The 57,368-nt window shown below is 41.5% G+C and overlaps 1 protein-coding gene across 4 annotated transcripts; it reads right to left on the minus strand.

Moving 5' to 3' along the window:
* Positions 1 to 824: 824 nt before the first annotated feature.
* MBTPS2 (membrane bound transcription factor peptidase, site 2) lies at positions 825 to 49,340 on the minus strand. 4 transcript variants are annotated; one of them, XR_010596143.1, is made up of 12 exons: positions 49,083 to 49,340; positions 46,007 to 46,155; positions 43,334 to 43,472; positions 38,006 to 38,109; positions 29,318 to 29,445; positions 23,744 to 23,862; positions 21,621 to 21,801; positions 17,712 to 17,806; positions 15,279 to 15,474; positions 11,080 to 11,167; positions 10,210 to 10,285; positions 9,073 to 9,741 (listed from the first exon to the last, which is right to left on the minus strand). XR_010596143.1 is itself a non-coding variant. In XM_005281531.4 (11 exons), the coding sequence occupies exons 1-11, from the start codon at positions 49,155 to 49,157 to the stop codon at positions 9,519 to 9,521; spliced, it is 1,485 nt and encodes a 494-aa protein (XP_005281588.1). In that variant the 5' UTR covers positions 49,158 to 49,340; the 3' UTR covers positions 5,333 to 9,518. The 4 variants fall into 4 exon arrangements, 3 of the variants coding, with proteins under 3 accessions (XP_065435638.1, XP_005281588.1, XP_023962668.1); XM_005281531.4 differs by lacking the exon at positions 11,080 to 11,167 and having other exon boundaries at positions 5,333 to 9,741; XM_024106900.3 differs by lacking the exons at positions 11,080 to 11,167; positions 49,083 to 49,340 and adding an exon at positions 48,693 to 48,808 and having other exon boundaries at positions 5,333 to 9,741.
* Positions 49,341 to 57,368: the final 8,028 nt, after the last annotated feature.

The following is a 57,368-nucleotide window of genomic DNA, read 5'->3' on the forward strand; positions in this document are numbered from 1 at the left end:
CTGCAATAGGCCATGAAAGAAGCTTATCCCCATCTAATGGACTTTCATGTGGACACTCTAACTAGAATATAGGTAATAGCTCCTGCTATGACTCATCGAAGCATGCAAGGGCATGCAACTAGATCATGTGACACTAAACTCCATCTTATGCCTGTATTTTCTCACAAAGTGTGCTGAGGGCTTAGCTTGAAACGATGAGTTTCCCTCCACATGGCAGAAGCTATAAAAGACCCTGGAAACATCTTCATTTTGCCTCTTTCCTGCTCTGATCTCTGGACTATGGACTTTACCAATGGGAGTATTCTAACCAAGGAACTGAGGACCCTTCAAGCAACCAGAGACTTGACTTAAGCCAGCAGTTTATTCCATCACTGCTTCAAGCCTGATCCAAGAACTTGGCATTTATTGTATGTATTTGATTCCTTTAACCAATCTTAACTCTCGCCTCTTTCTTTTTTATAAATAAACCTTTAGATATTAGATACTAAAGGACTGGCAAGAGCGTGATTACTGAGTAAAGATATGCGTTATATATTGACCTGTCTATGTGGCTGGTTTTGGGATGAGAAGAACCCTTTGTTTGACAAAATTGGTTTTCAGTAACCACTCATCATTAAGTCTAGTGTCTGGGTGTTGAATCCAGGACTGGAATGCCTAAGGAGGCTGCATTTCTGACTTCTTGTTAGCCAGTGTGGTGAGACAGAAGTTTACTTTTGTTTCTAGTTTGGTATATCTTATGGAAGAATAACCACCAGTTTTGGGGTTTGTCTGCCCTATTTCTCAGCAGTTTGTCTTTAATTTGTTATTCTCAGTTGTGACCCACTGAGGCAGGGTGACACCATTATAAAATACCCCCCATCTTACTAATTTAGACAGGGCCTGCGAGGTCATTCTCTGCTACTTACCGACCTGGGTGCAGATAGTTGGGAGGTCAAGTCTCCTGCTGGTGCAACTTGAATAGACCAACCTGCAATACTTCCATCATGTGCTAAAAGAAAGTCAAAGCTTAGCTTTAAAAAAAAAATTGCAAAGACATGAGGCCCAAATCCTCCCAGTCCACCTTTTTAAGTCGTCATCAGAAAAAGGAAACTAGACAGCAGGTGCTTAGATGAACTAGCACTTTAAATGATACCTGGTACTGCAGTTCATGCTTCTAATATGGAACCTTCCGACAGAGGTCTGTGAGTTATGGTCAGAGTACATATGTATACAATCAAGCAACATATATAAATACAAAAGAAGGTGAGAGGGACTAAGTCACACCAAAACCAATGCAAACAATTTCAGATGATAAAGATATCAGTAAACCCAAAGGAAAAGATTAAGGACAAACGGAAAGGATATTGTAGCCATCTGTTCTCAGCACTGTCCAAATGACACAGAAACATTGATGACTGAACCAGCAATTAAGATTAAATTTTGGAAAAAGCAATTGCAGAGGATCAAATTTCACAAAGCAAGACACCAGAAGCATTTAATCAGAATTCTAGGCAAATGAATGCCTAATTGTTAAGGTCATGCATTATAATTTCAGGAATGCTCTAGGCCCCCCATCCAAAAAAGTCCCTCAAAGCAAAGCACCACAATACATAACTGATTGGAGATGACAACAACCACCACCTCTCCCCACCACCCTTCCTGGGCCTGGCTGATTGTGTTGTTGCTTATATCAGTTTCTCTCAACTGAATGCAGTGGAGTTGCTCCGGATTTATACCATGGCAAGATCAGAAGCAGACTTAAAGAGCGCCTTTCTCTGTGGGGGTAACAAAACCACACAACATTCTCCTGGGGCATTTTTATGCAAAACTTTGACCTTCACACACACTATTGTATTTTAAATCACTTTTTGGAAACTAGCATGCTATGCTGTATATAACAATTCCCATATAAACCAAGACAAGGATTTTCCAAGAAGCTTAAACCAGTTGGGCATCCAAGTCCCACTGACTTTCAGTCAGAATCAGGAATCTAACTCTTTGGAACCATTTGGAAATCTCAGCTCAAATAAAGATGTGTGAGGATTAAAAATTAAAATGTGCAGATTATAAATGGATATTTATATATAACTAATAGGTTAAATAGGAATGTGAGTACAAATAGACACAAAAATCTAATACAGATGCTGGGGAACACTTATTTTTGGTGGTGCAGACACGGTTGCATGGTCGGGATAGAATTAACATAACCCCTATTACATAAACTAATGGCTAACATGGCTGCATTGACACATCACTTGTTTCAGGATTGATTACATTCAGAAAGAACATGTATTTATTTGTGACTATAACGTTTGGAAAAAGCACTAATCGTCAGGACATGTGGGTTTTATAGCATTGGTTTTACATTAGATTACAGAACACACAGAATATAGAACTATATATGTCAGTGACAATACAGGGTAAAATCGTCAAAAGCACTGGAGCCTTAGGAATAGGATAAGTCTACACTGCAGGCACAAAGTCTCAGAGCCGGGGTCAGATGACTCAGGCTTGTAGGGCTTGAGCTGCAAGGCTAAAAATTGTGATGTAGATGTTCGGGTCTGGGCTCTGAGACCCTGTGATGGGGGAGATCTCAGAGCTCAGGCTCCAGACCTAGTTGGAAGGTCTACTCTGCAATTTTTAGCTCCACAGTCCCAAGTCCTGCAAGCCTGAGTCAATTGACCCAGGCTCTCAGACTAGGGGCCACGGGATTATTACTGCAGCAAAGAAATGCCTTAAGTCCCACTGACTACCGATGATATTTAGGCTTGTAAGCACCTGTCACTTTTGAAAATGGCATTCAGAGCCTAAGTCTTTTAGGTGCTTATCTACGATCTTGAGTGTAACACAGGAATACCACAGATGCCCTCTCAATATGCTACTGGACAGAAGATTGTGCCCCCATCCTATCACGCACAATCCAGGGCGATCTGTACATTCATGGGCTCTAGGCTGGATTTCTACAACTTGTATGTGGGAATGAAGTCACACCCCCTGAAAAATCTGACTGGTATAAAAAGGAGCAGCCTGTCTGCTTAGTAACAAAGGTTGCGGTCAGCACATCACCCAGTCCTCAGAGTACAGTTCAACGTTCTAGTGTTCAAAGCCCTTCACATAATTGGCTCAAACTAAGCAAGTTCACCTCTCCCTCCATGACTATATATCCCACATCAAGTTCACTCCATTAGAGCAAGAGAATGGTCAACCAATTTAGAGATGCTCATGAGTCCAGGAGACAAGAACTTTCATAGGAACTGAACCCAGATTATGGAACGGACTCCTACAAGAGATGAGAATAACCACAGGACTCATCACTTTCAGAAATAAATGCAAAACTCATTTGCAATTTAGCTTCCCCCCAGTAAATTCCTCTCTCTCTCTCTCTCTCACACACATACACACTCTCCTATGCGCAGACATACAACACCATGAATCAAGGTACTTCTGCTAAAGATGAAAGAGAGGGGGATTGTTGTTATGATAGATGTGAGTCCTTGGAAAAGTATGGAAACTCCAAAAGACTTTTATACTGAGATGTGCCAGGTATGTATGTTACATGTATCTTTGTGAGTTAGGGATTGTATTCTGCCTCCATGGATGAGAGTTACAGGCCTTCCTGCAGGAACTAAAATCAGTAGTGGGTAATTACTGCAAATTCCAGGATTAGTAAACAGCTCTGGAAAAGTACTATCCCCTGGGGAAATTGCATATACTGGTTCACACTGGGGTCAAGAAACACAGCAGACAAAGAATGGCCTTTTTTATAAAATGGGGAGGCTGAACTGTCTCCGGGACCCTCACTGGATCCTCAAATTGACATGAGACTGTGACCAAGAGGGCAAACCTTGCTGGAAAGGTTTGAAGGACTGGAAATCTGCCAGGGTCTCTGTGTGGAAGATGGGTGGCACCCAATAAATTTAGCATGCACGTATAATACTTTTGTCCTAAATAAATGTAATGTGTTTTGTAAAAGCTGGCTGGTCACTGGTAACTCTGTCAGGGCCCCTGGGAGACAGAACAGCAAACACTGGACTAAGGTCACATCTGATGGGATAAACACAGTGAACTTCAGGGAGACTGCAAGCCTACATTCCTGGTCTAAAGAGAGAGGTACAAATTCATAAAAAGATGAGGGATGAAGACCTGAGACCTAAAGGGGCAACCACAGAGGGGGCAAAAGGTAGTTTACCCTGGAACTGAGACAACTATTAGGAGATGCTCGAATACTATGTTGATGGTGGGAGCCATGTAAATACCTAGGTAGCTAATAGCAAATCACTTTAAGAATATGGAAAACTACTTTTAATCTGATTTGAACAGTTAATACATTAAATTTTTCTAACTTTAGAAAACATATACCCATAACACATTTGCGACAAATAAGGCATTACACACTTTCAGTCTGCTTTCAAATATAAAATGTGTTAACCATTAAACAACACATTTATTTGCAATTAACATTCATTTATCACAAGTAGAAAACAGTACTTATTGTTTGGTTGATGAAGTAGTGGGGAAAAACATACACAATACATAATTCAAATACAAAAATACCCCATACATTTGTTAGTCTGCTTGATTTGAACATCTTCAGAGTGTATCATTTTCCTAAACACGATGATGGTGGGAACAACTGATCTAGAAATCTGACATTCCACTACTGTCAGTATAAAAAAAAACAGAATATGTAAAGAGAAAACTAACATTTTAAAAACAGTACAAATTCTACTTATGGGCTTCAGGTAAGGACATTTTGTGCATCTTGAAACCTTAACAGAAGCCATACAAAAATCAGAGGGGAATAAAACAACAGCTTTGTAAAGAAACCATTGGATTTCTGATGTGATTATTTGGAAATCTCTTCTATACTGTCACCAAACTGCTGCCCAAAATTTCTCCAAGTGTTCGTGAAAGTTAGTCATAGTATATTGCTGGGGGGAAAAAAATAGTGAACATCTAGAACTAGGCAATATCCAAATGAATCCCACCAAATAAATTGTGGCTTCCCAAATAATTTTTTAGTATTTGATCTATGACAATATATCAAGGAAACAATGTTTAAAAAGTGTCTGATTTGACAAAGGACAGAAAACAGGAGCATTCTCTGAAGTGTTAGTTACAAAACTGTTTTTAAATTCCATGCCAGCGTAAACGACATGGGTGGAACTGTATATCCAGATCCTGGCTATTGTCCCAGCACTGTAAAAGGCCCAAAAAACTCCCACTAACTAGGCAGTGAAGGGAAATCCTGGGAATAGCCAAGTCTATGCCACCCATTCTCTATCCAATGTTATGGGTGTGGCCAGTGCACTGGTAATTCCTGACAGGAGTAATGATTCCCATACTGTCTTAGTTTTATATTTTTTCTAGTCTTTATTAGCATATGGTGTATGCCACAACGTGGTCCAAATGATTTTGTTTAAGTAATGTGAGTTTATGTATCATCATACGGGAAGTATAGGACACAGGATGTAAAATAACTGCCAGTATTAGATCTACCTGAGTGAAACCCAACTGTATTACTCACAAGGGGCAGAAAAAAGCTGAGGCAATTAGTTTGAATTCACATAAATAAAACTTTACACATATTTATTCTGTATTTGATTTATATACCAACTTATAAATTTAGAATTTTAAAAGTTATAATTTTAGAATTCCAAAGAAAGCCAGTCATTTCATACACATGTGAGATTACAGATTTAAGTTACCTGTAAACAAGCGAGTGTGTGCATGTGCTCACGTACACACAAACACAGAATAAACATTAGCATTGCAAAATACTATTGCTTGGGTGAATTTTTTTTTTTTTTTTGACAGTGAGTGAAACATAATCAGTTGTTTCATTATTATTTAAAAGGGTGAGCAAGTAGATTTTGTGCCTGAGCTGGTAAATTTTAATGACCTTTTTGCAAGGCTGATATACAACTTTCCTAGAGAAACCCATCTCCATTAACTCAAAAGGAAGTGTGCCAGTTTTATTTTCTAACATACTGTAAAGCATTTAAGACTTTGCAATTAAGAAATTACCAGTAGAGATGAAACACCAAAGAATTGTATCAGAATATACTACAGATATGATTAATTGATATAAAAATGTGATACTCCATATTAAAAAAAACCAAATACACTAAACCCAAATTGCAGTAATGATCAGTAACAAGTATACAGTTATGCCGGTTTTCAATTAAGAGCTACCTACAACGTTTCTGAACATTAGACAGTACTTCTTCCATCTGATACAGATTTTTAAACAGAAGAATATAAGTTAATAGTGGTACCCAGCCAAAATCCAACTTATTTTTTCCTTTACACTCCTCGGTTCAATGTATCCTATAAATATATTGCTGCAATCTATTTTAGAGGAGCAACTGCCTTTTAATCAGTGCACTGAAATATAGAGAAAACACAAATAGAAGATTTCATTTTCATTTTAGCTTTTCATGTCAGTGAAACATTAAAGGAAGAATCAATGTGAAATTCCTTTATGCAATACAAATTACCTAAAAGTTTAAAAAAAACCCACCCAGCTGTCATGGGGGAGGGATAGCTCAGCGGTTTGCGCATTGGCCTGTTAAACCCGGGGTTATGAGTTCAAATCTTGAGGGGGCCACTTGGGGATTTGGGGCAAAATCAGTACTTGGTCCTGCTAGTGAAGGCAGGGGGCTGGACTTGATGACCTTTCAAGGTCCCTTCCAGTTCTAAGAGACGGGATATCGCCATTAATTAAAAAAAAAAAAAAAGTTATCCCAGTCCATTTTCTTTGAACTGCATTCTTTCCCAGGAAACAAACAAAACACAAAAATCCAATGAGAGCAACATGTACAGTCAAAATAGCACTTTTCCTTTATAGTAATTTACTTGCCAGGAGAGAATTATATGACAATGAGGCTGAACCAGTCTGAGTAGCTATTTGTTTAGGGGCCAGTTCAAGCTGGGTACTACCATAGTGCACAAATAGTCCCACTCTATCTTAGCTTTTAAGCAAAGCTCCCCATTGATTTCAGTATCAATGGCTGTAGGCGCTACTTCAAGGCACATAAACTCATACTTAAATCTATCCCTATTCAGCAAAACTTAGACTTCAGTGAAATTAAGTATGTGCAAAGTTAAGTAAATGCTTAAGTCCTTTCCTAAACAGAGATGGGCTTGAGCATGTACTTAAGTGCTTTGATGAACTGGGGATTTAAAAGATGATGGCACAATCTGGCCCACTGAAAGTAATGGGGCTTTTTACAGAATAACGTATTACTCCATGTGAGTTAGGGCTTGTCTACTCGGCCCGGCAAAGCACGCCAGAGGGCTGTGATTTGTAAAGCGCACTAACAGGCTGCACTCCCCCTGCCCCATGTAAACCCTGCCGGCGCACTCTAAAAGGTCTCAAGAAGACTAAGTTAACGTGAAGGTACCTTTTGGAGAGCACCAGTAGGGTCTATCCAGGACAATAAGATTGCAACATCACTTATTTAGTGATGCTAAATAGAGCACTTCACAAATCACACCCTTTGCCACGCTGTACACAGACAAGCCTAAAGGGTGGCAGAATTGATTCTTTCATAAACACTAACCACAGCAAAATTAATTGAATGTATTTTCTTTTAAAGTAAATGTAAAGGTGACACATTAAGTGACCAATTAATTTTAAAGCAGCAGGACTCAATTCATCAGCATATTAGCAGAACAGTTAGAGTAGACTTGCAGCTGGTTACTGGAGAGCACTTTTTTTCTCTCTCTCCTTTTTCCACACACTCAGACGAGTACTGTGCCTGCACAGATTGTCACACAAATATCTGCAGTGAGGATAAATATTAATGTACAAAATATTATATTTAAAACTTTACCCAAAGAATATTTTTGAAGCTGCCATAATGGCATTAATGATTATATGTGAGAAGAAAACAGTACTGCAACTCGAATACATACAAAGTGATCATCTGATTTTAAACTACTGAAGATGGTTCCATTAAATAAGAAATTTGATCAGTTCTACTGAGTTAGGGTCAATGCCAAAACAATATGCGTCAGAAGACAGACCAGAGAAAAATGCAAGAGGTAAATTCAAAATATATGTGCCTAAGACATGTCAAGCAAACTAACAAAAAGCCAAGTAAATGAACATGTTCTTTCAACCTGTGCATTATTGCTCACATTATCTAAGGAGAATATATTTTTCATAGCAATCCATTTGTGTTCCACATTTCTACACTGAGAAAATAAAGTAACATATCAATGGTCAAATACAGGATACCACAGTTATCAGGGCATGCATGCAGCACTGGGAATAGGACTCAATCTTCAATTAAAATTACAGAGGCTTCTATCACTTGGCCCTTGTACATTTTGGAAGACAAAGCTACATGCCAACATAGTTCACCATATTCTTTTTTCTGCTCAGTTATGACCCAAGACCAAGATCAACTAAACATCTTTGATTAAAATGAATACTGATAAAGGAAAGTAACTCTTTTAGGAAGAGACAAACACCAATGAGGTACTGTATATCAATGCTACTGCATACATGGCTACAGAGGATGTACATTCAGAAACAAGTTTGGTTGTTAAATACAAACAGGTATAACATTTAACTTTCTGAATCACACACACACACACACACACACACACACACACTTAACCTTACCACTCACTTCTGAATAAATCTGCATAGTATTATTCCAGGAATCACGATTCTTATTGGGAGACCAGAACTTCAAATTATTTTCAAGCTAGTGCTGATGCACAAAATAGTATCTTCAAAAATATTCTCAGTGGTGCACAATATTGCACACTTAATGTTTTTAAGGAACACAGACAACATATGGGTGGGTTTTGTCATTCTTCCACATACCCATTTCTCAACTGACATTGGCATCATTGAAATTGACATTTCATCTACTTTGGGAGGACAACATGCTTCCAGTCTGATCAGCCAGCTGGAAGAGAAGGGTACTAAAGCATAGGATGACTCGCTCCTCACGAACACATGGCAATAATTTACTTGGCCTCGCACCAATATAAATAAAAAAGAGCCCAGACTTCAGTTTTTCAGGTTCCAAATTGGTACACCACCAAATTTAAAAAAAGCCAACAACCCAAATCTGCACTGCTTGAGCAGAGCCAATGCAGAGCATCTCATATTTATTCAAATTATAAAACAGAGCTCAAGTAGGATTTCCCCCCCGCAGTATACAAGACTTCAATGTCACATATATTCCTTCATTTTGGAATCTAAATTCACCAAGCCTGAGTCTTTTTCTTGTAAAATTGTTTCAGTGTAATTTCTCCAGAATGATCACAGTGCTTTGAAAACAATATTAAAAGAGAAGAGTTCTTATTCTTTCAACTTTTCCATTAATTATCTGCACAAGATTTTGCAGAGTTAAATTAACATACAACTCCAATCACCAATCTTTCTTCCAATGGAATTTTAAGGAAGTTATTTCTATCTCAGACAGAGCAAGTTTTACAAGGCAATGGATTTCATTACTTTGTGTGTACTTGGAGAATTCATGGAAGTAATCAGATGCAGAAATGTATCCAATGTACTATCGGGCTGTCACCATCCAAAGTCCCAGTGCCACATTGGCAGCCAAAAGTGCACTGCCAGCAAGCAAGATTAAAAAGCCAACAAGCTCTCTGTTTTGTTTCTCTACAATCAGTGAAGCAAGAGTGGCTTCCAGGAAAGAGTTTAATATCCATTGACCATCCAGTGCAAAGCAGGGTACTGCATTGATAACTGCCAAGGCTCCTGACAGTGAAATTAGATATCTGGTTGAGATTAGCTAAGGAACAAAACAGAAGAATATAGGACTGTAAGAATGGCCACATGGGTCAGACCAATGGTCCATCTAGCCCAGTATCCTGTTTTCCAACTGTGGCCGATGCCAGGTGCTTCAGATGGAATGAACAGAACAAGGCAATTATTATTCTCATCAGAGCTCTAAAAACTTACCCTCAAGAGTTAAAAAAAAAAAAAAAAAAAAGAGTAACCAAAATTATTCTTATAAACATCAGGAAGCAAGGAGCTTCATTCTGAGTTAGGCATGTGGGCAAATAATCAGTTTGGGAATGGGTCAGAGCTCATGTCCTAAAGATATGCTTCAGAACTGCTGTCCAGCACACCAAAGTAGAAGCAGCCCTGTTTAAAACTAGTAATGATATCCACCTGAAATTTTGCTGGATCAGCAAACCGCAAACAATTTGTTTGTTGTTCTATGAGAGCATTTCAAAGGATACTTGCACATTGTCTCTATCACCACAGGCAGATCTATGCTTAGAAAGTTATGTCGTGGTACAAAACTGCTGAGGCTCACTGAAACAAAAAGAAAATGAAAAAGCAATAAAACTGCAAATGAAACCAAACGGCAATTCAAGGGACACAGCATAATTAGTTTCAGATTAGCAGTGTTTAATGGCAGATCTGATTTTTATTTGTTTTCCACACTTCTTACAGGATGAAGAACTATCCCAAATACAAATTTTTTTTTAAAAAAACCGCACTGGCACAATCACTTAATTATCTCTTAGTCAGATGCAGTCATCGTGATGGTAGGAAAAAATCAACACGCCACTTTACACAATTAGTACTTTATACTATGCATGTAACATCAAATCTAAAGCACATTACATGCTTTCAGACACATCACAACTGAACCTTTGTACACCTAAAGAACATGTTGTGTAGTTTAAGCCCTGATTTGAGTAACCTTATAATGACTATTACAGCAAGAATGGAAGTTAAAGTTGTGTTAAAATTTCCATTCTAACCACGCCCCTTGTTTTTAGGTCAGGTCTGCATTAGAAATTTTTGCTAGAATCATATCGGTAAGGGGTGCTGTTCTTTATGAAACTTTTAGCAAAAATCTCTAGTGTACATGTACTTTAATCGGCCAAAAATGTCCCGTAGTCAGTTTTGCTTAGTTTATTTGGGAAATTGGCATAAAGTATACTGGCAAAAGAACTCTTTAAGATGCCTCTCAAATAGGAGCGGTGTTGCCAACAAATGCTAGATATTCCAGCAAACTGTTTCTTGTGCAGACTTGACCTCCATCATTTATACCTTTCTCAAACTTTCACTTTTCATTCTGGGCAGGCAATGTAAGTCACCTGGGGTGCTAAGGAGCGATGAGGAGTTCTCAGTCATTAGGCAAGTGTCTCTTGATGGTTGTCTCCATTGCCTTCAACATTTGGGTTTCTTTGAAATTGTGGAAGTTTTGTAAAGAAAACATGATTGATTGATTGACTGATTTAGTATTAGCTGGATTCCACTGAAACTCACTTTGAACCTTAACTCTATTTTAGCATAGTTGAAAAGATTTTTCTGTGAGTGCACACACCAAAATTTTGAACTGAACTTGTGTATAAGCAAAGATGCCATGCTCCAATAGATCCCATGAAGCAAAAGCAAGCCCACAGGAGAGAGGTGTGTGAGGTATGAGGTGTTATACATAGGCAGGCTATAGAGATAGCAGGTGGTAGAGGGAGATGGGGAAGGTTTATCTATTGCAAAATTTGGAGTTTTGTATCTAAACAATTTTACACTAACATGGAGAAAAGATGCCTGTTTCCTGAATTCACACCTCCTATAGTCCCCTGTATGTCCTCTGCTTTTCATAGTTCTTCACCCTCTTCCATGTCTTCCCACCTCCTTGCCTTGTGCATGCACTCCGCCCTCTCTCTCCTTGTATACTCCCCACCCATGCCCAACCCTGATCGCCTGCACTTTATCATCCATGCCATCTCTCCATTCCATGCCCCCCTGGCTCCTTAAACCTCTTCCATGTCCTTCCTTCCCTGCCCCCACGGTTCTCTGTACCCCTTTATAGCCAATCACTGTCTTGCCCCCTCCGAGAAACTCCTCCCACATTCTGAGACTGGAAAGCATAACTCCATGCACCCACTCAATATGCCCCACAATCCTCAAGCACCAGACCCTGCCCCACCCTTCCAGACTCCCACCCCACACATTTCCCCTCAGTTGCCTAACCCGCAATTCATGATGATCTACCTCCAGGTCCACCCAACAGCTGCTGCAGTATATCCTAGAGTAGGGGTAGTCAACAGGCAGACTGCTGGTCAAATCTGGACCACAGGACGCTTTTGAACGGACTCCAAAATCTTTTTAATTTACTTATCATCATCATTATTATTTTTTATTATTTTATCTGGAGTCTGGACCCTGATTATACCTTGACCAAGAAATTTGGACCTTGACAAAAACAATAATTAACTATCCCTGTCCTAGAGTTAGCAAAAGCACCATATATATTATAAATGGTAACGTTTATATGCAAAATTACTCCTTACATATGAAATAACTCCTTATGTTTTTAATCCTCCCATAACACCCTTCATGACATTAAAATGCGCCTCTTCTTAGTGAGACCAACAAAATAAGTTTGGGGTTTGCAGGCAAAATCACTTCAAACACATGAGCCAAAAAAGACAAATGCTCAAAAAGCAAACAATGAACGTATCTAAAATACCGTCACTTAAAAACTTCTTTTCCGACTTTATCAAATATCCCTGAAAAAAGTCCAACCAGGGCTGAGATGGGATATGTGAGATTTAAGAGGGAATTGGTACTTTTAAGGACATAGTCAAGGCCGACTCTACCATTTTTGCCACCCTAAGCAAAAAAAAAAAAAAAAAAGCTGCCCGAACTGCCGAAGGGGAAAAAAAAAGAAAAAGCTGCCCGGACTGTGCCACCCCAAGAATGGACGGAATGCCGCCCCCTAGCATGTGCTGCCCCAGAGCAGGCCCTGATTATAGTAGTTTATAAGAAGAAACTAGCCTCCCATTCAAAGGGAAAATCCAGGTTATAACTGGAAGCTAGTTTCAATCTCACCTCTGGAGTAAGTATTGCTGCTCTGTACTTCAAGACTATCATGACAATAACATTAATGCAAGTAGAAAACAATGAAAAAAAATCACAAGATGTTTATCTAGAGCTGTATAAAAATAAACGGTAGAAATTTAAACAATGTTATTGGAGAATAAGAAAGATTGTTTATTCACAGATTACTGTAACGCAGACACAAAAGGTGGAAGGATTAAATACAAGGCTACTCTGAAAAATGACTATGTAAAAGTGTCACCTTCTTATTTAGCACATCTGCTCCCTGTGAATATTAAGAGCCACATTGGCTTATTTTATTGACAAATGAGGGATGTTTTTAAATACTTTTAATGCTTATTTTAAAATGTATACAGCCAAGAGTGAGAGTGGGACCATTCTCCTGCATCATCACTTATGCACAGCCCCACTGAAGGCAATAGGGCATCTGCATGCTGCACAATGCAGGATTTGGGCGCTGGTTTACATTATCTTGATACTGGTGCTGATATGGTAGAGGGAAAGACCACTATTTGACTCAGACTCTAAGCTGAGTTTGCAGTAATGGCTATTAAAGAAAAAAGCATCTTTTTACTTGCAAACTGAGCTCATTTGAGAAGGGAATCATTGAGACACAGTAAACCATTCAACCTCAATTCTGTTTTCATAAAGTAACTTTTCAGCTCAGCTCAGCAGAACTACACTTTAAGGTCACAAGTGCAGCAGCAATTTAGTAATTTCCTGATCATTTCTTTCTTGAGTGCTTGACAATAAAAAGCAGTTTTTTGGTGGAAATCCTAGTCTAGTGGGAAATGTCCACTAAAATTCCATTACTCCATCAGCAAGGTATTGCAAAATACAACAGAACAATACCAGCTGCTTGAAGAATACCTACAGTGTTGCGTGTTTTTCAGTTAGAAAGCCAAGAAAGGGGGCTTAAAATAATTATCACACACTATTCTTAGAGCTCTGGTGCACACTGAACAAAATATCAGCAAACATAAAATTAAATGTCAATGCTTCCCAGGTGGAAAAAAGACAAAAAATAACACAAAAAGACATTATATTCTGGACTTTCAGGATATACTGCAAACAGTAAAAAATAGAATACAATAAAAATCAAATTTTAAAAGTACTCAAAAATATCTGCACCAAACAACCTCTCCTCCCAGCCAAATTCCAGCCGAAAAAGATAAAGGCTGCCATCTTTATGAAAGAATCATTGTTTACACAGGGCCTGATTTTACCATTTGTTACTCAAACTCAACAGTACATAACTCCAGCCCTGATTCAGGAGAGCACTTGAGCTCATGCTTTAGACTACCCTTAGTTAGGAAACCACTTTAACACATGCTTCAATTCCTTCTGAATAAGAACACTCTTCTAAAAGGGGTCTTCATAAGGAAACCCGCTGTTTCAATGGGACCTCTCAGAGAGGGCTAGATAGTGACTTCAGGCACAGCCCTGCCAAGGGGCAGTGCACACTGTACCACCCAAGAGTAGTCCTGCGAGGCACTGTGAATCTGACACAAACCTTGGAGGCACAATTCCTCCCCGGCTTTCTCCTTGCTCCTGGAGAGGGGGCATAACTTACTACTTGTCTAAACCAGCCTCAAATCACTACCTACCCCATGCTGGCTCGGCTATTCTGGCCAGCGAGGGGGCTCTGGAGCAAAGGGTCTGCCCATTCTCCACTCACCTGCTCGTAACAGGTAATAAACTTGCTCCCATGTGCCTGGACCCACGACCTGAATAGCCTGCATAGGAGTGAGTCAGAATCTAGCCCAGAGTAAGGAAGTACCTAACATGAGTAAAGGTGCAGAATTTGGCCAATGTTGTTTACAGACTGATTAGGTTCGATAACATAGGGCTAGGTTTGGATACTCTTTACTCGTGATGAATAGTAACTTAATCTATTAGTTGTCTCATTTACTTTAATAGGACTTCTTGTTAAGTAAAAAACTACTCAACATGAGTAAGGGTAGCAAAACCAAGCCCTGATATATTTACAAGGAAGACGTCATGTGGACTTGTAGCAACATTTGGGTACTGGGCAAGGTTTAAAGGGACAATTGTGTATGTTCCAATCCAGGGGTTCCCTAAAGGCTTTTGAAGAGTGCTAGAGCCTTGAGCAGGTCACACATTGGACAATGCACAAATTGGACCTGCTAGGACATGTGAGATCTGTTGAAGTGTCCCGTTCACGCTTTTTTTGAATAAGCAGTCACCTAATAGATTGTTTCGATTACAATTATACCTCTTTGCATGGTGCGCATTTCACTTTTATTCCTAATTACTCCAGCATCTCCACTGGCTGTAACTAGGAAAGAAACAATAGAATGGAGCTAGGAATGGATTCTGCACAAATGAAGCAAACTGGCAAGCCCTCCAATACCTTATTCAAGCAGTCTGCCAAAGCTAACCATGCCATAACCCTCTTCATTTAAATGCTCTCATAAATAATACAAACCTGTATACTGAAGATGCATTGGGTGTCCTACAAACAACATGTCAACGTTGGGTGGATGTTTCACTCGGATTAGTCTCGTCTGATTTTCTAAAGAAGGTGTCACACACAAACTTGGAACAAAATCCTTCTGGCAATCCATGTTGGTTCGACAGACTTGGCTGGCCTCAATAGCTTTTCGTGCTGGCAGACAGGCATACTGCAAAGGACATTTTAAATAATTATCAAATTTAGGGTATTTTACAATAGATCATAAACATACTGTTCTGCGTGTTTCTTTTTAAAACAGAAGCAGTTGATTCGATTTCATCGATTTGAAGCCAGGATATGAAGAATATTGTTCTGATCCTTTTGTATATCCTCGCATGCCCTGCAGATCTCCTATACACTAACGTAGAGGTGCGAACATATTCAGACTGGCATTCTACCATTAAGGCATAGGGGCATTTGTGTGTGCATATTAAAAGCAGGATTAGTATAAACATGTACATTAGCTGAAAATTTAAATATAGGAGGGACAGGATGGTTCAAGCAGGTCCACAGGAAATACACATCACCCTACTACAGCATTGAGCTAAAGTCTGTCTATGGGGTTTGGGTTTTTATAGCCATGGTATCTGCAAATTAAAGCTTTTGTTAAAAGAAAAATCCTAAAATCTAATATGCCGGGCACTTTTGATGGCTAAGTTTTAGATCATTCTGAACTGAAGCAGCCAATGCAATGGTGCGTTCCTGAGTCTGCCTACCATACACACTCCTTCTGCAGTTTGAGAGACCACGATCTTCTCTCCCACTCGCCACAGGACAGGGAGAGGGCAGTGGAACCCAGGAGGAAATGGAATCTTTTCTCCTCACCCCCTCCTAGAGGCTTACGGTGGTTTGCTTCTTGTTCCTCAGGGCAGGCTGGGGAACAGTTCATCCTCTCTGTCCCTGCTCAAGGAAGGGAGGCTGTCAGAGGGTTTCAGCCAACAGCCACACTGCCAGTAGAGGGCCTGCACACATGGCAGTGTCTGTCTCTCCCCATTAACTGGGAATCTAGGCTCCTCCCCATGCCAGTCTCTATCATGCTGGATGGGAAAAAGCATTCAGAAGTCCCCTGCTGTTGCTGTGTAGTTCTGCAAGTAGCAGTTTAAAAAACTGCTCAGGCAGCTGAGCAGCCATCTTAGACCCCTTGCACATCAAAAGCCTGAAAAAGTGTCCCCCTTAACAGCAGCCAAGAACCTCCAAGTGCTAGAAGTGAATGACTTATCTGAACCCAGTGCAGGTCGGGGCTGTTACAGCTGATGGCTATTTGGTGTCCAAGACGAAATGAACTGATGGGTTATGTCCAATTCGTAGTGGACAGGTATCCGCACAAAAAATATCACTGGAACTGGTAGCTTCACGTCACGGGGATCAAATGGATCTGGGGAATGAGCTCCTCTCTGTTTCTTGAGGTGGTGACTCCAGGTCAGGTCTGGGGAACACTGGCAGAGCACTATTGTTACCTGCGCTTTCCTGTGGATCCTGAATGAACTGCTGAATTTGCTCCACCACTCTCAATGTGGCAACTTTCAAAACACTTACTTTTTCAACAGGGCTCCTATATTTTAATAGAGAGACGTGTAAAATCCCCCAGCGGCACTTAACATTTTCCCATATTCTACAAGATGATTAAGTCAGAGGAGGAGGAGGAAAACGGGGGTTTCAGCCAACTGCCACTAGCAGTACAGGGTGCCAGGTGCTGAACACTCTGGGTTTTGATCCACTACAGCCCTTGCTTAACTTTAGGCATGTGTGCAGACCGCTGACTTCAGCTGTTTAATGCTGAGCATGTATTCCAATGCTTTGCTGCTTCAGGGCCTAAAGTGCTCAGACCTGGCAGCAGCGAGCTCACGTTGAACAATTCCCCCTTGCTCTTGAGAGCTGCTGTTGGTCTCTTGTTCGCATGTATTTACTCACAACTGTTGTGCCTTCAAAGTATAAAATGTGGATGTGTATAAGCAAAGTAAGAAAGAATGGTCCCCTGGCTAAAGACATGTGACCAGGAGGATTGGGATCTGATTCTACCTCTACAACACATTCCTTGTGTGACCTTAGACAAGTGGTTCTCAACCCACAGCCCGCTTGCAGCCCAATCAGCACACAGCTGCAGCCCATGTGATATCCTGAGGGTCATACAGGTAAGCATATATATTGTGTGGATGTGGCCCACAATGGCAATTAGGCTGAGAACCACTGCCTTAGGCAAATCACACAACCATACAGTCTCTCAGTTTCCTCAGCTGGAAAATAGGGATATGAATGTTTGCCTACCTCTTAGGGATGTTGTGAAACTTAGCTAATTAATATTTGTCAAGTGCTTTGAGATGCTCAGCTAGAAGGTGCTACACACTGCACTGTATAATTATGTGCACATTTGTGATACCTATCTGAATATCAGCTAAAGTAACTTACCAGGTGGCTGTCCAAGTTATTGCTGTATGAAAAGCAAACATCGGTGAGGCTGCTGTTACTACAACATTCAACAGTGCCATCAAGTCTTCTGTAGACTACAGAGGAAAACAACCAGCTAAATTTTAGACAAGCAGAGAATGACAGATTCATAATAAATCACAAAAATACATACGTCTCTGAATAAAATCAAACAATCCTTTCTGTCGCCTGCTGAATTATAATGAATTAGTTTAATTCAGAGATCCTGATTTGGATGTCAGCGATAGTTGTAAATGAGTTTCTTCATCCTAAGAACATCACCAGACTGCAGCCATCTCCCCAACAGGCTGATCTCATCACCTGAATACAGAGACTACTGCAATTTTTTGAACACTGTTACAAAATAGTTTGATTTGTTGCCTGCAGCTGGCACCAACGGTGAGCAGAGAGATTCTGCTGCCTGCTGTTGCATTCCCTTCACTGGCTGTGGGAATGACCCAACTTCGAAGTATAGTTTTTAAAACATTAAAAGCTTTTAATGGACTGGGACCCTGACAGCTCTCTGAGGCCCCTGTTCAGCTAAAAGTGTGTTTTTAAATTGATTTAGTTAAACTAGTGCAAAATCCTGTGAGGACAATCGTAATTTGATTTCAAATGGACTTAGTGATGCAAACTAAGGCTAGGTCTACACTACCGGGGGGGGGGAGGGGGTCGACCTAAGATACACAACTTCAGCTACATGAATAGCGTAGCTGAAGTTGCGTATTTTAGGTCAACTTACCTGGCTGTGAGGACAGCGGCGAGTCGACCGCTTCCGCGCCGCCGTCGACTCCGCTTCCGCCTCTTGCTGCAGTGGATTTCTGGAGTCGACGGCAGAGCCATCGGGGATCAATTTTATCGCGTCTTCACTAGATGCGATAAGTTGATCCCCAATAGATCGATTGCTACCCGCCGATCCGGCGGGTAATGAAGACGTGCCCTAAATGGATACCAGCCAGTTTTAACTAATGCAACAGTGCCCATGTAAAAAGTTGCACCAGTTTAACTAAATTAGGTTTTTAAACCAGTGCAACTTCTATATGCAGACAAGGCTTAACCTGCCTGCATCCTATATACCATTGTACCCTCTGAGGTCCAACAGCACAGAGTTTTGGAGCTTGGGGCTTGCAGGTGCAGAAGTGTTTTTCTTCACTGTAGCCTTAGGACTAGGCAATGACATACTTTTGATGTGTGGATGATTGTGGAATTAGCTCCTTTACAAAATACATTTTAAATTGTTTTTATTTCAGAAGGCCTTTGGCACACTGATTTCTTTATGGCTTTACACCTGTTTTAGTTGTTTATTCTGTATTTGTCTTATTGTAAAGTGCCTAGTGTCCATTTGCAATATAGGCTTATTATAAATACAACATATTTACAGAAAGGACGCTGAGATGTGAACTGTTGAGATTTTGACAAACGACAGCTACTGCAGTTTGAATAACTGAGTTCATTTCATTTCAAAGGAATGACTATCACTGCTGGAGGCTCACCACTAAGAAATGCAGACAGACTCGTCTGATGGGGTGGTGGCAAGGACCGTAGGCGGTTAACACAATACACCACTGGGTTTAGAATCAACTCTGGGACTTCAGTCCAAATGGGAATACGAGGGTGACAAAATATGCAGTTTTATTACCTTTGCCTCTGAAATTACACTCCTGTGGACAGCAGGGATCTTCTTGTATTTATGTTTGGTAGGCTGGGATCTGGAAACACCGCAGCATTGCTTCTCCCTTACCCTCCCAATCCAACTAAGGGCATGTGGCAAGGCTGCCCTAACCTCCTTCGGAGAGTGACTCAAACGATTAGTTTGTCTAAATGCTTGGGATCTAACCTCTGGCATCGTTTGGAGATATCAGTTTCAGATTTACATAATAGGAAAAGAGATTAATAGATTATAAAGACAGAAGGGACCACTGGGACCAGAATTAGCACTCTGAATGTCACATGAAGAGCAGTACACATCAAAAACACATGTGCACAAGCATTTGAGCTGGCCTGGCGTCCTGTTTACTTCCAAGTATAATGCAAAAAAGGTTGGTAACAATCTTTGAAGCTCAAATGGTCTAGAACCTGGTTATCTGACAGACTGCCAACCTCTCTCTACTGAGTTAGGGCAGTTAAGAATGACTGCAAGGTGACTGCTGTCCAGTCAAAGTTAAAACAAACTTCCCAAGGTTGGTGTGGGAGGATTTGTTCAGCTGAGGACGCTCTCTGGAATTCAGTCCCCATCACAGTTTGCTTGAACCAAACCCTAAAAAGTTCCTGGGCATCATGCAAGACATGGTTTAGTCTGTGTTTAGTTTAGTTTAGCTTGATTTTTAATTTTTTGTTTTACTTAGATTTTGCTTGTTGTCCTAGTTTTACTTAATCTATATTCTTCATTAAGGGCCAAGCTCTTATAGTAAAAGGCACTGTAATGTATGAACAAAACCAGAAAGGGATAGCAGACTAATCTCTAGATCAGTGGTCACCAACCAGTCAATCGCGATCAACTGGTCATCCTGATGACTCTCCCAGTTGATTGTGATCTCTGTCTGATAAAAGTCTGGTGGTGTAGCAGGGTGGCTGCTAAGGCAAGATCCCTGCCTGCCCTGGCCCCATGCCGCTCCAGGAAGTGGCCAGCATGACCCCGCGGGTGGGGAGTGGCAGGAGTATCCACACACTGCTCCTGCCTACAAGCACCGCCGCCGCAGCTTCCATTGGCTGGGAATGGGGAACTATGGCCAATGGAACTGCAGGGGCGGTGCCTGCAGAGAGGGGCAGTGCGCAGAGCCACGTGCTGCCCCGCAGGGCATGTTGGCCCCGTCCAGGAGCGGCGCGAGGCTGGGGCACTTAGCTTTGCTGCGCTGCCGACCGAGAGCTGCTTGAGGCCAACCCTCAGCCCTGAGCCCCCTCCAGGAGCCTGCATCCCAAACCCCCTCCTGCACTATGAACCCCCTACTGCACCCCGAGTCCCTGCCCCAGCGCTGAGCCCCCTTCCAGAGCCAGCACCCCATACTCCCTCCTGCACCCCAACACTCTGCCCCAGCCTGGAGCCCCCTCCTGCACCCAAACTCTCTCCCAGAGCTTGGACCCTGCACCCCCTCCTGCACCCCAAACTCCTGCTCCAGTCTCAGCCCGGAGCCCCCTCCCACACTCTGAACCCCTTGGCCCCAGCCCAGAGCCCACACCCCCTCCTGAACCCCAACACCCTACCCCAGCTTGGTGAAAGAGAGTGATCGTGGGGTAGAGTGAGGGGGGGGGAAGAACAGAGTGAGTGGGGCGGGGCGGAGTGGATCCTGGGTTGCACATAAATTCAAAAAGTGATCTTGTGCGTAAAACGGTTGGAGACCACTGCTCTAGATGGAACACCCAGAATAAAGAAATAGAAATAATTCCCAATTCACAAAGATTTTGTAAAAAAAAAAAAAAAAAATTTAAAACAGCCCTTATCATAGTGGGATGATCTGCAATAGCAATCATAATACAGAGCACTGTTACCTTATACCCTACACACCTTCACAGCATTCATGTTTTCCTACCAAATCAGTCAAAGCAATAAGCCAACCTAGGAATTCACTACTGCAGAAGGTCCCCGAGATGAACACTGTAGCTGGATTATTACTGGCAACAACTGTATATGCAATCTTACAAAGAGGTAATCAAAGCTCATTTGTCATTCCACAAACTAAAATGACCAGAAGATAAGATAAATTAATTCTTCTTCCACCTCCTCAAAAAGGAATTGCATATTGGTCAATGCCAAAGACAGGATACCAGACTTGATGAACCAAAAGTCTGACCCATTAACAAATCCTAAATCAAACTTAATCTTTAAGAGATGATGAAATTATAATAGACAGTACTTATAAGGTGCATTTATAAGGAGTATACAAATAATCATACCCCTGGCTGGGAAGCTTAACTGCTGTAGGGTTGCTGCATTTATGCAGTACCCAATTTGTGTCTTCCGCGAGATCTCTCCTAGGCAGGAATTCCAGTCTTCCACACCACGAACTGAGCAGTCTTGCAGATTAGTTACAAGGTCCCCTACAAAAAGACCTCTGGGTCCATTGGCTGGAGAATCCTGCGAAGGAAAAAGGAAGTCAGACACACTACCATTCTTAATAATGCTGGGATTAGTTTATAGTTCTTCTGAATGTCCAACAGACACTTAAGCAAATAAACTATTTTTTGAAGAAAGAGAAAACCTCAGAATTTATTAGACCTGATTATTTTAATCTTAGGCAGGGCATTAGAAAAACAAACTCCTCCACAAAGAGCCTCTCATTTCATATACAAGTAAACCTCAATTATCCAAATCTCTCAAGGGACATCTGAAATCCTCAAGCAATTAGTTTCATTCAAATGAATGTTTTGTTTGTTTTTTAAAAAACTCATTTTAGATTCAAGAAACAGAAGCTGACGCCTCAGAGTTTCGGACAAGCAGGGCTCACCTATACTTCTGGGGGAGTGAAGCCATAATGTTGGAGAACACCAGGGAATCCTCCCTTTCTCTTCCCACATAGGTCCTCAGTTATGTCAGCTCCTTTTTTATCCCAGAAAGGTAAAAGTGACAGGCATCAAGTCTATCAATCATGCTCTGAGTAGCTGATTATTCAAGAGATATGAAGTACTCCCTTTCCAGAAGCTCAGCAAGCTGCCTCCATTGTGCTCCCAGGTCCTACTGATCCAGAGAGCGAAGGATCAACCTCACAGTCTTAACTCTGATCTCTCACGTTACACTGACACTGGGTCACTGAACCAGTGTGGCCGTTATTCTCTCTCATTAGCTGGGACTGACTTCAGTTTAATTTAACAAAACTAAGGCTGCAAGTTCATTATAGATTTTTACTATCATTGAAAATCAGGGCATTGTCATCTAAAGAGTGTGTGTTTCTCAAAGAACAGAGTATACTGGATCCTGTGGAGTACTGCAGGATTTTTTAAAAATGTTTTTCAGTTCACCTAGTGGCAGCCTATACTACACAAAAGCCCCAATCCTGCCACTGGATCCATACAAATGGATCCTGGAATCATCACAAAATTTAACTGAAGTTCACTCTAGTGTATGTGTTTGCAGGATTGGGGCCCAAGCTTGGACTACATACGGGAGCAAGGGAGAGGAACAAACTCAACTGCCTGTTCTACTTCAAGTGTAAATAAATCCAGTCAAGGTCACGTGAGAATGCACAAAATTCTCCATCATTTTTTAAAAACTATACTTTTTTCTAGCATGTTAACCACCATAATCAGACTGTATTATATGCAAGATTGTCCTGTGACAGTGAAATATAATATAAAATTATCTGTCTACACAGAAAATTAAACAAATGGAAAAACTTCATTAACTAAGTGTTAAGGCTGTATAATCCAAAAGTCTACTAATCTAACACCAGAAAGAAAGGAAATATTCAGTTAAGGTAAATAGATAAAAATACATCTTTATTCATTAAATAAAATAAGTTTAAGATTAAAATAAAACAAATGAAAAACAGGCAAATCAACCTGTAAAATTCACCACTACAATTTTTAATTAATTGACGTATAATACTTCTTATTCATGTGTACTTTGTGTTGTTTTAAGTAAAAACACTAATAATTTGAAATGTTAATAAAATACACATAGTAAATTATATTAACTTGGTAGTTAAAGAATAGTCTTTATAGACCATTTCTTTTTGTTGTTTGAGTTATCAGAAGGAGGGTAGGAGTTCCAAAAGTGCCAAAGGGACTTATGCTTCTAAATCCAGTTGACAGTCACTGGGATTTGTGTTTCTAACTCACTTTGGATACCCTATTCAAAATGTTTCATGGTCCAATACTGAAATTTTTTATAAATGCTAGTTCTGTGATTTAATGAAGTATGTTTGTCTATATAATTTCTCTATGCAACCTTAACTGAAGCAACATTCTTTTCAAATGCTGGAAGAAGGATTTTTACACTGTTCATGCAGTGATCAAATTTTAGCCAATGAAATGTTTCAGGTCACTTAGCATATAATAAATCATTCAAGACCTGTTCATACCTCTGTGACCTCAGTGACAAGTGCCCCAACACCTGTGTAGTAAAATGGGAAAAGAATTGCTGGCAGCAGGAACAGAACTATGAGACTCGCAACACCAAGAACAAAATTATGCCAGACACCTACAAAGAGAATAAAAAATATTAACCTTTTAAGGAAACACTGGCACACGTTAACTAACAAAAAAGTGTTTCTGAACTGTAAAATATCAGTGTCTTTCCAACTAACTTTCCTGAAATGACTGCAAGTAGCTATGAACACGAGTAGCCTACTGATTTATGGATAAAGGCCCCGATCCTACAAAGACTTGAGCACATGAATTACTTCACAAACATGAGTAGCCCCCTTGATGTCAATGAGACTATTCACATTCATAAAGTTATTCAAGTGCTTAAGTCTTTATAGTATTAGAGCCAAAGCAAGTACTCTTTTGGTTGTGCAGCTTTAGAGTTTCTTTAAAAAAAAAAAAAAAAACCATTGTAAGCATTATGCTGATATCTGCCACATAGAATTCACATCGCCACATAATTCAAATGGAAGAGAGAGGAACTGGGGTGGTTTAATTTTTATTAAACTGATAATCAACTACTATACAATCACTTTTCTTTATGCAGCGGTACCATATATTCAGTGGGGGAGAATATAAGTCCAAAAAGGGAAGCAGGGAAGACACTGATACACTAAGTCCTTAATAAAACACTTATAAAATGTTGAGTGGAAAAATCTGGGCCCGAAGCTGTCCCAGGAAACTAGCTTGTGCAATCAGCACTTCCTAGTCTATCACTTTTCTTACTAAGGCAAACATAAGCTTCACAGGAGGCTGAGTGAACGTAGGAAGCCAAAAACAGGGTTACTTTCAACACCTAGCACAGAAATTTTCCAGTTCTACTTGTTTGCTTGGACAAGTATCCTGTGTGGCCAATTCATAGCAACTTTCCAGTGATGGAGTTTCCTTACAGTATGTTATCTTGTTGAGAAGGATATGATCCAATTCCACATTTACAGTACTGTAATGATTTATTGCCTAAGAGAAAGATTAATCTCAAAATCTTTTAAACTCATTCCCCCCCACTGTATATAATGGAGCAATCATAAAATGCAATGGAATCTCATGATAATCCCTTGGGATACTCACTGTGAGTCATCATTATGAGTCTTATACAATTTGATTTCTCCTTCAGGATTCTGAGGCCACAGAAAGGGAACATGAACCAAAGTTCTATCTGTGCAATGCTCTAGTTAAGGGTTTGTCGTCATTTCCATTAATAGCTCTTTTTTAAAGGGATTTCTTTCCACGTGGGTTTTAAATCACATCTGGCTGAAACTAAAATTGGCACCTAAACTATAAGCCTGAACATTAATTCTCCTCATCCTAAAATAAAATAATCAAAACAACAGTATAAATCAAATCGGCAACAGCCATTTTATTTTAGCTTTCATGCCATTTAAAAAAAAAAAAAAAAAAACACACAACAGTTTTAGAACAGCTTGTAATACAGACAACTTGTGTTCGAGTTTCTTTTCATTTTTCAGCTCTCTCTAATTTTATACATTTCCACTGACATCAATGCAGTCTATGGAAGAACCCTATATAAATCAGACTACTAAACGATGGATTATTAGATACCATCAAAAAAGCAAGAAGTTTAAGAGGCTGATCCTCCTATGCCTTGCACCTTGCAAAGCAAGAGTAAAAAGCTACCATTTTGATTTGGCAGCCTGTTACAAGGCAGTGGAGAAGCTAATCCTCAAAGTTTATGATGAAAGATTTGTGTAAATACTAAAGAAATAAAAGGAGAAAGTTAGGAAAGAAGAGAGGGAGGAAAAACTAAACAGGATAAAAAAAAAGAACCACTGATGTACAGTTCATTATGTGGGAATGGGCCAGAGAAATCTAGAGGAAGGAGTGATCTTATCCATTCCAGACACTGCAAGGCAAAAAAGGTCTGAAAGGGAGAGGCTGGGAGGTCAACTTAGTTTTGTCAAAATATTTACATTCCTTAAAGGTAAATCTCAGGCAGCACCCTTGATGATGTCTTTGATATGTTTAAAAAAAGACAAAGACTTCAGAAAGCAACAACAAAAAACAAAACCAACCTGAGCACTCAAACAATTTCTTAAAATCTACTTAATTCTCATTAAAAAGTACATACATTCCAGTGACGTTTCAAAGATGCTACAAGATATGTATCCGCCTCTGAGAAAATATTTTTTTACTTGGGGAAATAAATGGATAACATGGAATTCCTTTGCTTTTATCTAAATCTCAACCTTTATTTTAACACTCATTCAATATTATTGAATTTATGATGCCATCTGTTGCACAACAAATATACTTTTTATCTCAAAAGTTTGAAAGGCCTACAAAAGAAACTTTCAATGTATATTCCCTACTTCTTCAGCAATCATAATAAAATCTGATTTCTGTTATTTAAACTTAGATTTTAGGTCTTCAAAAATTGGAGTAAGCTCATTCAGTTCCTCAAATAAACAATGCCAAACAATGAAGCTTTTAAGTAAAATTTAATGCACAACATGCTTAATCCTCATTAAATACTCCAATCATCTTTTAAAATGCACTATTAGCTGTATCAAAATGCACTTATTTGATACAATTAACTGATAACTGTTTACTCAAGTATGGCCATGGCAATCTGCCTCTACTGTTACCCGTCATCACTACATACATTTCATTTTCCTGTTTCAAGTTTGGCAAGAGTTGTTCTTTAGGGTTACCATACGTCCGGATTTTCCCGGGCATGTCCGGCTTTCTGGTCCTCAAATCCCCGTCCGGGAGGAATTTCCAAAAGGCATGGTAAGGGGATCGCCTCCTCCCCGGGGTTCAACTTTCCCGGCTCCCGCCGCTCTCCCCAGCACAGCAGCAGCTGGAGCCTGGAAGGAGGCGGCTGCGAGCTGGGATGCCGCTGGCCGGCGCCGCTCGGCCAGGCCGGAGCCGCTTGGCCGGGGCCGGTGGGGCCGGGGGTGCTCGGCCGGATTCGGAGTCTGAGCCGAGCCGGAGCCGCTGGGGCCGGGACTGCTCGGCCAGCGCCGCTCGGCCAGGGCTGGGCCGGAGCTGTTCGACCGGGCCGGTGGGGCCAGAACGGCTCGGCCGCTGGCTGGAACCGGGGCCCGAGCCAAGCTGGGCCGGAGCGACCAGGGCTGGCGCCGCTTGACCGGCGCCGCTCGGCCAGGGCCGGGGCCGGGCCAGAGCTGCTCGGCCGGGGCTGGTGGGGCCGGGGGTGCTTGACCAGTGGCTGGAACCGGGGCCCGAGCCGAGCCGGAGCGACCGGGGCTGGGGGTGCTCGGCCGCCGGCCAGCGCCGCTCGGCCAGGGCCGGGGATGCTCGGCCGCTGGCCGGCGGCCGGAACCGGGGCCCGAGCCGGAGCGACCGGGGCTGAGGGTGCTCAGCCGCTGGCCGGAACCAGGGCCCAAGCCGAGCCGGAGCGACAGGGGCTGGGGGTGCTCGGCCGGTGCCCTAGAGCCCGAGCCGGGCTGGAGCCGCTGGGGCCAGAGCCTCTTGGCTGGCCGCCGGAGGGAGCCGCTCGGCCGCGGGGGCCAGACTGGGCCGCCTCTCCGCGTGCCCCTCCCCCCCAACCCCAGCCCCAGCTTACCTGCTGCCTGCCTGTTTCAGACTTCCCACAAACATTTGATTCACGGGAAGCAGGGGAGAGGGAGGAGCAGGGGGTGGAGCGTTCAGAGAAGGGGGCAGAGACTTTGGGGAAGGGCGCAGTTGGGGCAGGGCCGGGGGCGGGGAAGGGGCGGAGTTGGGCCAGGGCCTGGGCCCCTCGGAGTGTCCTCTTTTTCAGGGGCTCCAATATGGTAACCCTATGTTCTTGGCATTTATTAGTCAACAAAAAACAGAATTCATTTTTAATCATAGCTTACAAATGTTATTTGCTCCCATTCAGAATGCAATGGTGGGGAGCAGTTGCAATGAAGCACACTAGCTTCCTCTTTTTCAATTCTGTCTAGGCTAGCTGGGTTTGACCTGGACTGTGTTTGATTTTTAAAGAAATGGTCAGCTTAAAAGAAAAAAAAAAAAAAAAGGTCATATCTACACTGAAAGTTTTTGGTTTATTGATATGTTTGGGATATAGAATTATTTGATTTGCTTTGGTGTGCTCTTCTTAAAAGCTCTTTTGCAACAAATTACAGCTACAGTACTCAGTGAAACAACAGATTTCCAGAGTCTTTATAAAGCAGCAGTACACTAGGCAGACCAACATACCACTTTCAAGAGTAGTAATAGAACCCCTGTTGTCTCCAAATTCCTACAGCATTGGTGGAGGAGCTCCACTGTGTGGTAGCTGCAGGTCTCTCTGATCCAAGAAGCACCAGACAGGTGATAGAGTTTATAACTCCAGGATCATTTTGAACTACAAGCTGAATAAAGAATTTTGTGTTTCGTTTTGTGTGTGTTTCAGCCTCCTTTCCTTCCCGAGGGCAACCTTAAAATCACAGAATAGATCAGCAGTTCTCAACCGTACTGTACTGGCTATTCATTATGCAGCTAGTGTGCTTCAAGGCTTTACTATTAGTATTTAGAAATATACAAAATAAAGACTATAGGCCATGTCCACTTAAAAGATGCTTTCTATTGCTCTAGATCAATGCACTGAAGTTGAAGTTAGAAAGTTTGGTGCTGCTGACCATTCCAAAGCATACAGTATCATTTTTTAAAAGGGAATTTAAGAGACACCTGCAAGAGTGCTTCCATTTAATTCAGTAGGAGTACTTGTGGAATTAAGTATTATTCAATGTGGATAAGGGTGCCAGAAATAGTGGGTCACACAGTATGTATTTTGTAGTTTATTTCATGTAAACACCCATTTTTTACCTGATTTTATTCCATTCTCCCCTCCCATACCTCTCCTCCCCCTGAAAGAAAGCCAGTAAGATTTCTCAGGTTGGGGAGAATCACAGCCCCTTTGCTGGAACTTACCAGGTCTTGTTGCCTTTATTGTAAGCTATGCTGTACTTATTTATATATTTATAAAGACAGTAGGAACGGATACCCTAACTTTTATTATTTATAATTATTCATTTTTAAAATGACCTCCCAGGAAACTCAAGATGTACTTCCAAAATGTTTCCTACAGATATTCCGCCACACCTTTTATTCCCAAATTGAATCTAGCATACAACAACTTTCTTTTTTTTAAGCTTGTTCCACTTCCTGGAGACTAAAGTCTTGTTTTAAAAAAAAAAAAAAAAAACACCCCAAAACCCAAACTAGATCAGTATGGGCAGTGGTACTATAAATTTTCTCCCCAGCACCCAACAATGTATCTCAGTCTCAAAACAGAGGGACCGCCTTTAGGGGGAAGAGAAGATTTTAGTCTGCTTGCCCATTCATTTCCTGGACTCTCCATCAAGATTGCCAAATAGGGTGCCACGTGATATCAATTTTAGAGATGTTATTCTGTATAAGGACATTTACCAACCAGTAACTAGACTAAAACCATCAAGAATTGAAAAAAAACATGAAAGGTGTTTTCAGTGTTAACCAATACTAACACATGCAAAACAACAACTTGTTGGACAGATTAATATTTAACATAACACAGACTCTGTTACCTGCACAAAATATTCTCAACTGCTGAACTGGAGATATAAGTTGCAAGTGGGTGGTAAAAAGATCGACAAATGCTCCAGGATATACAATAAAGATAAAAATCCCAAATCCATTAAACCGTACTTGTTCTCTAAAGAAAAAAGAAAAATGTTACTGCAAACCAAAAACCAATGACTCTATAATATAAAATAACGATTCTTACATTTTAGAGCACAATAGAATCTTAGAGTATCTGTATGAAATTCAGTTTAGCACAAAATACTAGCTTAAAAGCTAATTAAGCTAAACTTTGTTTCTCGTGTAAGTACCCAATTCTAAACAGAAGGAAAGGATAACCAAAATTTGTAAACGAAAGACGGAAAATAAATGATTATTTTAAAAACCATCTTTTAAAAAGATGTTTATGTTTTAATTTTTTGGGGGGGAGGGGGTTAAGTAAAAAATAATTACAGTTAGGAGTCAATTATGAAATGGACCAGAACTGATCTTGCTCAAGAACGACTTAGAAATAACAACAGAAATGCTTTTCTCGCAACACCTGTATTTTCCTGAATTTATCACTCTTTTCCCTAAATGCACTTAAAAGCAATTTGCAAGCTAAAAGAAGGGCAGTGCCACTTGAAAAGAGAAAAATAAGTTTCAAATATTCACATAACACAGAGAAGAAAAAAAAAAAGAGGATGAATGAAGTTAAAGGGCATTAGTAACTGACAGGATGCGTGGGGTTTATATCCACATCAGAGTTTCGAATTAGTATTTTTTAAAATGGGAGTTATATTTCTGGAAAGATTAGATAAAGTTTATGTGAACCTTAGGATTTTCACAGGGTTTGATACAGGCTTTATAGCTCCTGTCTGTTCCGATGTGAATATTATGGACCAGTTCTGTATCCACGCTGTCATGCTATACATGGCTTAACATTTTATTTATTTATTTACTCATATTTCAAATGTTTCTTATCATATGACTGAGGTACATGTACAATAAAAGCTGGTACAAAGCTTATTGAATGAATCAATAAACAATGATAAATCCTTCCAAAGCAGTTAACCCATCACATCTATCTATAAAACAGGATGATCAACAATGACCCCAATGCTCACATACACTCCCTCCACTTCTACTCATAAGCTCGGGGAAGTGGGAAAGAAAGTGGGAGGAAATAGGCTTCGCAACATGTCCTGATGGCCAACAGATTCATGTATCAAACCCTGGGCAATAAAGAGTTCCAGAACCAAAGGTCCCACACTGAAATCATCTTGCCACCAGCTACTTCCAGTTTACAGCAAGTGACAGTTAATTAAAGCACTGATCTCAACTGCTGCAGTACCACATGAGGACAGATGCCATATTTGCAAAGACACTAGGACTCAAACCATTCAGGACTTCATCAGTCAAAACCATCATCATCTTGAAATGGTCCTGGAAATGAATTGGAGGTCTCAGAGCACAGGTGTGATGGGCTCCCATGCAGCACTACTTTGACAAACTGCTCCCAGCACATCTCTTCAATAAAATCTAAATGCAGGGAAGCATCTGTATGTGACATTACAGTACAAGACTTGAACTAGAAGAGAAAAGTTGAGACAAGGAGAAGGAAGGGGTGAAAGTGGGAGGAAAGAGAAAGCCTCACTTCTTCCAAAGATGCATCTTAAAATCCAATCCAAACTCAAATGCTCAGAACCTTTGCCACAGAACATGAGTGAAAATAAAGTGCAACAGTATAACAAATAGTTAAGTAATTATGTGATATAATCTGGCTAAAAATATCTCTACTGCCAGAATCTCTGCAGCTGCACATACCTACTGGCTAGCCGCATGCACAGTCACAGTAAAGGTGAGGGAAAGGAAGAATATGTCTTGGCCCTTCTTGTGATGGGACCCTCTGATTAAGATGGAAGTCCACACTACCTTACTCAGAAATGTAAGATGAGGTTGCAAATAGACTTTGTCTTTATATAAAGCTTGTATGGGAGGGATGGGGAGCCAGCAACTAAAGCACGTAGTTCTGCTATGCTCCTACCTAAGGTAATAATCTCCAAGAATGCTACTTTCATGGAGAGATGTAAAAAGGAACACACAGCCATAGGCTCCAAAGGTGGATCCATTAGAGTCAACAAAACTAGATTTAGATCCCATGGATACATGGGGTCCGTCATAGTTGGAAAGAGTTTGTCCAGTCCTTTCAAAAATCACAGTCATTGGGTTGGAAAAAAACAGACCTTCCTCCTATAGGAAGATAAAACGTGTAAACAACTGCCAAGTGAACTCTCATGGAACTGATAGAGAGCCCTTTTCCCTTTAGGTGGAGTAAATATTCCAGAATAAGCTATAGGGACGACCACATGGGAGGAATACCTCCCTGTTGGAACCATATGGAAAAACATTTCCATTTCATCAAGTAAGTGTATCTGGCATCAAGAGATTGTTCTGAACCTCTAAGGAACTAACCACAGAAAGCATCTGACAGTTCCCAAGTTGTGACCTGCTCTAGAACAAGAAAGGTGACAATTCCTGTTCGATCAAGTAGCAAAGAGATCTATCTCTAGCATTCTCCACATGTGAAAAATGGATCCTGCTATGTCCATTGTGAGGGACCATTCATGACTCTTGCTGAACGTTCTGCTGAGATGATCCATCAGATAGCTGTGAACATCTGGTAGATCCAAAGCTTTGAGTGCAATAGCACTGTTGATACAAAACCCCCTAAGATCTATAGCCTCCTAGCAAAGGCTATTTGAACTGCCACCTTTCCCCCTGTACTAACAGAACACAGCAGCAGTGTTGTCCATGAGAGCCTGTACAGTGCATTCCTCGAAGTGCGGAAGGAATTCCTGACATACCAGGTGAATCCTTTGTAGTTCTCAAACATTTATGTGGAGAGTGATATCTTGATCTGACCAAAGTATTCGAATCGGAGGTCCCCACATGAGCTCCCCACTTCCCAGGGAGGAGGAATCCATGACCAGTCTTGGAAGATAGGGCTGGAGGAAAAAGAACCCCTTTGCATATACTGGCAGGGTCCATCCAATCCAGGGATGACAAGACATTTGCAGGCACATGAGTCAGCATGCCCAGCAAAAGGTGGGATGGACAGTAGATGAACTTCAATCTCTCCTGCACGCCCTGGAGATGAAATTGGGCATGTTGAGTCACAAACATGCAAACTGCCATGTGTTCTAGAAGTGTCAGACAATTCCTTACTCTTGTACAAGGATGGGCCTTAAAGTGTTTGCACAGTTCAATGCTGCCCAAAATCTGGCCAGAGGCAAGTATGCTCTCACTGAATTGGAGTCAAGAACTATTCCTATAAAAATCTATCCTTGTACAAGAAACAGCATTGACTTATCCTTGTTCATCAACAGGTCCAAGGAACGAAAGAAGGACTGGATCTTATCAATGCTGACCTCCACCTGACATTTGGATCAACCCCAAATCAGCTAGTCATCCAGACAAGGGAATACGTGAACACCTGTCTTTCTGAGGTATACTGCTACATACACTTTGTAAAGACTCAAGAAGCTGAAGAGAGACCAAATTGGAGAACTGTGAACTGATAATGTACATTCACCATGACAAAACTTAAAAACCGCCTGTGGCTCTGCTGAACAGCCAGAAAGTAAGTGTCCTTCACGTTGAGGACAGTGTACCAATCGCCTGGATCTAGGGACAGGATAATAATAGAGGGTAGGATAACCATGTGAAACATATTTAGGTTTCGCAGATCCAGACCAGAACTATCGGGAATAGAATCCCCTTCCCAATGGTGAGGAAGATTATATTCTATAGTACCCAATTATAAAAGAGGCTGGGACTTTTTGAACGAGAGCAGTCCTGTGAGATGAAAAGGGACAGGGAAGATGGATGTAGAGGAGGGAGAGAGATAAACTTCAGAGGTAAACTTCAGTTTCACAGTGTTTCACATCCAGTGACTGGTTGTAATATGGGTCTGAGCACCTAGGAGGTGGATAATTTGTTGCCAAAGGGAGGGATGGGAGAGATTAGATCTTCACACAGTGGTACGCTGATCTCAACTAAGAAGTTAAGTAGACTGTTCAGATGTTGTAGATTGCCTCGATTAAGTTGAAGCACAAGGAGGAGTTGATGATCTCCAACTCTGGGATCTCCATCTCTTCAATTGTTCAGGTTGCCTTAGAGGGTACAATGGATACTTTTGGAAAGTCTGAGGATGAAACTACTTCCCCTTAGGGACTGGAGTGTAAGTCCCCAGATACCTAAAAGTTGCCCTAGAATCTTTTAGGAAATACAGTGCTTTGTCTGTCCTCCATGAAAACAAATTAGGATCCTCAAACTGGAGATCCTTGATTGTCCAGTGGACCAATGCTGGAATCCCAGATGATTGCAACCTAGTGGAGTGTTGCTTCGTGCCATGACACTAGCCAGAGTCTGCACCATACAAGGCTGCTGGAAGCAAGGTTCTCGCTACTAAATGACCTTCATTAATCATGGCTTGATGATATTCTTGCTTAAGTCATCTGGCAATCTGTCAATGAATCTAGCCATATTGTCTCAAACGGAAAAAACATATCTGGCTAAGAGAGCCGGGTAGTTTGCAATTCGAAACTGTAACCCTGAGGTCATATAAATTCTTCGAAGAAAAAGAAAGGTTTTTTTAATCTTTATCCTTAGGTGTGGATTTCGAGTATCCTTGACATGATTTCTCATTGACTGCAGTCATCACCAAAGAACCTTCGGTTCAGTGTGTGACTAGAAAAATTCTTGATCCTGGGATGACATTTGGTATCTCCTCTCTGTTCTCTTAGCAGTGGGTGGAAGAGATGCTGGGGTTTTCCACAACATTTTTAGGGAACTAGCCACTCTTTTTAATAATTCTTGATATGTCTTATAATCATCCTGAATCAGGGACAATGATTAAGACACTGTTGCCTCAACGGGAGGGGATGAAGATGTATTCAGAGGGCTGTCAGGATGTTTGCAAGGAGGCTATATCAACTGGGTCTGGGTCTGGTTTTAAAACCTGTGGTACTTGATCGGTACTGAGAATAGTAATGGAAATGTGTCACTGCCTTGAGGGTGACTTAGATGGGCGAGGTACCAGAGAAGCCCGTGAAGCATGCCTCAGGGGTTCTAGAACACCCATTGATAAAGCGTCAGGCCCCAGTTGTAAGTACTCCATCCCTACCCCTAGACTTGCTCCTGAAGACACGTTGGTGTCAGGATTGTTGTCCCTGATTCAGGATGATTAGAAGACATATAGCAAGGAGCACCCATTCACATACTTCCGACGTCTCTTACAATACAATAAGCCCCTTAATAAGACTGGGACTTTTCAACTTGAAAAAGGAGACGACTAATGGGGGACATAATACAGGTCTATAAAATCATGACAGGTGTGGTGGAAGTAAATAAGGAAGTGTTATTTACTCCTTCTAATAACACAAGAGCTAGGGGGCACCAAATGAAATTAATAGGCAGCAGGTTTAAAACAAACAAGAGAAAGTATTTCCTCACACAAAGCACAGTCAACCTGTGGAACTCTTTGCCAGAGGGTGTTGTGAAGGCCAAGACTATAACAGGGTTCAAAAAAGAACTGGATAAGTTCATGGAGGATATGTCCATCAATGGCTATTAGCCAGGACGGGCAGGGATGCAAAACCAAGCTCTGAAGTGTCCCTAGCCTGTTTGCCAGAAGCTGGGAATGGACAACGGGAGATGGATTACTTGATGATTACCTGTTCTGTTCATTCCCTCTGAATCACCTGGCATTGGCCACTCTCAGAAGACAGGATACTGGGCTAGATAGACCACTGGTCTGACCAGTATGGCCGGTCATATGTTCTTAAAAGAATGGTGGGGCTTTCTAGTTCAGTACATAAAGGAAGGAATGCCACATGTTCCCATTTACAAGGAACAGTCCTGATTATGACACTGCTATCCCACATCTTGCATTAATTGGACAAAAATGTCTTTGGGGTTGATTTAATAAAGTGATATGTTGTGACACAAGCACCACTGTGTTGTATTACAACAAATTTATGCTGAAGGGGAAAGCCTAAAAGGTATCAACTGAAAAGAGTGGTTTTCTTTTGATATCTCCCTTTCAAATATTGACCAAACCATTGCCATTCTTAGTTTGTGAATTGTGATCTCAGCAGCTCTCAAGGAAATATGGGTACAGGCATAAGACCTACAGACAACAACAACAGATAGCCAAAGAAACAGATTCTAATAAAAGAACTTGATTAATGCATGTAGAAATTAAAGACTAAACGTACTGGAAGAAAGCACAGAACATCACTTTTCTCCATCATTCAGCACACCAACAGGAGAGGATTCTTATCTAGAGAACATGAGGCAGGAGGCTCTGCTACTATACCTGCTAGTGGTTCACAGGTGTGAGGTTAGACCCCTGCACATAAGCTAGGCATAGCCACACAATGGCCCCTTTTGGAACTCCCATACCGAAGTGAAACCCACAGCATATTCCCCCATGGCCATCCTGAATTATTCTGTGCTGAGCCAACAGGATGGTTTCTGTACCTAACTCAAGGCTGGCATCTCTCTATTCTTTCCTGTACAGTTCAAAAAAATAAAGGCTCAAGGAATGTAAAGATCCTTAATTTTGAAGTTTTGTCAGTCACAATTATTGTCTAAAAGAAACAGTTCTCTACATAACATTGGGCTAAAGACAACACAAAATAGTATCTTTTGAGTAACATACTACAGAACCAGTTAGCTTTTCAATCCATCCTCATCATCATATCCACTCATTATACTCCACACCCGAACATAGCCACTCTATGAACTTCATACCCTCATATCTCAATGCCTGTACTTTGACCCAACCTTTTACCCCCAATTGGGGATATTGAAGATTATGTATTCCTTATGCCACCTGATCTTAAACAAACTTTGCACCCTCGATAATCAGTATGTTATTCCCTGATAACCAGAAACTTCTATGCTCAAACTCTGTTCACTTTTTTTTCCCTTTTAACATCATCTTAATAAGATTTTTAATATTTATACGGACCACATCACAGGACACTGTCAAAACCACATTGAGTACTCGAGACCGCTGAGCAGGGAAACAACCCACTTCCTTCCCTGACGAGCCAAGGGACCCACCCCCAGCCACGTACTCATTGGCTACACCAATATTGACTTGGTGTGCCTGAGCCCACTTATCCACTGACACTTTAAAAACCCTTGCACCCCAATCTGGGTCTATACATATGTGATATGTATGTATCTCTTCACCCTTGCAACCGATGCCTGTAATCCCTCATAACTCAAGCCTGACCCCAGATGCACAGTACCTTCCCTCTTAACTTGTGTATATTTAATTTTAAACATTCACTTTAATAAAATTTAGACATAAACTGGCAACATATATAATAATAGTTGAAAGCCTGGGACTTCTTGAGTGACTCAGTCAGACACACTAATACTGAAGCGAATGAATGAACAGTCTCATCTCTGTGTTTCCCCGTCACCTTCAAGCATGAAAACCAGTTTCAGATTTCAAGTAATGGAGGCAGGGCGCAACAAATTCTGTGACTGGTAAGGGGGATGCAATTGGAAAAGTTTGCAAGCCACTGCTCTATGGGTCTCTGGTTTCTGTAGTATTCCTGTATGGCAAACCAGAAATTTGGCAGGTAAATCTCAACTTTGAGGATTTTTTACACGACTATGAAAACAAACAATATAACCAGTACGATATTTCTTGTGTTACACAAGAAATATCGTACTGGTTATATTGTTTGTTTTCATAGTCATGTAAAAAATATCTTTCAATATGCATTTGGTTCACTTTATATTTCTGTCAAACTATTAACATGCCACCAACCTTTCTACTGAAATGCACAGCTGGTTTTGGCAGCTGGACAAGACAAAGCTGGGGATTCTGACGCACGAAAATGAGGGAAGCTGTTTAGGATTTTGGCACCCTGGGGGAAGCTGCTGATTTTGAGGTTCGGGAGATTCTTCTCCTTCCCCGCCCATTGTGGGCAAAGGCAGAGGTGACCTCCAAACCACCTTGGAACCCTGCCCTGATATCTTCCACAGCATTTAGCACTAATGGCTAAGCACATCAGAGAACGGTTTCTGCTGAAATGATCACCAGTAAAAGAGTTAACATTGACATTTAAAATATCATTATGCATCCACTGAGATTAACTGCAGAAAGTCACATCTCTCAGAACTACAGTTTCAGCCTCTTGCTACAGCCCTTCATCACTTTACATTTAAGTCACAATCATGAAGGTTTCCATAACACCCATAAAGAGCTGGAAACTTTTTTGAGAATAAAATATTAGATTCTGGAACACCATTCTGTAACAATGCACAGCGTCTTTGCAAATTCCACAGCTACAGAATCACACAAAATGTAGGTCCTTTGTTAACAGTAAAGTAAATTAATGGAAGGCTAACCTTAAATCTGAAGCAATGCACTACATTAAAGAAGTGAAAGTCCATACTGATGATCTGTGCAGTAGACATTTATTTAAAACTCTATGCACCCAGCCATGACTCTAGGCACTTTGAAAACTTACAATCTACACAAACCATGAAATACAATTAAAAAAAGAGAACAAATGAATTGTATATATAAACCATATAAACTCTAATCATATTCATCTGTAGTTAAATACTCAGGAATATAAAGCTTTGTTGGCACGTAGTAAGAGAAAAATAGTTTGCATTACCGAATAGCTGCCACCCCATGGCCGACTTCATGTATAACACCACTGATGAGGATTGCAGTGAAGAAATACGTCAGTTGGCTGATGGGCAGATTTACACCAGGCACCTGTTCATGTAGGCATGACAACAAAACAAAACAAACTAGGATACTAAGAGATACAAAGACAGATCATTTTGCCTTTAAACATGCTACTGCAACATAGATGTTAAAAGACCAGAAGCAAGACAAGGGCCCTTTACGAACAGAACTATCAAATGACCCTTCTGCCCTTTCTACCGTATATATTTTAAAAAATTGTTTAAGCCTTTCATTACCTTTTATTGAAGATTAAAAACACTCCAATTAAAAAAAAAACGAAACAAAAACAAACTAAATACACATGACAAATCATGGGAGAAACTGCCCTAACTCTAATTAAGCTTCTGAAGTGTATACAGATTTACCCAGAAATGGTATACAAATAAATCAGTCATGGAAATTGCAAACATCAGTTTACAACTTTCTGCAGCAACTCTTGTAGGAATCGCTGCTCATCCATCACAACCGCTTTTGTATTGGAACAACAGTAACAGTCCAAAAATCATAAGTCACTATGCCAAAAAATGAGATTGGCCTAAAAATCATGAGATTTTTTTTTTTTAAATCATGGTTTTTGGTCTCTCCTCTTGTTTGTGGACTCCTTCTGATCACTCCCACTGTGGCTGTGACAAATACAGGTTGAAAATTTAACCTTAAATGCATACAAAACGTGTGCACACAAACAATGCAGGCCCCCCTCTCCCCACCGCTCTGAGCCCTCCCTGACTCCTCTCCTGACAGATCCCACTGCCTCAGACTCCCTCTGCTCCCCATTACCACTGACAGGCTGCTGTCCTACACATGCTGAAACTGACTTCCCTAGTCCCTCGGCTGGCTCCAAGAGTTGCTCCCAGTTCCAAGCCAGCAGGGGAAAAGGCGGCCCTGAGTTCCTACCTTTATTAACCCCCTGCTGTCCGCACTGCAGTGGAAGCATGAGGTCACTGCTGCTGCTGAGCTTGGAGAATGCCCAGTTCTGCAGCACCTGCACCTGGGCTCTGACCCCTCAGAGCACAGAGGTTGCACCCCAGTAATGAAAGCAGCTGAGGCAGCTGCTCTGGCTACCACCAGCAGCACAAACTGAAATAGTGACCTCTAGTATTAAAAAGGGGGAACTGCAAACAGTGCAGGCAAGATGACTGAACTGCCTGTGTTTTATCACCAGAGCCTTCCAAAATTGGCCTGAAATTGTGACACACAATAATATCATGCGTGTTGGCATCACTGCAATAAGCTGATGTTAGCAATTAGTAAGACAGCCATTTTGTGGTTTTCCTTAGCTTTTAAGCTGCAGTGTAAGATATACTAAACTACCAAAACACCACCAGCAATATTTTGATGCAATCAGAGAATTCCAAGCATATAAATTTATTTCATTCTCTCATTTTAGAGAAGCTCCTACCTTGAAGAATCCAAGGAGGAAATCAACAACACAAGAACAGGCTACAGGGAAAAGCCAGACAAAGAGACAGAAGACAGGAGACAAAGGAAGCAAAAAATGAAGATAGACATAAGGATGGGGAGAGGCAGAAATCAACCATATTAGTACAGACAGACTGCAGGACAATGCAGTAAAGAGAGTGGGAAAGAACAGATAGGGAGAAAACTGAATAAAAGAAAAAGAGGAGTTGTACAGAAAAAGGAAGTGACAAAAAAAGAAAGACTTGCCTCTGAAAAAACTGGTTCCGGAGGTGGGAATCAATAAGGGAGGCGTACTTCACTTAACCCAGGGTTCCTCAAACTTCCTTGCACCACAACCCCCTTCTGACAACAAAAATTGCTACATGACCCCAGGAGGGGGGACCGAAGCCTGAGCCTGCCTGAGCCCCACCACCCCAGCCAGGGGATGGGGAGGGGGGAAGAGACACACGACTAAGCCAAAGCCCAAGTCCCACCACCCCATGCAGGTGGGCCAAAGCCCAAGCCCAAGGGCTTCCAGCCCCTGATCCGAGCTCTGCCACCCAGGGCTGAAACCCGCGGTCTTTGGCCCGGGCGGTGAGGCTTGGGCTTCGGGCCCAGCAAGTCTAACACCAGCTCTGGCGACCCCATTAAAATGGAGTCCCGACCCACTTTGGGGTCCTGACCCACAGAACTGCTAACTTAACCTAAAGTAATAAAAAATTAAGCAACTAAAATAAAACTAAAAATCCTTTTTAAAAGAAGGGGGAAGGAAAACAGAGTAGAATAGAGAGAGAATATTTATGCTAGGCCTGTCACTATCAGCAGAGTAGGACCATGATGCCAATCTCAGCAATAGGCACCACAGTCCTACAGTGTCCACACCTGAGAGAGAGCTCCTGAGGGAAGCAGAGTTAGAATTTCGACTATAGTACCCTACCAATTTGAAGCCAGCTATGCTCCCCCACATTAAGCACCTTCTGTATTTTCTGCATCAACTGGTGGTGTTAATTTAAAGTTAGAGCTGTGGAGAAGAGCAGAGATGCCTCAGACACACACAAGGACAAAGTGCTATTAGCACTGAAAGCTGGCATCATGAGTCTACCATGAATATAGGATGCTTCCCGGGATCGAACAGTTTTTAGACTCAATGTCTGAAAATCTATTTTAAGATATACCACTCGATCATAAGCTGGTTCGTTTATAAGCCGACCTCCTCCCCCCCGCCAAATGGATAAGTAAAAATGGAAAATTTTTATGACCCATTCATAAGCCGACCCTATAATTCAGGGGTCAGCAAACTTTGGCTCCCGGGCCATCAGGATAAGCAGCTGGCGGGCCGAGATGGTTTGTTTACCTCGCGTCCGCAGACACGGAGTTAAACCTAAGTAAACAAAGCGTCCCGGCGTGCCAGCTGCTTACCCTGGCGGGCCGGGACAGCAACTGGTGGGGAAATTTTTTTTTGGGGGGGGGGAAAGCTGGGAGTCAGGGGAGTAACCCCTGTGACCACCCCCCACATGACCCCACCCCTAGCCTGGGATCCGCCCCCCCCCCCATCCCATCCCTTCCCATCTTATCTGGGGAGGGCCAGGGAAGGATGGTATTTAAAAGGAATCTAATCCTTCATGAAATATACTGAAATTGAAAATAGCATTCTGTTAGGAAACAATGTCATCTCTAGAGGTCTTGATTTTCTAAATTCTACTAAAGGCATTTGTATGAGAAGAGGACCCTTTGTTATGATGCTTCTTTCACACCTCTGACAGTTGCTGTAATTCCCATAGTAAGCCACTGGTAGAGAATAATCAGCAGAAGAGGAAGACCACTAAAGAGACAAGCATTCTATTTTCATGCAAATACTCATAAGAGTAGAGGCAGAGAACAGAAGCAGAAAATATTATATAGATAAAGTTTATTAAGCCAACAGCTACAGTACGGGGACTAACTAGTTTTGTGGTTTTGGAGCTCAGCAGCTATTCTTTTGTACAGTGTCTATGCACCTCTCCTTTACTTACCTTATAATAATTATAAAAAGATAATCAAATTGGTATGCAACAGACAGATGGCTGATCTACAGCTATAGTTGGAGACGGTCCTCCACAACTGTTCCTGTCACTGGGACTACGCTTCTGCCACCAGGTACTGAATCGCTTTATTACCGCTAATTGGATTTATGGGAGTAAGTCAATGGCACTCCACTCTGAAGACTTCTGCTTCATATAAAGCTCTAAGATCATAATGGTCTCTAAGGGAAAAAGTAGGCAATGAAGAGGGGTGCAAAAACAAAACGGCAGACATATAGCACCTCCTCTCCTTTGGAATGTTGAAGTGATGGGACAACTAGTTTTAAAAAGTCAAAACTATATCTGTTTTATTTTTAAAAGTATATCCCATTTTCCCTCTAAACGACTGGCAATAGCACAATATACAGCAACTCTTTGAAAGGTAGGGTTAAAAAGTATGTTGTGACAATTCAAGGTAAAAGAGTAGAATAGGGAATATAAAAAGAATCACAAACCTGCCTAGGAAAATCTTGCTTTTCACCCATATCTCTGAATTAGGTGTCTCTAAATACTTCTCTATCCTTGCTTTAAATGTATTGATATTAGCAGCCCTCATATCATTGGGGAGTCCATTCCAATTTTGGATATTAAACCTAAGTCTCTACTTTCATGGATCCAATTCAAATGGATAGGTTATATCCCAAGGGTTCAGTTTTAATTTTCCCGTCTCTCCCCCCCCCCCCCCCCCCCCGCTTAACAGAGGTATGTCACAAAGACCTTCCATTTTGTGTAAGTCATGACATGATCAATTCCATGTTATGATCACAAAATGAGGGAGCTAGGGTGGTGTTCCTGTACAAGAATATAATATAAATGTGTAGACAGAGTGAGCCTTAACTTCTTTCAGAATTGTTACATCGACAGAAAGAGAATATAAGAATATTCAGTTGGAAACATTCAATAAAACTGATGTAATCTGTGCAGAACAACCTTACATGACTTTATATGGGTGCGGGGGACGCCAGATGCACTCTGGTCAGATTATTATACGAGAGAAAATAAAATTAGCTAGATAATCCTTCTTGTAAACTAAAACTATTTATAAAGGTGATGTCATTCCTTCTTCACTGCCACAGATATTCCAAAATAAGAGATAAGACATTTTAAATGCAAACTCTTCCATTTTGCAAAATAGTTTTCTTCTGGCACTGTATGATTTAGTGTCTGGTATCAGAAACCCGTGCAACAAACGAATACAATGTTATTAACTCTGTAACCAGACATTGCCAACAGAGATAACAAAAATCCCTGTCTCAGATCACCAACTCGACAAATGATCCTTGCGTGATTCACGTGTATAATCAGCTTCACAATATAATCTTTGCCTCCCACTATCCTGAACAGTTGTTCATCCTTTCTTTCCTCTTCTACCGACATCCTGAACCAAAACAAACTGAAACACTCATCTTTTTGCTGATTACAGACATGGCTTGTTTTGCTAATTTCAAACCCATCACCCCTACTTGCAAAAAGTAGGGATTCTAAATAGTTGAGTGGAGGCAAATCCTTATAGCTGATTGGTATTCTTAGTAACTATGACACTTTCTGGGTATTCAACATGCATACTATCTATTCCAAATTCCTCTGTGCTTTTTTTATATAAACTCTTTCATGTGTTGCTACCTCTTTTTTAAAAGACTGAATATGAACATGGCAATTTTGGGTATAATTGGTGAGACTTCTAATCTTGCGTAGGAAGATTTAAAGATTAGAAAGGCTAACATCTTCTACGAAGACATCTGTTTATAATAGGTTATAATTCTTAAGCTGAAAAACAGAGAGGGAACACTTACCACGACTTGCAACATACGATCATTCTGGACTGCGGGGGCCTCAGTTATCATCAATGTCAGTGTCTGCATCAGTGTCTTTCCAAGGAGAACAACAGAACCAAACATGGCAACTATGCCAAACACCATTCCTATACTGAACCTGAAACAAAGAGAAACAAATGGTCTTGCACACATCAAATGAGCAACTGCATATCATGAAGACACTTAAATGCATTAGTGCAGCCTAACATAACAAACAATGGGTCAAAACTTCCCCAGTGCTATTCTGTCTATCTGGTATAGCACCACAAAAGTATCAGCAATCCAGTAGAAGGCTTAAGCCTACAGGAGTAGAACTGCATTTTTCTCCAATGAAGACATTAATGTCATAATGCTATACAAAATTGCATCCAGTTGAGGGTCAGGATTAGGCAGTGATTCACATTGTTTCCATGCCACTAGAACAGGAAATACTTATTTTCAGATTATCATAGCTTGCAAAATTTTATTACTGTTTCTTAACCAGTGGGAGGGAAAATTGGTACTGCACAGTATTTAATGCATTAGATAAAGCTTATTTTCTAGCTAAAATATTGCAAGTCTCTGTCAGCCTCCCCCCCCCAACAGTTTCATTGTTCCACTATCACCTTTAATTGAACCTCATCAAGAGTTAGTCAGTTAGCACATTTATTTTAAGCTGCTTGCATTTGTAATTAAAATAAAAGGAACAACTGGAAGCCAGTATGTTCTCTTTTGCTATAAGATATTATACATATTATAAAAAGGCTATTTATGACCGATGTAAACCCATTTTAACCCAAAGTTATCTTACATAAGAGGAAACAGTAACAAAAAGTATCAACTCAGCAGATCTTTTCTCTTTTATTCACTTCTATCCCACTGAGAGTAACAGCAAAATAAGTTCAGTACTGAACAGAAAGATTAATACACACAATGGGACAAATTCAAGACTTCTCAGCTGTTATTCTCAGAGTTAGTGGAAAATAATGCTGGACACGCAGTTTTGCATGCATTTTCTGGCCACCCCAAAAGTACCCACACAGCCACTGTGCATATCACTCATGCCAGGAGCATAAAAAATTCCAACAGAGGAAAGTGTAGAATCGATATAGGCTAAAATGTGAGCAATGCACCCTAACTCCCCACATAGCTTTAGAATGTCCAGTAAATGGCATTGCCAACAGAGCCAAACTTGTGGCCTGATTTCTGTCAGGGCTCAAAGCAAGAAACTTTCTAAGCCTGTGCCTCTGGCCAGCCAGAGTACTGAATTTGGTTCCGCTGATTTCTCAGATTGCCCTCCCCACCAAAAGGTGTAATTCTGAAATGGGACTATTTGCATACAGTCTGACTTCAAAGGGACTACTCAGATGCTTGCAGGAAAAAACTGCAGGCAGTATACCAATATTGTAATAATAGCGCGACTTTTGTCTGCTGCAAACTACCAACAGGCATTTTAAGCAATGCTGCAGAATTATTACAGCTCAGCTTCTTCTTTATCTCCTTAATGAAAACAGTTACTTTATAAACAAAAACTTGATTTCTAATAAATGTTTTTGAAAGAGTACAAAGTAGAAGAGGATCTTCTATATATACACAATAAAAAGTATGTTAAGTCTTCAGCAGAGCAGACCAGGAAAAAAATAATTTTTATTTCTTTATTGGGTATTTCATAATCCCTAAAACTATAAGTATCAATGGTGCACTGAAAATTTCCAGGGAAATTAGATTATGAAAATGCCTAACTTCCATTAATTTCTACATTCCAGTGACCAGGGTAGAGCTTAGTGTACAGGGCTGGACACACCCTGCAAGACATGAAAAGCTCTCCTAATAAATATATAACCTACAAATTTACAATGTTTACAGCACCCCATTTTTTCAGCCAATATTTTGCCAAATACAGATTTATAAAAAGAGAAAGAAAAGAAGATTGGTACTGCAACTACAAGTACCACAGGTTTTAAAACCAGACCCAGACCCAGTTGATATAGCCTTCTTGCAAACATCCTGACAGCCCTCTGAATACATCTTCATCCCCCCCCCCCTGTTGAGGCAACAGTGTCTTAATCATTGTCCCTGATTCAGGATGATTATAAGACATATCAAGAATTATTAAAAAGAGTGGCTAGTTCCCTAAAAATGTTGTGGAAAACCCCAGCATCTCTTCCACCCACTGCTAAGAGAACAGAGAGGAGATACCAAATGTCATCCCAGGATCAAGAATTTTTCTAGTCACACACTGAACCGAAGGTTCTTTGGTGATGACTGCAGTCAATGAGAAATCATGTCAAGGATGCTCGAAATCCACACCTAAGGATAAAGATTAAAAAAACTTTCTTTTTTTTCGAAGAATTTATATGACCTCAGGGTTACAGTTTCGAATTGCAAACTACCCGGCTCTCTTAGCCAGATATGTTTTTTCCATTTGAGACAATATGGCTAGATTCATTGACAGATTGCCAGATGACTTAAGCAAGAATATCACCAAGCCATGATTAATGAAGGTCATTTAGTAGCGAGAACCTTGCTTCCAGCAGCCTTGTATGGCTGTATTATAACCTGATCATTTTAAAACTAGCAGTGTGGTAATAATTATTGTTACTCTGATTAATAAGAAGAAAGTTTTCTAGTGTTTGTCCAATACAAGGCCAAACTAGAATTCTGAAACTATACCATAGATAAAGAAATCTGGGTTTCCATCGTCCCCAACTGTAGAATAGACGGTTGAAGAGAGCAGTTTGCCATCGCATATGAAAAGGAGAGATACTCAGTCCATATGACATCAGCCAATCTTCATAAGATGCTTTCAGAGAGCTAGATGACTATAAGAAACAACGGAAAGTTAGTCTGACACACAGCTTTCAGGATGATTTCATGTAATGACATCCAGTAGAACAAAGAGAAGAGTAGTATATGGGAGTATGTATGTGTGCATATAGCAACACTTACGTAAACTACCCAAAAATAATGAAATTATAAATTGTGCACAACACATACTTTGTAGGAACTATAAAACCTTATAACAGGAGTCTAATGTGTGGCCAGGGCCGGCTCCAGGCACCAGCTAAGGAAGAAGTGCTTGGTGCGGCCAATACAAAGGGGCGGCACTCCATCCGCTATAAGAATAAATGACAGTGTCCCACTGAAAAACAGATCAAAAAGTTAATACAAACCTTTTTCCCCACAGATTTTTCCAAATAGCATGTCTTTTCTAGTACTGACCATAACATCAGATCACACCATGCAGCTTTAATACATAATAGTGAATCTAACAGATACTTACTAAACTCTAATTGCTTGAGTTTCCTAAACCCTTCACACTAGCTTCACTTTAACTTCTCATGGTTCAGGTCTACCTGATCCTTGCCTTATTAATTTTATTATAAACTTGATATACCTTATCATTTTTACAGGCCCTCAAAATTATGAATGACTGCTAAATACTGGGGAGCCATATGAATACCTTTTAGCACCCAAGGGTCCTTAACATCCTTTTGTAACTGACAAAGCCCACTCAAGACTCCTCAAGAATTTCAGCCTCTTGATCTTAGAAGTTAAAGCCTAACCTTAGTAGTGTGTATCTAAGGCACCTTTCAAATCTGCTAGGACAGGGGTGGGCAAACTGCAGCCCATGGGATTGCCATCTCCATGGCGCCGCGGGGCTAAGGCAGGCTCCCTGCCTGCCCTGGCCCTGCTCCCAGAAGTGGCCGGCACCACGTCCCTGCAGCCCTCCCATTGGTCGGGAACAGGGAACAGTGGCCAATGGGAGCTTCGGGGGAGGTACCCACAGGCAAAGGATGTGCGCGGAGCCCTCTGCCTCCGCTCCCCCAGGGGCTGCAGGGACGTGGTGCCGGCTGCTTCCGGGAGCGGCATGGGGCCAGGGCAGGCAGGGAGCCTGCCTTAGCCTTGCTGTGCGCCACAGCCACCCCAGAGCCACTCAAAGTAAGCAGCGCTGGGCCGGAGCCAGCACCCCAAACTCCTCCTGCACCACAACCCCCTGCCACACCCTGCACCCCTCCAGCATCCCAACCCCCTGCCCTGAGCCCCCAACCCCCTGCTAATACTCCAACCCCCTGCCCACTCCTGTGCTAGGAGGAAGGACAACTTCCACACTTTCTAAGGATGTATGACTGAAGACAATGGGGCTCTGCAACGATTCAGAGATCTGCCTATATCAGGAGTGGGCAAACTTTTTGGCCCGAGGGCCACATTTGGGTGGGGAAATTGCATGCAGGGCCATGAATGTAGGGCTGGGGCAGGGGGTTGGGATGCGGGAGGGGGCTCAGGGCAAGGGCTGGGGCACAGGAGGGATGCGGGGATGTACGAGGGGGCTCAGGGCAGGGGGGACTGGAAGGGGTGCAGAGTGCAGGAGGGGGCTCAGGCATCACAATATTTTTCTATAAAATGTTTGGCAAATATTGCTTTAATTATTCGCTGAGCTTTATTTGTTTTTTATCAAGGCAAGCAGCAGAGGGAGCTGCTTATTACTCCTGCCTGCTCATCTTCTAAATATTAAGAGAAAATATCTTTAAGAGTTTGTTCCTATATAATTTCTAAAAATATTTTTGCACCTAGCCTACAGCTAAATCTGTTTGCCTTATTGGAATAAACCAGGTTTCATCAGGGCTGACGTGAGTGATTAAAATTGCAGGATTAGGACATTTGCGCTGAAAAATAAGAACAGCGTGGAGGGAGCACTATGTTTGATTTTCACAATCGTTGTTCTCGAGTTTGTTACATTTATATAAGTATTTAACAACTTGGATCTACTTTCAAAGGACAAGCAACAAAACAAACAACTAGCATCAACATTAAAATGTACTGAGCCAAGTTTTGCTAGTTATGAAGATATACTTCCTCTATGGACGATAGTACTTCCATGATCTCTATACAGACCACTGTATTTATTTAGCCAGATTTATAAAAATGCTAAAAGAGACACTAATCCATATGCTCTAGGGCAGGGTTCTCAACCTTTTTCTTTCTGTGCCACCCCCCCTCCCCACGCAACATGCTTTAAAACTCCACAATAACTGTTTTTTTGCATATAAAAGCCAGGTTGGCATTAGGGGATAACAAGCAGAGCAATTGCCCAGGGTCCCATGCCACTTGGTCCACTGCAAAACTACATTGCTCAGGCTTCAGACCCATGTGGTGGAGCTTCGGCTTTCTGCGCTGGGCCCCAGCAAGTCTAACGCTGGCCCTGCTTGGCAGACCCCTGAAACCTGCTCGCCGCCACCCAGGGGGCCCCAGACCCCTAGTTGAGATCCCCTGCTCTAAGGTCCCTTGATACAGCTACGAAACGCATCCTTAATGCAGCAATTTAACCCACCACACATCCCTGCCACTGTCTCTTTACCTTTCAATCCCTCCCACCACCTCCACCGCCATTTTCAAACGCCTGGAGGGAAAAAGGAGCCTTGTAACACTCCCCGAAGGTTATTTTAGGACTTTTTCATTCACAAGTGGGTTATGAAGTTTTGTTTTACTTGTTATGGCTGCGATCATGTATTAAAGACACTAAGACAGATACACGGGGCTGCCTCGGGACGCAGCAAACCTGGCCCGGGCCCGGGGTGCGAGGCGCCCCCGACATACTGGGGGGGGGGGTGGACGCACCCAGCCAGCCCCGCCCCTCCCCCCTCGCTGCTGCAGGGGCCGCCGGCCCGCAGTGACCCCTCCCCCTCGGGATGCAGCCGGGAGTCCAGCGCTCCCCCGTCCCTTCGGCCCGCAGCCCCGGCGACCTCACCCTCAGCAGCGTGTCCGCCAGGTAAATGACGCACCAGCCCCCCAGCACGCAGACCACCACCGGGATCGGGATCATTGCGGCACCGAGGAGGAGGCGGCAGCAGCAGCGTTGGTTCCCGCATACAGAGATGCCCCCGGAACTAAACGTGTTTCGGAACCTTCCTGCGGCAGCCCCATTTTCTGGTCGGACACTTCCGGGAAAGGGACACGGGAGAGACGGCACAACCGGTGGCGGGGAGATTGGATCACGTCATGATGTATCTAACCTCCCTTGTCTCCCCCTCCCCATGAAAATCCATAGCGGCGAATGGTTGCTGGTGCGCATGCGCTTGCTACTGCCTTCTGCGGGTTGCGGCCTTTGAGTTTGCGCGTGCGCGCTGAGCTTCCTGAGATGCCCCGGCGAGTACTAGGGAGGGTGTTGTGAGAGGAGCGATTGTGCGCAGGCGCAGTGAAGTGATCTTTCCAGGCTTCTCACGTAATAATAGCTCAGCTTGGGCTGTGCGTGGGGTTCGAGCTGCGCATGCTCGGTGGGGGGGCTCTCAGTGAAGGAGGAGCCTGCAATGACCTTGCTGCACAGTGACATTGCTCCGGACCTCACCTGCTGTGCGCCTGGCACCTGCAGCCCCATCTGGCATGGTGGTGGGGGGAGAAACCAGACACGTGTCTCCCTCCAGCACCCTGCACAGCAACGAGGAGGAGGGCATGGCCCCAGTCTATGGCCAGCGAGCACCACAGTTGACTATAATAGTGCCATGCAGCAGAGGTGCTTGGCCAAATGGCCAGGGCCCTGCTTTAGCTGCCTGGCTTGAGTTAACCTGGCCCATGTTTGAAGACTCAGAATTTCAAACGCTAGCCTGAGCCCAAGTGTCATATCCCAGCTCCTGCCTGCTCGGCCTTCTCCTTGCTGCCCAACTTACCCTTTCATTTAAAAGGAAATTAAGTTTCTATCACTAGCTAGTGTAAAGCTAGTGATAGATAGCGTCTTGCGTCTGATGAAGTGGGTATTCACCCACGAAAGCTTGTGCTCCAATACTTCTGTTAGTCTTAAAGGTGCCACAGGACCCTCTGTTGCTTTTTACAGATTCAGACTAATACAGCTACCCCTCTGATACTTAGCTGGTGTAAAGAAAAGCTTTCCATTGTGAACTGTTACAATACTGCCTTTCTGAGTGGGAAGAGAGATGTCCTCTCTGCAGTACAAATTCAATTATATCTGAGACCCTACTTACAACATAGGGTATGCCTGCCTGCACTTAAGGTAGTGTGTAGAGTGCATACACTGCACACTCCCCCAGCATGTGTATAAATAGCGTAGACAGTGATGCACTGCTTAGGCGAGTAGAGTACATAGGGAAAGACTTTGGCATCTGGGAAAGGCTCCGGCTGATCGAGCCTTTCACTGCAGTGAGGAAAGGCTCTGGAAGGGAGCTTTTCCCTGCCGCAGTGAAAGACTGTGGTACTTGGGAGCTGCCAAAGCTTTTCCCCACTTGCTGCCCTCTTGCCAGAGCTTTTTACTGCAATGTGTAGCTATACACCAAAGCATGGACTCAGATTGCCTTTCACTAGGGTACGTAGCTACACCTTCCCACACACCACCCCCAGTGTTGACAGGATCACAGTTGTATTCTGCTAGTGTTCAGCAAAGATTCCATTTTTGGCCTCAAGCCTGCAGATTTGTACAGGCAGAGCCCTCAGGCCATGTGGAGCCCCACAGAAATCACTGAGGCTTTGCACAGCTCTAGGGATCCACCAGAGCAGATCTGAACACAGAACTGGGGGCTCATATTGTGGACAGGATCTGACTTTTAACCATCTCCATGGATTGGAGAAGAACATGCATATAGGAGGTGATCACAAAAACATAAATCCTTGTGGTGAGGTCCCTATCTGAAAGAAACGATCACAACTTCCAAAAGCTACTTACAGCATTAGAATAGAAATCAGGTGCCAGAATGTGGGAGTGTTTTCATTTAGTCTGATTTCATATCAAGTAGTAGCAAAATTCAGTCCTAGAATAATGCCAGGACTGATTTAGGGACCCAGAGAAGATATTTGAGTAATTTTCCCCCACTGCTGGCATAGTATTTTGGCATAAATAATAATATAAATAATTTTACAAATGTGCTAGCATTATCAACTGAGTTTTTAAAATACAGTATTAAAGAAAAAAATTTGCAGCACAAATAATGTATCCAAATCATTTAGGTGTTTCCTCATTAACTCTTCCGTACTCTCTAGTTATAAATATTAACACATTTCCCCTTTCCTCCCCCAGTTTTCTTGTCTTCTATGCACTACTATACAAATACACCACTTTGTATCCGGCTGAAGAAGTGCAATTTTATTGGAACTTGTAGGAAGGTCAGAATCGATTTTAGAAAGTACACAGAAGTGAAAGATTTACAATTCTACCTACATGAACTAATATTGTTTTTTATTAGATTCCCTTTGGGGAAAAAACAATTGTGCTTACTTTTCTTTTTTAATCAATATTTCTAAAAAAGTTTAATTCCAAAATTCAGCCCTTTTATCACTTTTTTTCATCAATTTCTGCAGAAAGCCTGTTGCAGAAGTGCTGGAGTCAATACAAAAATAATTCCACAAGGGCTGGCTATGGCTATTCTGTAGTTGTTCACCGTCTATTCAATTCTTGTGTATGCTCATTTGAAGACTAGCTACACAGAGCAATGATGCAGCTGTAATTATATTAATGGCACACATATTAAAAGTAGGGCTGTCAAGCGATTAAAAAAATTAATCACGATTAATTGGGCTGTTAAACAATAATAGAATACCATTTATTTAAATATTGTGGATGTTTTCTACATTTTCAAATATATTTCAATTACAACACAGAATACAAAATGTACTGTGCTCACTTTATATTTATTTTTGATTACAAATATTTGCACTCTAAAAAACCAAAAGAAATAGTATTTTTCAATTCCCCCATTACAAGTAGTGTAGTGCAATCTCTTTATCATGAGAGTTGAACTTACAAATATAGAATTATACAAAAAAACTCCATTAAAAAATAAAACACTGTAAAACTTTAGAGCCTACAAGTCAACTCAGTCCTACTTTTTGTTCAGCCAATCGTTCAGACAAATAAGTTTGGTTACAATTTGCAGGTGATAATGCTGCTCGCTTCCTGTTTACAATGTCACCTGAAAGTTAGAACAGGAGTTTGTGTGGCACTGTTGTAGCCAGCATTGCAAGGTGTTTACATGCCAGATGCGCTAAAGATTCATATGTCCCTTCATGCTTTAACCACCATTCCAGAGGACATGCATCCATGCTGATGATGGATTCTGCTTGATAATGATCCAAAGCAGAGCGGACTGACGCATGTTCATTTTCATCATCGAGTCAGATGCCACCAGCAGAAGGTTGATTTTCTTTTTCGGTGGTTCGGGTTCTGTAGTTTCTGCATCGGAGCGTTGCTCTTTTAAGACATCTGAAAGCATGCTCCACACCTTGTCCCTCTCAGATTTTGGAAGGCACTTCAGATTCTTAAACCTTGCGTCGAGTGCTGTATCTATCCTTAGAAATCTCACATTGGTACCTTCTTCGTGTTTTGTCAAATCTGTAGTGAAAGGGTTCTTAAAATGAAGAACATGTGCTGGGTCATCATCCGAGACTGCTATAACATGAAATATATGGCAGAATGTGAGTAAAACAGAGCAGGAGGTATACAATTCTCCCCCAAGGAGTTCAGTCACAAATTTAATAACGCATTTTTTTAACAAGCATCATCAGCATGGAAGCATGTCTTTTGGAATGGTGGCTGAAGCATGAAGGGGCATACGAATGTTTAGCATATCTGACACATAAATACCTTGCAATGCCGGCTACAAAAGTGCTGTGCAAACACCTGTTCTCACTTTCAGGTGACATTGTAAATAAGAAGTGGGCAGCATTGTCTCCTGTAATTGTAAACAAACTTGTTTGTCCTAGCGATTGTCTGAACAAGAAGTAGGACTGAGTGGACCTGTAGGCACTAAAGTTTTACACTGTTTTGTTTTTGAGTGCAGTTATGTAAAAAAAAAATCTACATTTGTAAGTTACACTTTCACGATAAAGAGATTGCACTACAGTACTTATATGAGGTGAATTGAAATACATCTAGTGTAAACCTAAACTATGTACTCCCAGGCTAGTCTCTGGGAATATCTTAAAGTGTATAGGATCATCTCCTGCAAACAGTTATGTAAGTGAATAATTTTACTCATATGAGTAGTTTCACTGAACTCAATCACAGTAAATAAGATCTGTGCCTCCTATTATGTGTTTGCAGGATTGGGCCTATAAAAGGCTTCTGTGAACATTACTATAGTTTTGTTTACTGCTCTCTTTGTAAACGTTGTAAAATACTGTTTGTGAAACTGGCATAGAACTGTGGCAGTGCAAATCAGAAAGAATGTTCCTAAAATATACTTTGTACATCTTACAGATAGAAGTCCTAATACAGATAAACACATACAATTGCTGGCTTCTGCAGAAGAGGGAGCTTCCCACAATGCAGAAGACATATTTTTGAGTGAATTGAACACTGAACCTGATTGTCCTCTTATTACTATGACTTCAGTGAGTATTTTGAATGTGACAGGAATGCACGAATGAGCCCTTTATTGTAATAATATATGAGACTGTTCAAGAATGGTCATTATGGAAGCCAGTTGGTTGCATTTTATATTTTATTATTTTTATGCCAGAATTAAAGATTTACCACTTAAGATAGATAGGATAGACATACCCTCAGTTTGTGTGTGCAGACTTGCAGAGGATGCAGGGGTTTGCATTCTGGCTTCTGTAAAGTACTTGATCAGAACCCTTTCAAAAATCTAGTGTGTAATATGCAGTAAATAAATAAATCAATGTAAAACACACTGCAGAGATTAGAAAAAATTTTTATAGACAGCATTGTACAGACCAGGTAATGTGCCTCAGTTTAATGTAGTACTTAAGCACATGTTCAAGTCCATCCCTATTCAGCAAAGCATTTATGCATGTGCTTAATTATTATTATTTATATTACCATAGCACCTAGGAGCCCTAGGCATGAAGTTGCATTGATGTGTGTAGTCCCATTGGTTTTATATTAGATGATCAAGATTAAAGATTAAGATGGAATAAGAGAATTTCAATAAGGCTACCTATGTAAGTAGGTAATACACAGTTTGAGTGAGAGTTGCGGAATCAGGCCCTAAGTAGGCAGCAGCCACATCTTGCACTAGCTGATGTTTCCAAGTGGCCTTCAAGGGTAACCTCCATGTTACAGCACACAGCAATAATACAAGCTGAATGTAAAGGCATGAATAACTATGGCAAAGTCTATATACTAAAGCGGCAATATGAAAATGCAAACATTCATATGCTACCTTCTGAAATAGGCAGATCTTGCAAAAATGGAGCAAGTACCCCCTAACCTTAGGTTGAAAAAATAAAATATAGTATAGTATAGTATATTCAGAAGTATAGTTATCTGACCATTGAAAATCCTCCCACCAATTCCTCCTCAGAGTTTCAAGGCCATATATGAATCACCAGAGAGCATGAATAGGGTGTGCTGTTTATCATCACTGTGACATATGGATCAATTTCCTGCCATATCCTTGAGAAACCTTTTTCAAGAATTAAGTTAAGTAGCTTTGGATTCCATTGTATTAAATGTAAAGTTTATACGTTATTGTGGAAAGTGTTGAGAGTATCAAAGCACTATTTTAAACAATGTGCCAGACAAGAAGGAATTGTGGGGACAAAGTTAAGCAGATTTCCTAGGAAATACCTGAAGGGAGGTGAATGCAAATTCCCACCTCCAGACACAACCTTTTGCAGCTGTTCCCTGAGGAGGGAGCCAGTGTCTGCTGATCACCTGTTACTTGAGGACTCGATCAAAGGCCCAAACTTTATATAGGAAAGAATGAACCGTGCATAGTTGTTCTTGTTATGAATGGCTGTTCACCTACCAGAGCCTTTGTTGGAGGTGGGATGATCTCTGGCAAGCTTAGTAGCATTTGTGTAAGTTCTTTTATTGTGTTTATTATGTTCACTCTGTAATGCTTTCACCTTAAGAATAAATGTGCTTGCTTAGAAAGGGCTCTGTGGTAACTTATAACTGCTGGCAATTACATTGTTCATAGTCTTTGAAGAATAAGCAAAGTACGGGTGCTGGCCTGGTTAGCCAGTCTGGCTTGCTGGGAATAACACAGTGTAGGCAGGGAACTATGCAGCCTGGAAAAAGCTCAGTCAGGTGTGAGAGAAACACACATCTCCATCCAAGAGAGGTGCTGGCTGAGGAGCCAGAATCCTAAAAGTGGCTGCCCTTGGTGAGCCCCGGAGAGGAAATACAGTTGCTCAGAACTATGACAATTACTATTTCAGTATTGTTAAACTCAGTGGATAATGTCTCAGTATGTGTGGCTTGAATGTGATTATCAATTGTCAAAATGTAAAACATATGATCCAGTTAAATTTTGTAAGTTTCTGAATGATAGCTCTTTCTACTTTTATTGTACTTTTGGTCAAAGGATCCCAAAGAATTGGCTAGTGGGAGCGGCGATCGGCCGAACCTGCGGACGCAGCAGGTAAACAAACTGGCCCAGCCCGCTAGGGGGCTTACTCTGGCGGGCCGCAGGCCAAAGGTTGCCGATCCTTGAGCTACAGGAAAAACATGCTCTGAAGAGAGCTAGGCAAAGACTACAGAAATGTTTCCACAAGTATTTATTTTAATTTTAAAATATATTTTCCTTCAGCCAGTCTGCACCCCTTATGGGTTTGCTTTCTGTGAAGATTTGAGCCAAAGTGTCGACAGAAAGCTAGCATCAAAGTCATAGAGGCACATATTTGTGGAAAGTGAATCTTTAATACACAGGTAAGTATTGTCTAGAAAATCAGCATTAGATAATATGATATTGCTTCCATTTCCCATCTGACACATACAGTTAAGCAATACAGCTTGAACTTCAACTACTCAAAATGTAGAATAAAGCATCCAAAATTGTATTTGTCAAATACACCTCTACCCTGATATAACGTTGTCCTCGGGAGCCAAAAAATCTTACCGCGTTATAGGTGAGACCGCGTTATATCGAACTTGCTTTGATCTGCCGGAGTGCGCAGCTCCTCCCTCCCTCCGGAGCACTGCTTTATCGTATTATATCCAAATTCGTGTTATATCAGGTCGCATTATATCAGGGTAAAGGTGTACATTAGAATAGTATATTTGAGGAATATTTTATCTGCTCATAGGTATTCCATGAGCAGAAAAACAGGCTGAAGTTGTTACAACTTATTCACACAGCTATAGTTCTGATCCACAGTCATTTCAAGATGGTTCTGTTTAAAAACTGCATGTATGTAGATTAGTACTAAGACAAGTTAAATTAACAATGTAATCACTGTTCCCAAACATCGTTTTTATTGCCTATATAAGAAATATGAGGTTTCTAAGGAAGAGCAAGAAATTGTAGAGACAAAAATCTTTATTTACAGGGTACCTTTTTTGAATTCAGAAATATATTTTTGAGGAGCAATCTTGATGTATGAGAAGCATTATGCGTTACCAGTAGTGAAGACAGTCAATCCATTTCATAGTTATGTGAATACTCATTATATGGATACACATAACTAAACCATTAATGTTTCCTTTTAAAGCTACTCATTTTTTAGAAAGTTAGACTTAACCCCTTCCCCCAAGTTATATATTCTATATTACAGGTAACATAGAATCATAGGACTGGAAGGGACCTTGAGAGGTCATCTAGTCCTGTCCTCTGCACTCATAACAGTACTATGTATTATCTAGTAATATCTAGTATTATCTAGTATCTACTATCTACCATACTATCTACGATACTAGTATAGTATACTACTATAGTATACTATCTACTATACTAGTATTAAGTATCTAGTATTATCTAGACCAATGGTGGGCTTCCCGCAGCTCCCATTGCCTGGGAACAGCGAACCACAGCCACTGGGAGCTGTGGGCAGCTGTGCAAATGTAAACAAACGGTCTGGCAGCCTGCCAGCGGATTACCCCAATGGGTCGTGTGTGCCCCGTGGGCCCAGGTTGCCCACCACTGATCTAGACCATTCCTGACAGGTGTCTGTCTAACCTGTTGTTAAAAATCTCCAATGATGGAGATTCCACAACCTCCCTAGGCAATTTATTGCAGTGCTTAATCACCCTGACAGTTAGGAAGATTTTCCTAATGTCCAACCTAAACCTCCCTTTCTTCAATTTAAGTCCATTGCTTCTTGTCCTATCCTCAGAGGTTAAGAC

The sequence above is a fragment of the Chrysemys picta genome, chromosome 1, assembly GCF_011386835.1.
Source record: "Chrysemys picta bellii isolate R12L10 chromosome 1, ASM1138683v2, whole genome shotgun sequence".
Taxonomy (NCBI): Eukaryota; Metazoa; Chordata; order Testudines; family Emydidae; genus Chrysemys; species Chrysemys picta.

Excerpts from the sequence above, each read along its gene's own strand:
- MBTPS2 (XM_005281531.4), bottom strand. The coding sequence starts at position 49,157 with ATGATCCCGATCCCGGTGGTGGTCTGCGTGCTGGGGGGCTGGTGCGTC. Across the intron at positions 43,473-46,006 it reads CCCAGATTTCTTTATCTATG|GTTCAGTATAGGAATGGTGT; the intron begins GTATAGTTTCAG and ends TCTTTGTTTCAG. Across the intron at positions 17,807-21,620 it reads GTTAAGCTTCCCAGCCAGGG|TCTACAGAAGACTTGATGGC; the intron begins GTATGATTATTT and ends TTTCCTCTGTAG.